Below are 72089 nucleotides of genomic sequence, written 5' to 3' on the forward strand. Positions count from 1 at the left end.
AAATTCATTTGGAGCTTGTATCATGATGCAAGTTGAGGATCAAGAAGTTTCCATTTTTGGCAGTTAAAATTACAGGTCCACTTTCTATTTTGGGAAATTTTCTGATTGGCTTCAAATTCTTCAATGATGAGGTTTGGCATGATATATGAGGCTTGTTAGGACATGGATAAACTCTCTCAAATCATTTCCATCCATCAAATCCACAAAATCAACCATAGTTGACCAAGTTTGACTTTTCTAGGGTTTCTGACTGTCTATGCACTGACTGATGAATTCCAAACCCTAATTCCTTGAGATTTTGACTTCAAATGATGTCCCAAGTCATATGAACTCTTGATTATTGATCATGGTGCCCAAATTCCACAAGAATGGCCACCATCCACTGCTTTGACTGATTGTTGATTGTCTAGGGTTTTTGCCTGTCTGTGCATTGACTGATGACCTCTGAGCCTTCAACCCTTGACTTGAACACTTCAAATGGTCCCCCAAGTCATGTGAACTTGTTGGACAAACCCTGAGGATTTGCTTCTTTGAGAAACACCCTTGCTTGATTGGTTGACTGATCTCCTGATCAGTTTGACCTAATCCTTGACTTGCTTGCTCTTGAGGCAACTGAGGACAATGCAAATGTTATGCAATGGATCATGATATGCTATGACCTAATATGAAATGGTGTGTACAATGATAGGTGCAAATTTGAGGTGCTACAGATGTCACGGCGCCAGCCTCGTGAATCCATGGTCTGCCTAAGAGACAGCTATAGGATGGGTGGATATCCATTACCTGGAAGGTAACTTGGAAATCACTTGGTCCTATCTTGATTGGGAGATCAACTTCCCCAATCACGGTCTTGCGCGACCCATCAAATGCTTTCACAACGACCCCACTCTGCCTCATGGGAGGCCCTTGATATGACAATCGAGAGAGTGTGGATTTTGGCAATACATTTAGAAAAGATCCGGTGTCCACCAACACATTGGACATTGCATCAGATTTGCAATTCATGGAGATATATAAAGCCATGTTGTGGTCTCTTCCCTCCTCAGGGAGATCAGCGTCACAAAAGCTCAAAGTGTTGCAAGCGGTGATGTTTGCAAAAATACTATCAAATTGCTCAATGGTGACGTCGTGATCAACATACGCCAGATCCAAGACTTTCTGCAGAGCCTCCCTATGGGGTTCTGAATTCAGCAGCAGAGAAAGAATGGAAATCTTGGATGGCGTTTGTAGAAGCTGGTCTACAACGTTGTACTCACTCTTTCTGATGAGCCTCAGCATCTCATCAGATTCTTCATCTACAATGCCACTCGGGCCAACTGAAGAAACGGGATTTTTTTGTACAGAGGAGGATGGTTTGGCAACATCACGTGCCTGATTCTGAACATTAACAGCGGCCCCAACCGGACGTTCAGCAGATTCGGAAGCAACAGCCTTAGGAGGCGCAGAAAAGACACGACCACTTCGGGTCAACCCACTTACATCGGCGACGTTGGTCACAGAAGTTGAAGGCAAAGGCACTTCTACCCCATCTTGCACAGCAACAGGGTTGTATCTGAATGGTACAACCTTATCAAATGAATAGGGCACAGGGCCGGTAGGTTTAATGACCAAAGAAGGGGAAGCCTTCGGCTTGCTGCTATCATAGCGGATAACAACATGCTCGGGCAACTTGAACACTGGTGAGATGACGTTCACTTCAGGCTCGTCTTCATCAACATTGCGATTCTGCAAAATCTCAATGGTTCCCTCATCCAACAACTTCTGGAGTTCTCTTCGTACTTGATCGCAACCCAAGCGGTTAACCGAGCAGACGCGGCACTTGTCGTGGTTATGCTCCCAGTAGCTGTACTGACACAACAAACGATGTAGTTCAACCAACGACTGCCTGATGTGGCTCACATATCTGACCTTGTACTTCCCAAGGCATTCCTGAATCATATTAACAGACTTCCCATGCGCAGGCAATGGGTTCTTGGTGACATTCGGACCTGAATCTTCAAAACTCAAGATTCCACATCTCATGAGGTCTTGAACCTTAGTCTTGAGTGGGAAGCAATTCTCGATGTTGTGGCCCGGAGCACCGGAATGGTAAACACAATGCTGATCTGGCTTGTACCACCATTGTGGATTTGCAGGAATGGCAGGAGGATCCCTGGGAGAAACCAATTTCCTTTCCAACAAGGAAGGATAAAGCTCTGCATATGTCATGGGAATTGGATCGAAGCTGATCTTCTTCCTATCATAATTCACGTTAGCTTGATTGGTTGTACTTCCACGAGGCTGGTAAGCCTGTTGCCGTGGACGTTGTTGCTGATACTGCGGTTGTTGATATTGCTGCTGATGCTGATATTGCTGATGCTGCTGAGCATTGTCTTTGAATACAGGTGCTATGTGAGCCACCTGGTGCTGATGACCGGCACGACGTGCAGGCTTCCTCTGAGCAGAGGGTCTTCTATGCGTGGGCTGGGATTGCACAGCATGTGTTTCCCCTTCTTTCCTCTTAAACGCTCCATATCGTTTAGAGGAAGAGCTCTCATCCTTCGCCAATCGTCCTTCACGGACACCTTCTTCGAGACGCATCCCCATGTTCACCATCTCGGTGAAATCAGAGGGAGCGCTTGCTACCATCCGCTCATAATAGAATGAGCCAAGAGTCTTCAGAAAGATCTTGGTCATTTCCTTCTCCTCAAGCGGTGGAGTGATTTGAGCTGCCAGCTCTCGCCACCTCTGGGCGTACTCCTTGAACGTTTCCTTGTCCTTCTGCGACATGGACCTGAGTTGGTCTCGGTCAGGCGCCATATCGACGTTGTACTTATATTGCTTGACGAAAGCTTCGCCAAGGTCATTGAAGGATCTAATGTTGGCACTGTCCAAGCTCATGTACCATCTGAGCGCGGCACCAGACAGACTATCTTGGAAATAATGAATCAAGAGTTGATCATTATCAGTCTGGGTGGACATCTTCCTGGCGTACATGACCAGGTGAGCGAGTGGACAGGTGTTCCCTTTGTACTTTTCAAAGTCAGGTACTTTGAATTTAACTGGTATCTTCACACCGGGAACAAGGCATAACTCGGCAGCAGACTTGCCGAATAAATATTTGCCTCGCAGAGTCTTCAATTCCTTTCTCAGCTCAAGGAACTGGTCGTTCATGGCGTCCATCTTTTCATAAACGTCCGGGCCCTCAGACGGCTCGGAGTGATAGATGGTCTCATCTACCCTTGGCATGGTATGCACGACAGGAGGAGCGGGAACAGGGACCGGGCTAGATGCCGGCATGTGAGCAAATGTTGGCGCAGGCCGATCAGGCATAAAACCTGGAGGCATCCTCCACGGGAACCCGGCTGGCATAGCATTAGGCACTGGGGCACTGGCTGGCACAGTCGAAGTGGAGACTTCTGAAATGACCGTCCTCTGGGGAGGAGTTGCAGGCTGTGGAGAAGGTTGATTTTGAGCAGCGAGGAGTTGCTCCATCAAAGCGCCAAGTCTGGCGACCTCTTCTTTCAATTCTCTGTTCTCTTGTTCTAGTTGCTCCATCACTCTTGCAGAATTGACTCGCGTATAATACCGGTGAGTCAGCTTGTCTTCAAAATAAATGAAGAACAGGGTTAGGACAAGAAGACCAGAAACAAAGGGTACCTGCTTATGCAAAAATGATGCATGAAATGCTTGTGCAGATGCTTTGTTTATTTTCAAGGAACCCTTAGGGTATTATTTGCAATATTTTGAATAGTTAAAGCATTTTAATTTCTCATGGAAAATATTTCATTTAATCTTCGAGACAAAGAAGTACAACATTTTTTGATCATTACAAAGAGAAAAGGGAAATAAACATCCTATGGATCCCTAGAAGCTCGGGATGCTGGAAGACGAGAAGTACACAGCTTCTTGATCTCTCTCTCATAGGCAACTTCCATATCTGCTTTCTCCTTTGCAAGTCGATCATACCTCCTTTTCCAGAATTTGGAAGACTGAGGAAGCAGAGAGGTCCAAGTGTCGTTCGGATCGTCGATCACTCGGTGCTCGAGGAACTCAATCATAGCGTCCTTCTCCTTGAGCTGCTGCAGCAATTCTTCTCTTTCACGGATCCAAGCACGTGAAAGGTCTTCTTCTCTCAACTCCTCTACACGTTGGGTAGGGAGGGTTGAAGGCCCAGCCACATCCAACGATGTAGGTCTCGGATGATCATATGGCATCAAGTACACGACAGCTCTCTGTCTGACCCAAGAGGTGTATGGCTCCAAAGCAATGCAGTTCTTTGGACCCAACTCGTTCCTACTCTTCTTGTGAATACTGCGCCAAGCACGGACAAATCTGGCTTTCAGGCCTTGGGGATCTTTACCCTCCTGAAAGAACACACCTTCTAACAGAATGCTATTAGGTTTATCCTTTAGGGGGAACCCAAGCTGACGTCGTGCGAGAATGGGATTGTAGCTGATCCCACCACATGTGCCAAGAAGAGGCACATTCGGGAATTCACCACAATAGTCGATGATCTGGACGGTATCGTACACACGATCATACCAAGTGATATCATCATTGGTGAGAGACATGAGTCTCTGGGACCACCGTAGACATCCCTTGTTCTCCTTGAAAGCAACTGTCTGCGGCAAGTGCGAAATAAACCACTTGTACAGCAGAGGTATACAGCAGACAATAACACCTCCACCCTTTGCGTTCCTCAGATGCAAAGAGACATAGGCGTCGCCCAACAAAGTCGGAACGGGATTAAGAACTGAGAAGATCCTAATGGCGTTCATGTCCACGAACTTGTCGAAGTTGGGAAATAACACCAATCCATAGATGAGCAGCACAAACAGAGCCTCAAAGGCATCCTCACTCATGGCCTTCCCATAAAAGGTAGCTTGAGCAATGAGGAACTCGGAAGGAAAACCCTGAATTCCGCCTTTGGTAGTCAGATTAGCCCTAATCAAATCTTCATCTATGTGCAACAAACTGGCAATCTCTCGAGCAGTCGGAATACTCTCTAGGCCACTGAACGACACTTGATCCAGAATCGGAATCCCAATAAGATGAGAATACTCTTCCAAAGTTGGCAACAGCTGGAAGTCCGGAAATGAGAAGCAATGATACAGCGGATCATAAAACTGAGCCAGAGTACTCATCAGCCCTTCATCAACCTGAGTAGTCAGCAGAGGTAGAAGCTTCCCATAGCGAGCTTTGAAACCCAAGGGATCTAATACATAAGATGTCAGATTCCTTAACTCTTTTACATCGGGCTGTCTAAAGCTATACTTCTTTGTATGCCTTTTTGGTCTTTCCATGTCTGAAAATTTGCAAATAAACCCTTTAAGTTCCTTGAAAATTTTCTTTTTTCTGATGATATGGATGCAGATGAATGCATGAATGCATGAATGCAACAATCACACTCAAGGATCAAGCAAGTCACTCCAAACAAAGGTCATGGGAAAGCTCATTGTATCCCTAATATCAATCATCCATTTTGGTGGATTTAGGTTTTCACCTTATCGACACCCAAGTTCCATTGATATTAACGGTACATGAACCGGCTCGAACATCCTTAATATCAACCATCCGTTTTGGGGATTTAGGTTTTACACCTGATCAACACCCAGGTTCCATTGATATTAAGGTTGTCTGAACGACTCAACCACGAATCACGGGTTTGTTGAGAGTCACGAGCATGGAGTCTCGGTTAAGGACCACCCAAAGGGAGTGTACTAGGGTTTAAACCTGCCAGACATGTTTTATCAGAGGTTCCCATAATCATCGTTCCATCTTTCGAATATTATCGGAGGAACGAATACTCGTATTCCAAGAATATTCTCAAGAGAAACTCTTATGAGTGTAGTATCGCGTGACAATCGCATCAGAACTTACATCTGAACGACCTCCGCACTACGTTCCTAAAAATAGGCCAAGAGGGGTTTGGTAAACTATGGTCCTTGGCTTCTGCGGCACATGATTGAAAGAATAATGCCTAACCACAAATAACTTGTGTGACATTATTAATCCAACATGACCTCCACCAAGTGAATGGACTCGCAAGTCAACTGGCTAAGGAATACTCCACACCAGTCAACAAGACTATGCCATTCTCCTATCCTAAAGTGCACTCGAGTTCGGGTATAGAACTCATCTCACAGATCACCAAAGCAAACAGCAATTGTATATCAAGCAATTCAAACATTACAATCAATACAGTTATCCCAAATTGTACAAAAATATGTCATATAACAAATAACAATATAGCACAACAAAGGTGAAAAGTAGGCAATACAACCAGAGATTCTGGGTTCGATCCCCAGCAGAGTCGCCACTTTTCTGTAGCGGTGTATTCGTCGCTATATGATTTATTGATTAAACCATAAGCAAAGCATACAATGAATTCGAGTCGCCACCGCACTTTTATTTATCCAAAGGACTGGCTAAAAAGCGAACAAAAGCCTAAGAAGTTTTACGCGTAGAAAACTAATTAAAAGATCAGAGAGTCTGGGTAAGGTGTAAATTACGCAATGGGAAGGTGTTAGGCACCCACTACGTCCTAGGTACTCCTAGGGAGCCCTTTTCACACTTGTTGTGCTAAATTGTTATTTGTTATGAAATATTTATTGTGCAAACATGATTGGGATGATGAGAAAAGAATATACAATTTAATTATTTTTGTGTTCGAACGGATGAACCCGTTGCCTACGTACCTTCCATCAAAGGTAAGGATCAAAACGCCGTAGTTCGGCTAAAAGATTTCCAAAAGTTAGTGAGTTCAATTTTAAACAATAGCATTGAGGCTCTTCATTATCAATGGGAGAAAACTCGACCAAGACCAACATCCACCATGCGAGGATAGCTTCGACGTACTAGAGGGGTTAACCCTGTTTTCAGTACGGAAGTCTTATAGTCGACTCACTAAGGATAAGGTGAGGTTTACATCAACCACAATGATAATTGAAACCTATGGCTAATGTGTGAAAAGATTAACAATGGACAAAGCCAAAACAATTGAATGGGTGAAGTTAATTGATTATGAGTGTTCATGAAAGCAGGGTCAAAGTATGATTAAGATTGATTCAAAGAAGTATTATGAAAGGGAGTTTGAAAAAGTCAAGGACTTGGGGTCCAGGTTTTTAATTTAAAAGCATGAAGATGTTTGCACAATATTTATCTCAAGTTTTGAAAGCAATGTGTGAAAAGGTCAAGGACAAAATGGGATGAATGGATGAAGATGGAGTGTAAAACTTCCTAGAAGGTTCACCTCTTGAAATCATATAGAAGATGACTCAAGTGCGTCCTTTGGAATAGGCAATGAGCAACAACAAAATAAGCAAACAAGTGATACCGGATGCCACTCAATGGTCTTACTCCAATCTCACAAACAAAAGCGGATACCGGATACCAATAGATGGATTTACACCAATCTCCTAAACAAAGAAACAAGGATGTCGGAAGCCAATAGCTGGACTTATTCCAATCTCCCTAAACAAAACGAAACTTGGATACCGGATGCCAATCTGTCTGGGCTTATACCAATATCCAACATATGATCATAGGAAAGCAAATGCCAACTTGCAGGGACTTACAATTGCGTCCTCACATACAACAAATGCAAATGCATCAAGCAAAGAGAAGATGAGTGGCCAATGAGATGGTCTTATACTCACTTCCATATCATAGGAACAATGGCCAAAGGATGGTCTTACAATTGTCCTCAATGGGCAATCAACAAAGATATGTCACAAAGACAGATGAAATGATCATGCACTAATGAGCAGTTAATGATGATAAATGCACAAAGCATGCAAGCAGACATGTGTATATGAAGTGAGCAATCAATCAATTGAAGTCATTCAGCACACACTATAACCAAACAATCAGGCTCATACAAAAGGGTTAGGCATTGAAGCCAACTGGAATAGGGTTAATGATGCTCTTAACCTTGCCATTGAGGGGCTAAGGTGAAGCAGATGAAAGGATATGAGGGGTGTGCCTCATTGCTCTTATCCCAGGTCAGGGAGAGCATTGAATATCAGAAGGTGTGGGAGTTCAGAAAGTAGGAACTCTCTCCACAGATTATTGACTCGATAGATCTTGGGTATTTACTCAACATGCATCAAACACAAGTAGTGTGAGCAATGTGAGTGACTCACAGAATAGTAGGAGATAGGCTACATATCTCTTTTGTCTACCAATTGCCTTATTTAAAGGACTTTTCCTGCTTGGGACAAAAGTAAACACACACAAGCATTGCCTCTTAAGGAGGACTTCAGACAGTTGCCTGGCCAAGTAACAGGCCAGGTCTTCCAGACTACATGAAGATAAGAAGTTATACCTCAATGCAAATTGCTATTAAGCAAAGCAAAGCAAGTTCTTAAAGAACTAAGCAACTAAAGGTACCTGAAACCAGTCAAACAGAATCAGTACACAACTCAAAGTCAAACCAAATAAGATAGGGATCAACAGTCAACACAATCAGTTAAATGTGCAATGCACAAGGCTCAAAGCATGTGAGCCAAGCAACCTACAAAACAAACAAGTTAGTCATGATAATCAATCAAGCTCAATCAATTTGTATTGATCTCTTTGAGTATTTGTTGCTTAACCTGAAACAACAAACTTAAACATGAGTACCATGACCACTAGGACAAGCCTAGGGTCAAAAAGAGATAAGAAAATCAAAACAGCAAGTGACAAGTGTCCAAAATCAAGTTCAAACAATCAAGAAACAAGCTCAATTGGTTTCATGTTCATATCACTCACCATCGTCATTTCATAAGCAAATTAGGTCAAAGCATGGCATATAGAAGTTCAAAGAAGTCAACAGAATGATTTAGCTCAAAACCAATCTCAAACATTTCAATAAATTCTCAAATAATTCATGATCAATCATAATCCATAACATGATAAGCATATCAAGTTTCAGCTCATTTGGATCAAGGGAAGTAGGTCAATGAAAATCAGAAAGGCAAGGCAAGTTCAAGCATGCTCAAAGAAGTCAACCAAACATGCACCAACTTCAATAAATTATAAAACAGTGACAACATATGAGAAATGAATGGGATCAAAACCATGACAAAGCTTAAGATGTCTACTAATCACATGTCAAATTTCATGTCCATCCAATAATGCATGAGAATTTCACAAATCAAATGAGAACATGTGTCACAAAAAGTCAACATATGACCAAACAGGGGAGAAAATCCCAAACAAATAGGAAATGCCATCAATAATTCCAGAAAAATTCACATGTAAACTAGACATCCATAAGTATGTTCATGCAAAAATTCAAATCAATTTGAGTTCATTAAGCATGGCAAATAAAATCATGAAGTTGGACATCAATGGTGTGACACAAATTGTCACACCCCTAATCAAAAAATCATAACTCACAAACCAGAAATGATAAATTCACAAACTCTACACCAAAATCACCATGAACATGTCTAGTTTAAGCAAAAAAAATTTCAAAGGCATTGGATAATGTATCATCATTTCACAATCAATTTGGTGAGACATACACAAAATGGACACATATGACAAACCCTAGCACATTTTAAAATCCACTCATGCAAAAAATCTGGAAAAATCATGATAAAAAACTAGAGATCAAGAGAAACATTTTGCAAAAAATCCCACCAAAATTGGATTAAAAATGAAGGACTTATGATTTTTGGAAGATTAGAATACAAAGTGAAATAAAAATTGAAATAATGAAAATGATTTAATTAATTTAAACACGGAATGGCATTGTTGTAATAACTGGACTCACTAAGTGAAACGCTGCGTTTCACTTAGTGAGGTGGCACGCAGCAAGTGGCTTCATGGCAATCAAACAGTGATTTTCATGCAAAAATAAAACCCCAGCCAACCAAACATGAGCAAACGAATTCTGGGTTCAGTTTTAGGGTTTTTCGTTTACTGTTCATCATCATCAAAATCGTGATGAACATTTTTGTCCAGAAATGGAAAATAAACATAGCCTTCGAACCAGCACATAATGCACAACAATATTCCAACAACCATTAACATTAAATCATGCTGAAACAAAAGAATCGAGCAAAACATCATCCACATATGAAACTTTGAATCCATGTATCTCTCTCAATATGCAACCATTTTTAATGACTCAAAGCTCATTGTGACCAGCAAAGCAAGCTCTATCCAAAGCATACCAACATTTTGAGAATGGAGAGATTCAAATTTTACCTGACTTGAAGAGGCAGTATGGAATTCGTGGTTGTTTGGCCTCAAACAGCTGAAACAGATGTACAATAATGTTGGTGTTGATGAATGGAAGGAGAACTTGAAGCTCAACTGCCTCGATTTAGCTTAAAATTGGATCTGCCATGGAAATGCTCAATGGAACAGTTGCAGATTCCTTGCGTACAGTTATGATGCAAGCCTTGTAAATGCTTCCAAGAGGTTGGTAAATGATGGAACAAACAAACAAGTTCGAGCTCTTTGAAGTTTTCAGCAAAAATTCAAGTGAAGAGAAAATGAATGTTTTTGAGAGCAAGAGAGTTTTTGATCTGTTTAGTAAAAAGTGGCTGCTAGGGCTTTTCAGAATGGAAATGTGGTATATGTAGTCTGTTTAGTGTTGCATTAGCTTGGTTAATTGAATGGTAATCAGAATTTGCTTAATGAAGTGTGTTTTGACCAATTGGTGAAATTCCACTCATGTTGCATGTCCATGTGTTACAGCTGCGAAAATGGGCCTTGAACACATCCAAAATGCAATTCCTGAACATTTCCAATTGGTAAAATATGTTGGAAAGGCTTAATTTGAAAACTCATTTTTTCACCTCACTCATTTTAATTCAAGTCACTTGGAAAAAGGCCATTTTGATTGGTAGGTTTTTGGTGAATTGTGATGAAAGATTTGGATAGAGCACATCAAATATGACTTGTAGCAAAAAACCTCACTCAATTTGGCCAAATGGTTTGGAAGTTATGGCCTTTTGAAGTTCAAAAATTTTTGAGAATCATTTGATCATAACTTGCCAACCATAAATGGGAATTGAGTGTTCTTGGACTTTTTGGAAATGGGAGAACAAGATCTTCAACTTTTATGTTGGACAAAAATTCATTTGAAGCTTGTATGATGATGTAAGTTTGGGGAGAAGAAGTTTCCATTTTTGCCAAATTTCAATTACAGGTCAACTTTCTATTTTTGGAAATTTCTTGTTTGACTTCAAATTCTTCACTGTGGATGTTTGACATGTTATATGAGGCTTATATGGACATGAATGAGACTTCTCAGACCAATTCCCATCATCAAATCACTGATTAAGTGCACAGTTGACCATGGTTGACTTCAGTTGACTTTGCTAGGGTTTTGCTTTGACTGAACCATGTTCTGATGAATTCCAAGCCCCTACCACTTGATATCTTGATCCAAAATGATGTCACAACCCATATGAACTCTTGATGAATGATCATGGTGCCCAAATTCTTCAAGAATGGCCACCATCTATCTCAATGACTGACTTTGACTGATTTGACCTAGTTTGCTTCATCTGCAAGTAACATGGTTAGATGACAATATCTTTGTACTTTTGGTTAGCAAACAATATGAAAAGCAATGATATACAAATGCAAAAACATGCTTGGTGATCAAGAACCACACTCACAAGATACCCACCCACTAGGAGGGAAGCAAAGGTGTACAAAGATCCTTGAGGCAATGATATGGTATGATATGATGCCATGAGGGATCTTAGGGACAAAATTGGGGTCTTACACTGTTGTTTTTTTTGCTCAAAGTCCCTTCAAGTAGCATAGAAATACCTTACACTGGCAAACCAACTTCATGCTGGACGCAACGTATGTCTCAGCGAAATGATTTTGGATAAACTTTATGAATCTTTGGGTGAAGGTGTAACTTCTATTAAAAACATCCAAGCGAAAGGGAATTTACTACTTTCTGACCCCTTCTAGATGCTACAATTGTGGTTGAATGCTAGTTTTGAAGCATGTCTTCCAATTCACAACCCCATCGACGCAGATGCTGACGAAGTGAGGAACATGAGAGTCGAAGGGACACGCATGGCCATGTTAACTCCCAGTGATGAAGTTCAAAACCTTCAACAAAACTTCACCAACTACGCGAGGTTTTCGCTAAACGCTCTAATTTTACTCCAGCCATGGCTCATTTTGCCTCAAGAATGTGCGGTCCTGAATGGTTCACGAGAAAATTCCCTTCCCCGTCAAAAGACAAAAAGGCTGAATCAATTTCTATCTGGGGAGCATTTCTTACTCCCATGATATTCTCCCTTAGGTTTAACCAATCGAAAACTAAGTTATCCTTATAGCGTACCAACCAAATCTTGTCGCACGATAATTTTATCTTATTTAGATCCTACCAAAACCTCTTTATGCCAAGAAAAGCTCCCTTATTATTTATAATGCAATCCACACTGAGGCTACCAGCTCTAGGAATATAGCTAGATATGTTGGCCAAACAAAACTCACTCCAGTCGCATTCAAACCTTACTTCCTCTGTACTCATGAATTCGACATTTGATGTTGTGATTATTACTCTGAAGAATTTTTTAATGTTTTTGCATTCAATCAACACCTCACCAAAGCTTTCACCTCTGTGTAGGAGAAGGTCAAGAAAGGTACTTCAACTCACATCAAAGAAATCCAAGCATTCTAAAAGTACTTTTAAACCGCCTATAGACTTGATGATCTTAGTCGAACCATCTGTGAAGCAGCATCCACTTTGATAGAAAAATTTATCAAAAAAATGGAATTTTTAAAACTACCTTTGTACGTTAAACTTGAATAGCGGTACGAAACTGCTTTTAATATGTATCCTCCCAAAATCCCTCGACTGCCAAATGCTGATTTTGGTGTGGTTTTTAGCCCTCCATTTCCAGATTGGTTCGTCTATGGGGATTTTGTAAAAATCCTTCGACAAGAATCTCAGAAAAAGGCTAACCGAGTGGTTTCGACTAAGCACAACTTGGACAGTTTCAAAGGGTACCTTCATATTGGCATATAAGACGTTCATATAGAGTCTGAAATATATGAAGGTGTGGAATGAGAGGTTTTTCAACTCACTTCTTCTCTTAATTTTGTACTTTATTTTATCTTGCAATAATTTGGTTCTTTTCCAGCTGTAAAAAGTCCGCCCAAGAAAATTGCCTCCACAGCCAAAAAAATCCATCGATGCAAGAGAAGAAGATGTCAATAGAGCAACAACAACAAAGGTATATTTTATATATTGATACTTTCTTTTTATGTATTACCTTCACATTTATAATCATTTAAACTCTTTTTTTTCTCAAACTAGCCGAAAACCACCACTAACACCCAAAAAAAGAAAACAAAAAGAACCCGAGGTCGAAGCAATCGAATCTGATGACGATGACCTATCTCCAGATACTTCCAAACCTAACAAACAAAGAAAGAAGAAATAATTGAAGATACAAGATGCTCTTGTCAATCCAAAGGCAAAAACAAACAAAGCGAAGAAACCTCATAACCCAAGAGTACTTGGGGCTGAACCTGGGGCAAAGTCGAAGAAAACTCCAAAACTAATGGAAAGCGATAACTTCAGTCCTGGGGCTGAAGACCCTAAGGTAAAATAATTCACCTTAATCTTTTTTTGAATAATTAACTGCATCCTCTTTTACTTTTGACTCACACAACTTTTGTCTTATTTTCAGGTTGCTGCAGGAAGTTCCAAACATCCCAGTCGAACCAATTGTCGTCATGATCCTCCCTGAAAGTAGTGGTTCTCCCAAATATCATGGCACAACTCCTCATGACTCCGACAAAGGGTTTATGGGTGAAGTAAACAATCCTACTATAGAAATGCAGGAAGATTCCCCACCCAAAATCATCACTCAACACTCCCATACTAGTGGCTCCGAACATAGGGATGAACAGGATTAAGATGTCCCTGTGGAAAAGGATTCAGAAATGTAGGATGCTAGGGAGATTCTTGAAGACAAATCAGAAGATGGTTCCCTAGAAACTAGCCAAGGTATGGGTGGTCTTGATGACGACAAAGAAGAGGATCCATCCATGTTCAACTTCGACATAGAACCCCCCAGAGGACGAGGATGAGGAACGAGACGATGATGCTAACGAACAAAGGAATGTACAAGAGGATCGACACACACCAGCACAAGCCAAGACCAATCCAAAAGCTGATGTTGCCAAAGACACCACAAAACCTTCAACTAAAAGTGCCACTACGCTATCTCGTGAAAAGTTAGAAGTGCTAAAACAAAGCAAACCACTAAAATATATGAAGGTTGTTATCAGTGCAAGAGGTGGTTCGTCAAAGAAGAGTCCTAGTACTTCGACATTGCCAGGGGTCCAAACTACAAGCCAGTATGGTAGCGAAGTGCTCCAGTAACTCAAAGAGAAGTCGCAGATCTTGTCATGGATTTGGGGTTGCTGATTAATTGTGTTGGTGCTGACCTTACTCGAATAAGGGAAGCTTCGAACAAAATTCAAAGCAAATCAGAAACCCAAACAGCAGAATGGGAAGCAACCACTAAATCCATTACGAAAAGTGAGGAGTTGGAGAAGGCTTATGAGAAAAATAAAAAGGAGGTCGAAGCTTGTGACAAAAACATTGAAGCTTGGGAACAAGAAATCAAAGAGTTGCAAACCAAATCGTCAAGGCTAAGGAGCGCAAATAGAAACTCCTAAAACTGGATGGAGATGCGCTGGAGAAGGAAGTTAAGAATTGCATGAATCATGTGGAAAGGGCCCAAAGGTTGGGAGAAGAAATTGACAATCTTACTTGTAACAAATCTAGTTGGGAACGACCCTTAAAACTTCAGAAGTTGAAGTACCAGAAGATGAAGGATTCTCTCCCCTTTTGACTTGGTTGAATTTATTTGAAGTGTTTGTCTCTTGCGTTGTTTGATTCTAATATAATGACTTTTAAGCCCTTTGCGTCTTTTCATGTAATGACTTGGCCATTTTGGCAATCGTCCAATTTGATTTTACCATTTTGGCTTCAACTGTTATGCATGAATTTTTATCTCTTGAAGTGAAAGCTTATATATCTTCAAATATTTCCCATTTACTCTTAAGAGCCTTCGATGCTCAGCCAATTCTTCGATTTCGTATGCACAATTTGAAAAAACTTGAATAATTTGAAAAGGGATATCCCGCTTAGGGGACCATTTTCCAAATGTTCTATCTTTTCGATCCATGGGTAAAATCACTTTCCATACTAGATCTCCATTCGAAAATAGTTTAACTTTAACCTTTTTGTTGTACGATTTTTCTACCCTCTTTTTCTGCCTTTTTAATAATTCTAAGGCATTTAATCTTTCTTCGTCTAAATCAACTAGTTGAGAAGCCTCTCGACCTCTTCTTTAATCTTCTACAGAAATTCAGGTGCAAGACGCCTCATGGTCTGCTTGATGGGCTTCTTCCTAGGCTTTATGGGCAGATTTGTTTGACCAGATCTCTGTTTAAACTAGGAATTTCATCTTAATCCCATGCGAAATAGTCTTTGTACTCCTTCAGCAACTGGATCACTTCGATCTTGAGTTTTTGTCTAATGTTGGCACTTATGTATGTGTTAGCTCATATTTTTGACGCCCACCCCAAATTACCAAAATTGGAAAATATGCACAGTTGGTTTCGACCAAGAAGTAATTCGACCAGCTGGAGGTGAATCAACTTAGCTGGTTGGATAAAGATCAAGCTCATAGCTGAAATTTTGGAGCAGTTCTTTAAGAAGCGGTTAAAAAACGGTTTTCGATCAAAGATTCGAAATTTAAATAAAGGATGGAAGTTCACCTTCGTCAGAAACCGCAAGAGCACACATGGATCAGGGTGAGGGAATGCGCACATGCAGGGTGCCACATGTATCGACGTGAGTGAAGGACCATCAAAGTGGTATTTCGATCCAGTATAAATATAGGGTCTTAGTGTTAGAAAAGTGTGTGTCAAATTGTGTACAAAATCTGCAAATTTACTAAGTATTCGTGTGAAGAAGAATTGAAAAACGCAGAATGTACGTTGTCTACACCATTATTATTTATTTCAAATTAATCTAAATTTTTATTTACTATATTTCCAGAAATATTCTTCCTTGCTTCTTCCTTTCAAACACCTTACTTTTACTTTGTCATTTTCAATTTTAAGATCCTTTCGTTCCTTTCCCTACATTCAACATTTACTTTACAGTCTTAAGATTCTAGTACTTGCAAACTTTACTTTACCATTTTAAATCCTTTATAATTCCTGCCGTTTATTTCATTTGTTGTACGATTTTTCTACCCTCTTTTTCTACCTTTTTAATAATTCTAAGGCATTTAATCTTTCTTCGTCTAAATCAACTAGTTCATCCAACATCATGTTCCAATAAGACTTAGATGGAATTTCATGGTGTCTTTGAATCCTTGTTGACTGCAAGTAGATTTCCATTGGCAAAACTGCATAATGACCATACGTTAGCCGAAAAGGCGTAGCGTTTCTAGCCTCTTTAGGGGAGGTTTGAATCGCCCATAAAATCTGGTCCAATGTCTTATGCCAATTCCTTGTCTTCTTCCCCACATGATTTTTAATTAACCCAATTTCTACCTTATTCGCTGCTTCGACCTGACCATTAGCTTGAGCGTAATATGGTGTAGACGTCAATAACTTAAACCCCATTTCCTTAGAAAACTCCTAGAATTTTCGACCAGTGAAAACTGATCATTGATCTATTGTGATAGTTTTTGGGATTCCGAAACTGTAGATGATATGTTTCTGGATGAATTCGATTACAGTTTCTTGATCTACATTCGTTAAAGGTATAACCTCAATCCACTTAGTGAAATAATCTATACCCACTAGAATGTATCTTTGACCTTTAGATGACGCTGGTAGAATTTTTCTAACTAGGTCCAATTCCCAACCTCTAAAAGGCCAAGGCTTCACAATGTTGTATGCCTGCATGCACTTGGCACTCTTAGCACCCTTTAGATAATTCCATACAATCCTTAAGCATGGTAGGCCAATACATTACTTGTTGAAATAATAACCACTTCATCTTATGACCCACCTGATGTTCCCCATATGCCTCATTATAGACACTATAGAGGGCTACGTATGCCTCAGATTCACTAAGGCATTTAAGTAAGACTCCTTCAGGTGTCTTATTGAATAATTTGTTCCCCATAAGAATATAACTTAAAGCACGATACATGAATTTTCGTTCAGTAGATGTTGTTGGATTTTCTAAGTATTCTACTACTGGCTTTCTCCAATCTTCGTCTGCCAAACAGTCTATGGCTAGTATCTCAAAATTGTCCTTGTCAGCATATCCTAGCTTTGTTGTTAGCATACCCATTCGTAGGCGCTTAAGGCTCTGGGACATCGAAATGCTAGTTTTAGGCACATCTTCGTTAGCAATGAAGATCTGGTTATATCCAGAATATCCGTCGAGCATGCTAACATACTCGTGTCCTATGGAAAAATCTACTAGCATTTCCGCCACAGGCATTGGATACTCATCCTTTGGGGTCGCAACATTCAAATATCTGAAGTCAATGCAAACCCTCAAAGTGTCGTTCTTTTTAATGACTGGTACAATATTAGCAATTCATTCGACATACCTGGTGGAGCAGATGAAATTACATTTGAGAAGCCTCTCGACCTCTTCTTTAATCTTCTACGGAAATTCAGGTGCAAGACGCCTCATGGTCTGCTAGATGGGCTTTTTCCTAGGCTTTATGGGTATATTTGTTTAACCAGATCTCTGTTTAAACTAGGAATTTCATCTTAATCCCATGCGAAATAGTCTTTGTACTCCTTCAACAACCGGATCACTTCGATCTTGAGTTTTTGTCTAATGTTGGTACTTATGTATGTGTTAGCTCATATTTTCGACGCCCACCCCAAATTACCAAAATTGGAAAATATGCACAGCTGGTTTCGACCAAGAAGTAATTCGACCAGCTGGAGGTGAATCGGCTTAGCTGGTTGGATAAAGATCAAGCTCATAGCAAAAATTTCAGAGCAGTTCTTTAAGAAGCGGTTAAAAAACAGTTTTTGATCAAAGATTCGAAATTTAAATAAAGGAGGGAAGTTCACCTTCGTCAGAAACCGCAAGAGCACACGTGGATCAGGGTGAGGGAATATGCACATGCAAGGTGCCATACGTATCGACGTGAGTGAAGGACCATCAAAGTGGTATTTCAATCCAGTATAAATATAGGGTCTTAGTGTTAGAAAAGTGTGTGTCAAATTGTGTACAAAATCTGCAAATTTACTAAGTATTCGTGTGAAGAAGAATTGAAAAATGCAGAATGTACGTTGTCTACACCATTGTTATTTATTTCAAATTAATCTAAATTTGTCTTTACTTTCTTTCCAGAAACATTCTTCCTTTCTTCTTCCTTTCAAACACCTTACTTTTACTTTGTCATTTGCAATCTTAAGATCCTTTCGTTCCTTTCCCTACATTACATTTACTTTACAGTCTTAAGATTCCAGTACTTGCAAATTTTACTTTACTATTTTAAATCCTTTATAATTCCTGTCGTTTATTTCATTTTTTCTTTACTAGTCATAAACGTGTTAGATGCTAAAGTGTGCTTATTTGAGCTATCAAATGTGGGCATCTTTCACTTCTTTTTGTCGAAAAAGTGTTCGAAACCGCCCTTGCTTTTGTTGATTTGCAATACTATGTGAAATGATATTGATACCTTTAATTTGTGTGTTATTGTGCAGGAATTAGGCATGAAAGACTAGAAAACTAAGGCACAAGAAAGATGGCAAAGGAACCAAGAAAGAAAGCAAACATCAGCAAACTCGCTAGGCGAGTGATGTAGCGAAGTACTCGCTAGGCGAGCAGGCAGCGAGATTCTAGCGAACACTCCCAGATTTTTACAGTAGCAAAATGATTAAAACTCGTTGTGGCGAGGGAAGTAGCGAACACTTCCAGTGGTAAAATCATCAACATTCGCTAGGCGAGCATCCAACGAGCTTCCAGCGAACAATTCCAGTAGTAAAATCATCAAGCCTCGCTGGAGCGAATGAGAAGTGTGGGCTTCGCTAGGCGAACCATTCTGCTTGCGTAGCGAGCATGACAGCACAGCAGCCATCTCTATAAGTAGCATGGGATACTTTTTGGAAGATATTCTTTTTTCTTTCCATCAGCTTTTGTACTTGTTTTTTGGTTCCAAGGATATTTTTGTGCCCTAGAAACTCATTTTCTCATTATTCATCTTCTCTTAACAATATTTTACAAAAAGAAGGTGGATTCCCATCCAATCTCGATTCTTCGACTCGGATGTTGATCAACCTTCTTCCGAAACTTGTTGTGCAAGCTACCATGAAAATGAGTAGCTAAGTCCTTCATTTTGTCAAGGTTAGATGTAGATGATCATAAGCTTTGTATGTATATGGATTGATCTTCATTTGTAAACTCTTTGATGATGAATGTATGGTGAAAACTTTGTTTTATTGATAACTCTTTGTGTTGGTTTATCATTGAAAGGTGTTTTCTAACTCTTGACCTAGGTTTTCATCCATCCTTGTTCTTTAGCTAGAGATAGTATTGAATGAGTTTGTTCACTTAAAAGTTGAACCTAAAAGTTGCCATTTTGATAGATTGTGTGAGAGATCAACAATGGATCAAAATGGGAAAACCCACAGGACTTTGTGGATGCGTTTATCATCTAATGGAGTTTATGAGTTTTGTTTGATCGAACATATGCATGCCAAGTGATCGTCGAACCCTAACTTTGACAATCTTTCTCAAATCGTAAAACCAAAACTTTTATCGAAATTTGTTACTTTTAATGCAAGCTACCGTAACCGCAAACTAAAACCCCCCTTGTTACTATAAGTTAAGAACTTAACAACTGTCGAACGATGGCAATATCACATAATCCATGTGGAGACGATAACAAATCCCGATACTCTACTCAAATACCAACAAAATGGCGCCGTTGCCGGGGATTGTGAATTGATATTGCGAGCATCGCAATAGTTGCTAAATTTTTAACTTCTGAATTTTTGACTTGTGCTTGTTAATTTGTTTTGTTTAGTGTGCAGCTTTCGTTTTATGCGAGGGCAGGTTCCTGAGGACCAACTTCTTTTTGATCCCGAGATCGAAAGAACCGCAAGGAGGCTGAATAGCAGAACGAGACGAAGGAGACAACAAGTTAGACAACAACAAGAACAAGGAGAAGGTTCTTCTACAACACACACACCACCTTTCACACCTATCATGGATCCACCACCACCACCACCGCCCGTTTCCACACCATGTGTCAACAGTCCGAGGATTACAACTCAGTTTGCCAACCACACGGGAAGGCAAGCCGAGATGAAGACGGGAACTCTTAACTTGCTATACGGAAGTCCATTCACCGGAATGGACCATGAAGACCCCTTTGCTTTTCTCACCAAATTTTAAGAGATAGCATTGGCAGCCGGAGTTGATCAAGCTCAAGAGCTACCGTTGTTCAAAAGACTATTTCCTCATGCTTTGCTCGGCAAAGCCAAAGATTGGTACTTGGATCAAACACCTGCAGTCATGACGGATTGGAACGTGTTGGAAGAGAAGTTCATTGAAAGATTTTTCTCCCACAACAGGTTCATGGAATCCAAAACGGCTATCTCCGTGTTTTCGCAAGGAACCAATGAATAATTGAATGAGGCATGGGAAAGATTTAAATCCATGCTTCGAAAGTGCAAAGGGCATGGTTTTAATGAATTGACGCAAATCCACATTTTCAAGAATGACCTTCAACCTAATTGCAAGACTTTATTGGATGCTACCTCGGGTGGTTCTTTGTTGTCTAAAAGCACCGAAGAAGCTACTGATATCATTAACCGTATGGCTCTAAATGACCTCCAAAGTCAAAGTAGAGGCAACACTTTAAAGAAACCGGGAGTGCTCGAACTTGGGACAAACGATGCTATTCTTGCCCAGAATAAACTCATTTCACAACAAGTTGAACTCTTAACTCAACAAATAAAAGAGTTGAGAGAGCCTTCAAAATCTAAACAAGTAGCTTGTTGTGAGCTTTGCAAGGGTGATCATGACACCTGGTTTTGTCCACCTCCCGGGTTCGAAGAGGTGAATTACATGGCAAACCAACGAGACTACCAACCGAGGCAACAACAACAACAACCGTATCAACAACATCCTCAAAATCAACAACAACACTTTCAAGGGAATCAAGGGTTCCAACCAAGGGCTAACTATCACCATAACCAAGGTTATGGGGGTGGTACTTCTAGCCGTCAAAATCCTTACCAACCTCAACAACCGCCGGTTGTGACTTCAAAGTTAGAAGAGACATTGACACAATTTATGCAATTGTAGATGGCTAATCAAAAGAGCAACGATGCGGCAATCAAAAATCTCGAAACTCAAGTTGGTCAACTTGCTAAACAACTAGCGGAACAATAACCCGGACCATCGTTTTCGGCGAACACGCAAACGAATCCAAAAGAGCATTGTAAAGCGGTAACGACGAGAAGTGGAAGGGAGTTAATTAGTGAGAGTAAAAAAAGAGATGAGAGTGAAAAGAGAGAGGATGAGAAAAAAAATAGAGGATGACATTGATGTTGAAGTTGGGGAGTGGAGTGAGGAAGAAGTTGAAAAAAGTGAAAAATATGGTGAAGTAGAAAATAAAGAAAGTATGGAAGTAGAAAAAAAATAAGAGTGATGAAGTGAAGGTGGAGGGTGTAAAAAAGAAAAGAGAGAGGAATTCTAGAGTTTCTAAAGGAAAGGAGGTAGTGGACGCTACTCCAATCCAAAACCTTTTGTATCTACATGCTCCATCTAAGAGGGAGAATGAACGGCATTACGCCCGGTTCATGGATATATTCAAACAACTTCAAGTGAACATTTCGTTTGCCGAAGCATTGGAGCAAATGCCTAAGTATGCGAAATTCATGAAAGACATACTAAAAAGCGGAGGTACACGGAACCGGAGACAATTGTCCTAGATGCTAGTTGTAGTGCAATCATTCAACGGACGCTTCCGAGAAAAGAGGTTGACCCGGGACGAGTTACTTTGCCGGTTACAATTGGTGATTTCTATGTCGGAAAAGGGATACTTGATTTGGGGTTAAGCATTAATCTAATACCATTGTCTATTATGAAGAGGCTTGGCAACATTGAAATGAAGGCCATCCGGATGACTTTGCAATTGGCCGATAAGTCGACTACCCATGCTCATGGGTTAGCCCAAGATGTATTGGTCAAAGTTGACAAATTCTTCTTCCCGGTTGATTTCATTGTGATTGATATGGAAGAGGATGACAATGCTCCTCTTATTCTTGGCCGAACATTCATGAAAACCGCACGCATGATGATTGACGTTGACAACGGTTTGATGAAAGTGCGGGTCCAAAATGAAGAAGTTACTTTTGATCTATTCGAAGCCATGAAGCATTCAAAGGATAGTCGTGATAGCTTTCGCATTGATGTGATCGAAGAGGCAACTTTTGAAGTTTCCAAGCATATTCATGAGATATCTCCTATGGAGTTAGCTCTTGATGACTCTTTTGAAGTTTTCACAATTGAAGAAGAGCAAGCTCTTGATGAATGCCTAAGGGAACTTGATAGTCTAAAAGAGTTACGTCCGTGGGAAGTTGAGGAGGAAGTATTGAAGAAGGAGGTTAATGAAGAAAAATCGCCGATTGAATTGAAAATGTTATCGTCTAATTTGAAGTATGCATTCCTCGACGAGACCGAAGCAAAGCCGGTTATCATAAGAAATCTTTTGTCAAAGAATGAAGAAGCCCGTTTGATCAATGTTTTGAAAAAGAATCAAGAAGCCATGGGTTAGACTCTTTCCGATCTCAAAGGAATTAGTCCTTCCTATTGCATGCACAAGATCTTAATGGAAGAGGACTTTAAGCCGGTAGCTCAACCGCAACTCCGCTTAAATCCTACTATGAAGGAAGTTGTTAGAAAGGAGGTTGTTAAGTTGTTGGATGCGGGAATGATTTACCCGATTTTGGATAGCCCATGGGTTAGTCCTGTACATGTGGTTCCGAAGAAAGGTGGCATTACCGTGATTCGAAATGAAAAGGATGAGTTGATCCCGACAAAAGTGGCAACGGGGTGGCCTATGTGCATTGATTATAGGCGGTTGAATACCGCAACTCGAAAAGATCATTTTCCACTCCCGTTCATGGATCAAATGCTAGAAAGACTTTCTGGGCAACAATACTATTGTTTCTTAGATGGCTATTCCGGGTATAACCAAATTGCGGTTGACCCGGCTGATCATGAAAAGACGGCTTTCACATGTCCTTTTGGAATTTTCGCATACCGTAAAATGCCCTTTGGGTTGTGCAATGCACCAGCGACTTTCCAAAGATGTGTGTAAGCTATTTTTGCCGACCTTATCGAGAAAACAAGGGAAGTCTTTATGGACGACTTCTCCATATTTGGTGGTTCCTTTGGTCTATGCTTGGACAACTTGGAAACGGTTCTTGAAAGATGCGTGAAGACAAATCTTGTTCTTAATTGGGAGAAGTGCCACTTCATGGTGACCGAGGGGATAATGCTTGGCCATAAAGTCTCGTCAAGAGGGCTTGAAGTTGATCGTGCTAAAGTTGAAGTGATTGAAAAGTTACCTCCTCCGGTGAATTTGAAGGGAATCCGAAGCTTTCTGGGGCACGCCGGTTTCTATCGACGCTTTATCAAAGACTTCTCAAAGGTAGGTAGGCCTTTGAGTAACTTGCTAGCTAAGGATCAGGTATTTCTTTTAACTGATGAGCGTTTACAAGCTTTTGAAATTTTAAAGGAAAAATTGGTTACCGCTCCAATTATAGTCGCTCCAAATTGGAATTTAAATTTTGAGCTCATGTGTGATGCGAGTGACTATGCAATCGGAGCGGTATTAGGCCAAAGAAAAAAGAAAAAATTCATGCGATACATTACGCAAGTAAAGTTCTTAATGAGGCTCAAGTTAACTATGCCACCACTGAAAAAGAATTACTTGCGATAGTGTATGCGCTTGAAAAGTTTAGGTCCTATCTTATTGGTTCCAAGGTCGTAGTGTATACCGACCACTCGGCGATTAAATATTTGCTCACCAAACCGGACTCGAAGTAAAGGCTCATCCGTTGGATCCTCTTGTTGTAAGAATTTGATGTTGAAATCAAAGACAAGAAAGGATCGGAAAATTTGGTGGCGGATCATTTATCTCGCTTAGTTAATGTGGAGGTTACCGCTTCCGAGAAGGAAATCCGGGAAGAGTTTCCTGATGAAAAACTTTTCAAAGTTCAAGTTAGGCCGTGGTTTGCAGACTTTGCGAACCATAAGGCTAGTGGTTTGGTGCCTCCCGACCTAACTTTGAATCAAAAAAGGAAATTTCTCTCGGATGCTAAGTACTACGTGTGGGACGACCCATACTTGTTTAAATTGGGTGGTGATAACCTCTTAAGGAGGTGTGTTACTGGCGATGATGCGCAAAGCATTCTTTGGCATTGTCACAACTCGCCTTACGGCGGACACTACAATGGGGTAAGAACGGCCACTAAAGTCCTTCAGTCAGGATTTTATTGGCCTACTATTTTCAAGATGCAAATTCCCATGCGCAAAGTTGTGATAGTTGCCAAAGAAGTGGTGGGATTGGTAAGAGAGACGAGATGCCTCTCCAAAACATCCAAGAGGTTGAAGTATTCGATTTTCGGGGTATCGATTTTGTTGGACCATTCCCACCCTCATATGGTAATGAATATATGCTTGTGGCGGTTGACTATGTTTCTAAGTGGGTTGAAGCGATTGCCTCACCTCGGGCGGACGGTAATAATTTTTTTGAAGAAAAACATCTTTTCCCGTTTTGGAACCCCCCGTGTGTTGATTAGTGACGGAGGCTCGCACTTTTGTAATGCACCTTTAGAAAGCGTTTTGAAACATTACGGTGTATCACATAGAGTGGCGACTCCGTATCACCCACAAGAAAACGGTCAAGCCGAAGTCTCTAATCGCGAGATTAAGAGAATTCTTGAAAAAACTGTGTCAAATTCTAAAAAAGAGTGGTCACAAAATTTGGATGAAGCTTTATGGGCATACCGTACCGCTTTTAAAGCTCCAATTGGGCTAACTCCTTTTCAATTGGTATTTGGTAAGACTTGCCATTTGCCAGTCGAATTGGAGCACAAAGCTTTGTGGGTTCTTAAATTATTGAACTTTGATAAGGATTTGGCCGGTGAAAAAAGAAAAGTGCAATTACTTGAGTTGGAAGAAATGCGCAATGCTGCATATCACTCGAGTTGGTTGTACAAAGAAAAGGTGAAAAAATATCATGACAAAAAGCTTAGGAAGAAGGAATTTGTGCCCGGACAGTTGGTCCTTTTGTTCAATTCTAGGTTGAAGCTATTCCCCGGAAAATTGAAATCTAAATGGTCCGGGCCATTTCGTGTCAAAGAAGTCAAAGAATATGGAGCTGTTGTCATTGAGGACTTGGAGAAGAAAGAAAGTTGGACGGTTAACGACCAACATTTGAAGATTTATCTTGGCGGTCTTGTGGATCGCGAGAGATGTGCAATATGCTTGGATGCTCCTCTTTGAGCACCTCGAACCGTCGAGCTTATTCGATGTTAAACAAGCGCTTGTTGGGAGGCACCCCAACATTGTAAGTATTTACAGCTTTGTGTTGTGTGGTATTGGTTTTCAAATTGATGGAACCTTGCTGAAATGTGCTGTGCATGCTGTTTTGAAAAAAACAAAATCCTGTCATGCTCGCTAGCTGCTCGCTAGGCGAAGGCAGTAGCGAGTTGTTCGCTAGCTGCTCACTAGGCGAAGACAGTAGCGAGCGCTGCGTGACAGAACTTAATTATAATTTCAGAGGGCCATTCATTTGGGCCCAAAACTCTTTGTTTTGTTTTAAGTCTGAATATAAAGTCGAACTCACTCTCACTTTCACATTTTTCACTTCCATCTCACACAATCTCTTTGATAATCACTCTTGTGCAAACCCTAATTGTAGCATTACAAATTCAATCAACCTCTCCAATCAGGTTTGTTCTATCTCCATTCCTTTATGCTTTCAAGTTGTAAATTCTGAAGAATGAGACATTAAGGTTGAATTTGGGAGATTGGGTTTCATTAGGTTTGCATGTATGTTTAGAACAATTCCTAGCATGTTAAATCACTTTGCTTCTGAAATGGGAATCATTAGACTTAGGGTTTACTGAAATTGGACTGTTAACAATGGAGAACTCTGAATCCCATAACATTCACTAGCATCTTCGCTAGGCGAATCTGTGGCGAGCATTCGCTGCGACTTCGCTAAGCGAACCCGTAGCGAATATTCGTTGGGTCCTCGCTAAGCGAAGCAGTAGCGACCATGACATTATTTGGTTTTTCTGTTTTGATCTCTAATCTGTTTTGTGGTTGTGTGTTATTTCTTTTCTATGATTTTACAGATGGCTTCCAGGTCAAGTGCTTCAAAAAAGAGAAAGGTCGGGAGCACTTCCCGAGCTGTGCCAATTCAATTTGACACCGACAAATTCATTGGGGCAAAGCAAGCCGCACGTTATGTGGCGTTGGAAAAAAGGAAAATCTTACCTGAGAAGAGGTTTTTGATCAACCCCAAAGGCGATTATCGGACATTTACAGGGTTGATACATAGAAAGAGATGGGGTAAGTTAATCTCTCCACTCCAAAGCTACGATATTGAGATTGTGCGCGAGTTCTATGCGAACGCGTTGCCAAATGACGACGAGCCTCTCACTTGGACTACAAGAGTGTCAGGACGTCAGGTCGCTTTTGATAGGGATGCTATCAACCGAGTGCTTGGTGAACCGCTCCATCTGGGAGCTAATGAGAGGGATGCATACCACAGAGATCTGAGGCTCCACAGGGACACTGATGTTATTTCTGCGGCCCTGTTGTTTGAGGGAAAGTCAGTTGAGGTGAACCCATCTGGGGTTCCTGTGAGGTACCATCGGGAGGATATGATTCCCTTGGCTCAACTGATCTTGATGCTGGTTCTGACCAATATTAAGCCCAAGTCACACACGTCGACCGTGCCGATCCTAGTGGCAATACTTGGTCCACTGTATTCTCACTAATGTACAGATCGATGTGGCGTGAATCATTGCTATTGAGATAAAGTCTGTGGTTGAGAGTGGGCTGATGTCGGGGTGCACGAGTTAACTGCCCCCTTGCTTTTCCATGTCTCATCATGGCTTTGCGCCTTCAGTCGAGGGTGAAGTTACCCTCCCGCAGTCAGGTTTGGATTCCATCCGCAATCGATGATTGATATGTGGCCAAGTACTGTAAGCCGAAGAGCTTCAGGGGTAGTACAGGTGCTGGTGATACCGGGGCTTCTAATGGTCCTGGTGCTTTTACTCAGGGTTTTGATCCTTTCCAGCAAGCTGTCTTCAATTACAATTGGGATTGGATGGCGGCGACTCAGCGTCCCATGATTGATATACATGATTCTATGCAATTGTTACAGTTGTAGGTACATGACCCTTCTGGAGAGCATCCTATGATGACGCGTGAGCAGTTCCTGCAACATGCTGGCTGGCCTGAGGATACACCTATTTTCAGAGAGGGGACGGGTGCTGGTGTGTCTGGTGCTTCTGGTTCGGGTGGTGCTGCTGCTGATGATGATGATGGTGAGGATGATGGTTCCGGTTCTGAAGCCGGTAGTGAAGAGAGTTCTGAGTCCTATGAGGACTAAGTTTTTTATGTTATGTTTTATTTTCTTTCATTTTCAGATATTTGGTTTGTGGTTATGTACTTTTTGGGGTGTTTTGTCCCCCACGCACATTTTTAACATTTTGAAGTGATGGTTATTGTTTTATATTTTAAATTATTGTGTTTGGTTTGAATTTCTTTTGTTTAATAAATTTTTGGTTGTTGAGGGTCAAACCTTCTAGATTGGTTGCTCCTCAAAGAAGTATCCAATGAAGGTGCATCCGAGCTTGGATGGCGATGATAAAAATAAACAAGCGAATAATGCTAAGGTACATGGTTACCTCCGGTTAGAATTTTAGAATGCATTAAGAACTTTACTCTTTTCGTAATTGAATATTGTTCTTTTTGCAACATAATTGAATGAATGATTCACCTAGGACTTAGAACCACAAATTTTGAGGAAACCTCTATTGTACACTAAAACACTGGATTCTAATAAACCGTGTTGATTCATTTGATTCATGCTTTGTCTTTTATTTATTGTGAATTTGTGGAAGCAATTAGAAATGATCAAGGCGCTTGTTTTCTTTCGAGCACAATCAGTTCCAAATACAACTTACCCGTGAGCAGAGAGTATTCGTGAACCCCTTTGAGCTTAAACAGTTGAATCTCTGCTTGAAATAAGGCGAGATGTCAAAATCTTTTTTCTTGAAACCCTGAAATTTTTGATAATTGTTCTTTTGCCGTAAAAAGTCAAGAGCATTCACTTGGGGTGAGTAAAAGATAATTTGGGGAGAACGAAAATGGGAATCGGTAGGTGCCACAACTCTTGAATAACCGAGCAAGCATCGAAAAAAAATTAGAAAAGAGAAACATCTGTTTTGTGAATACGATGTGAAAAAAAAATATATAGAGAAAATGAAAATGAAGGCTTGCTTGGAAGAAAAATAGTGAAAAACAAAATTGAGTTGTGAAATAAGAGTTGTGAAGGTTTCAAATGAGAAACAAGTGGAACGAAGTTGAGATATGTGAATAGCTTGTACAGTGAATGTCTCTTTTGCGTCGGCAAGTTCGTTTTCAATGGCCTTAGATATGACCCTTGTTTGTAAACCTGACCAAGCTACAACCGGAAAAGACCTTAGTGATCTTCGTGCTACCGCATTTACATTTATAATTGTTAGACATTGTATGAATTGAATTGACTTGTGCATTGTTTGTTGGAGAATGAAATTGTCCCCGCGGTTGCAAACGCGTAATTTCTTCAATCCTTATTCGAAGAGGAGAGATATGGTGTTTCATTCAGGATAACATTGTTGTGGATTGATACATGTTTTGCATTGCTATAAGGCTTTAGTTCTTGTGTATTGTATTATTCTAACCATTGGGAACTTGTGTCTGGTTGATTCTCTTGTGTTTGAGCCATTTTATCCGATTTCGGAGAAACCTTTTTCTTTAAGCAAATCCTCTTGTCCTTCAAGAGGCATACTTTGTTTGAGGGCAAGCAAGAATCTAGTTGGGGAGAGTTGTTAGATTCCAAAGGTTGCTTATTTGAGCTATCAAAGGTGGGCATCTTTCACTTCTTTTTGTCGAAAAAGTGTTCGAAATCGCCCTTGCTTTTGTTGATTTGCAATACTATGTGAAATGATCTTGGTACCTTTAATTTGTGTGTTATTGTGCAGGAATTAGGCATGAAAGAGTAGAAAACTAAGGCACAAGAAAGATGGCAAAGGAACCAAGAAAGAAAGCAAACATCAGCAAGCTCGCTAGGCGAGTGATGTAGCGAAGTACTCGCTAGGCGAGCAGGCAGCGAGATTCTAGCGAACACTCCCAGATTTTTACAGTAGCAAAATGATTAAAACTCGCTGTGGCGAGGGAAGTAGAGAACACTTCCAGTGGCAAAATCATCAACATTCGCTAGGCGAGCATCCAGCGAGCTTCCAGCGAACAATTCCAGTAGCAAAATCATCAAGCCTCGCTGGAGCGAATGAGAAGTGTGGGCTTCGCTAGGCGAACCATTCTGCTTGCCTAGCGAGCATGACAACACAACAACCATCTCTATAAGTAGCATGGGATACTTTTTGGAAGATATTCTTTTTTCTTTCCATCAACTTTTGTACTTGTTTTTTGGTTCCAAGGAGATTTTTGTGCCCTAGAAACCCATTTTCTCATTATTCATCTTCTCTTAACAATATTTTACAAAAAGAAGGTGGATTCCCATCCAATCTCGATTCTTCGACTCAGATGTTGATCAACCTTCTTCCGAAACTTGTTGTGCAAGCTACCATGAAAATGAGTAGCTAAGTCCTTCATTTTGTCAAGGTTAGATGTAGATGATCATAAGCTTTGTATGTATATGGGTTGATCTTCATTTGTAAACTCTTTGATGATGAATGTATGGTGAAAACTTTGTTTTATTGATAACTCTTTGTGTTGGTTTATCATTGAAAGGTGTTTTCTAACTCTTGACCTAGGTTTTCATCCATCCTTGTTCTTTAGCTAGAGATAGTATTGAATGAGTTTGTTCACTTAAAAGTTGAACCTAAAAGTTGCCATTTTGATAGATTGTGTGAGAGATCAACAATGGATCAAAATGGGAAAACCCACAATGTGTGTTAGAGATAAACACATTGGGAGGACTTTGTGGATGCGTTTATCATCTAATGGAGTTTATGAGTTTTGTTTGATCGAACATATGCATGCAAAGTGATCGTCGAACCCTAACTTTGACAATCTTTCTCAAATCGTAAAACCAAAACTTTTATCAAAATTTCTTACTTTTAATGCAAGCTACCGTAACCGCAAACTAAAACCCCCCCTTGTTACTATAAGTTAAGAACTTAACAACTGTCGAACGGCGGCAATATCACATAATCCCTGTGGAGACGATAACAAATCCCGATACTCTACTCAAATACCAACAAAATGCCAATTCAAGATGTAACACCCTTCTAAAATACCCCAAATATTTAATTAAAATAACAACATATAAATCAGAGTAATCATGCCATTAAGGGTGTCACACATTTATTTTGCACCATTCGTCATACTATTTAGTCATGCTCATTATTTAACTCAAAACATAAAGTATTGCACAATACGCAGCGGATAGAGATCAAATCGATCATTCAAAACATGTAACATACTACATGTAAACTGGTTCAACAAACATCAACAACACAATTAAAATGTTCCCTCCCGATGTTACATCTATCAGAGCATGACCCACTAAGGAGACTACACTAGACTCCAAGCATTAGCTTCTACTCAATCACTGCTCGTTACCTGAAAATAGTTGTAAGGGTGAGTTCCTCAATCGATATAATAAGCATTATAGAATATAATGTCATGTTAAGTAATTTAACACATTAATCACCCTAATCGTATCACACATTCAGTAACGGCACATCAACTCAAATATCATACTCAATATCAACACAATTCATACTCATGCTCAATGCCAACATAACACACGTATAACATTGGAATACATCCATTCACATTATACACTACACATATATTATGCAATGAGACTCCATGCATGCGGTACCGACTATTCGTGAACATATAGTTCAACTTCACCGACCAAATCCAGGTACGGCTACCAAGCTCACCAGTCCCACTCATTTGAGACCTAGTGACTCACATCACTAATTCCTCACCATGGGAATTAGCTACCACCCCAAGGGCCATGCTATGCACGCTAATTCACCTAGCATGCAAACATCAAAAACAGTCCAAATGACTAACATCACTAATTCCTCACCATGGGAATTAGCTACCACCATAAAGGCCACATTATGCACGCTAATCACCTAGCAATGCAACATCACAACAATAATCCACAATGGACCGATGCTCACTCTCTAAGCCATAAAACAGTCCATTCACAACACATGCATAACATACACACTCACAACGTTATGCATACCATCATACAGTATCAACACATGTATCAACACATCATATCATGTCAAATAATTAAACACAGTATTAGCACACTCTACTAATACCTATACTGCTCAAAACAGCGGGAAATAATCCCTACTATATCACACACCGATATAGGCAACCATCAATTAGGCACACAACATTTTAATTAACAATTTTTCCACTCTGCAACAGTGTTAACCGGTTAACGCCCTGGGTTAACCGGTTAACGCAGCACAAACACGCTTCCTGCCTAAAACTTAACAGTGTTAAACCATAATACCCATTAAACGACGATAAACCCCCCTTACTTGAGTTAATCCGGCGAATCTTTTAGCTTCAAGCTCTTCCTTCTTCAACCTTCTTCCTCTTGTTCTGCCTCTTTGCCCTTTCTCCACTTTCCACTTTTCAGCCGCTTCTCTGTTTTTCACGTAAAAACCCTTTCTTTACCAAATGGACTCTTTTTCTTATTTCCAACTTATATATATTTTCCAATAATTATTATTCCAATAATAATAATAATAATAATCCAATAATTCCAATTATTTAACTAAATTAATAAATATAATATTAATTTAAATCAAATAATTATCTTATTTTTATTGGGGTGTTACACAAGACCTTTCTTTCTGTTTAAGTCACCCTTTGTCTTTAATTTTCTTTAAAACTCTAATCTGACGTCTAGTTTTGATCATTTATTACTACCACGTTTACGAGACACTTAACACATGTCCTAGGATCAATCTGATCGATCCTACGAGTAACCAAATTTAGAAATTTGGAAGATCAATGGTTGTTTACCAATTTTCAAGGTAAACAAATTGGCACGCCTAGTGGGACTAGTGCTAACGTCACGTATAGTGTAAGATTTTGATTGCTAAGTTTTGTTTGGGAAAAGATTCGTTGTATGCTTTTAAGAAGTGGTAAAATAGCCACAAACGACAAACGACAAACAGGGAGAGAATCCCAGACGAGGATGGAAAATATGAATCCGCCAGACACTTAAAATTCTCAAAATCCATCAACTAGCAACATATCGCCCTCTTCTTCTGTGATAGGGGCAAACACGACCACAATGCATGCATCCGAAGTAGTTCCGTCTATGGTGAGTTCGATGCCTACTACCCACTCTTACCAATAATTTTGCGTCTACTTTTCCGGAACCGACTGCTAACATAAATTCTCCAGTGCAAGGGTCCGGGATAAACACGGGTCGAACCAATCAAGCGTTAAGTCTAAGACACCCAACACAACTACCCACTCTTACCAATAATTTTGCGGTGGCATGGAGGCCATAAATGGACGAAAGCAATCATGAAATGGTCCAAATGTTAACTCAAACTTTGACCACTGTGTTAAATCCTCTGATTCAGAATACGACTCAGTCGAATCAACAGATGACAACACAAGTGGCTCGAATGCCTGCGTTTCTTGGTATACCTCAGCACCAGTGTCCCCTGCCTAGGGATTGGGTAAGAGAGAATCAAGAGCCCACGTTTGAGGAGGACCTCACCATTAACTAGATCCCACAAAATCAAGAGGGGAGTAGTAGTACCCCCTAGGATTGAACCACTTCTACCCAAGGAACCAAAAGTGTTAATGGTAAATAGGAATCAAAATGCTGATGATATCATACGACAAGTTCGACATGATGATGTGGCAGCAGATAATAACCTAGCAGCTATAGTCGAAAGAATTATGGTTCAAAATGGGGTAAATTTGGGCCTTAGAAGACCAAATTATACGTCGCCTTTAGCAGAATATATCTTACAAACGGATGCACCCCTGAGGACCAAAATCCCCAAATTCACCAAGTTTGCCAGGGATACTACTGAGTCTACTGTCGAACACATGGCGAGATATTTAATCGAAGCTAGAGATATGTCAAATAATGAGAGACTTCAGATGAAATTTTTTCCAAGTTCTCTTACAAAGAATTCTTTCACATGGTTCACAACTTTGCCCCAAAATTCAATCCACTCATGGAACCAACTGGAAAGAATGTTCCATGAGCAGTTCTACATGGGGAAAACGAAGATAAGTTTGAAAGAGTTGGCTAGTCTCAGACGAAAATTCACTGAGCCAATCAATGACAACCTGAACAAATTTCGACTACTCAAAGCCAAGTGTTTTACACAAGTACCAGAGCATGAATTGGTTGAAATGGCTGTTGGGGGTCTTGACTATTCGATTAGAAAGAAATTGGATACTCAATACCTAAGGTATATGGCCCAATTGGCTGATAGAGTTCGACAGGTAGAACATTTAAAAGAAGAAAAGGCTAGGACGAACAAAGGTAAAAGGGTGGTCTATGTCGAGTTCAGGAAAGATGACGAAGGTTCATGTCATGAAGGTCCAGACTTCGATGACAATGAGGTCGACCTTGCTGAATTAACACAAGGGCCTCCATATGCGTGCACATTTTTAGCTCCTTTGAATGGAAAAAAGCCCGTCGAACCTGAAAAGAATGATAAGTTTCCTAAGAAAACATATACGTTCGACGTTACAAAATGTGACGAAATTTTTGACTTACTGGTCAAAGATGGTCAGATGATAGTACCTCCGGGTGCTAAAGTACCCCCTTTAGAACAAAGAAAGAAACGAGGGTTTTGTAAATACCATAGTTTTTGGGTCATAAAACGTCTCAATGTTTTGTTTTTCAGGGATCTTGTACAGAATGCCATCCAAGAGGGAAGACTCAAGTTCAATGATAAGACACGGAGTCAGATGAAAATCGACTCTGATCCTCTACAGATCACTGAGGCTCATTATACTGAGCCAGAGGAGGTGAATTTCACTGAAGTTGCTGATGATTTATGTATGACCGAAGTTATTGAAGACTTTGTCAATGGGCTTGTCATGGTCAGAGTACATGAGTACTTCGAGCAAGCACCTCTTGGCGATTTCGCCCAAAGGGGTACAAAGGATGTCAACAAAGAAAATGTTGAAGCCTCAGATGTCGAGGGTGCTGGAAATTAAAAGTTAGTGATGATCACAAAAGAAACCGCTGATAATTTCATTCAGTTGGATAAGGCCACTGACGACCTTCAAAAAAAATTCCAAAGGTTGGATATTATTGAGGATATCCACATGGAAGTTAATATGGTGGATTTATCTCGAGAAGTCTCCATGGAGGTCGATGATGAATGTCGACAAGAGGAATACAACAAGGTATCCTTCCCTCAGGAGGAAGAAACTATGTCGGACTTCCTTCGAAGGTGCCAGAAAAAGAAATCGGAAGTTATGCTATGCCCCAGGTGCAGCGCTGTCTTCGACAAAAGGGCAGCTCAGAATCTGGAAGGAGTTAGGAGAGTGAATCACCAAAATTTCCGTAAAGCCATCCATAATAATCAAGCGGGTAAGCCAGAAAGGTTTTTGGATCTCAGGAGATATCCTGATCCTAGGCGCCCCATGGTGAAGTTGAGTGAAACCAAGCAAGTTGGGCGAAATTTCCAACCCATGACCTTTAAGCCAAGCATCGAAGGATCAGATGGGAAGAGGGTTAACCAGGCTGAGGGTAGGAAACGCGGTCATGGAAAGTGGTAGAACTTCGAGGTTGAAAGAGGTTCGTCGCTGGCTTACCGCCAGGAATTTAGGTCCGACAAAAGGACCACACATGTGTCTGAAAACTAGAAAGGAAAGAATCCTATGACGAGATATCAGTGGAGAAGAGAACAAAGAAGGCGAAAAGCCAAAAGAGAAGCTGGTGAAATGGACCAAGCTGAATCAAGTACCAACGTGATGGTGAAGAAAAAGGATTGCCCAAACTTCACCAAAAGAGATCCCAAGATTTCAAGTAAGACGGCCGGAGAAATCAGATGGCTGCCGAAGATGAGTTATTAACTGACAACTTCGACTCTGGTTCGGAGGATTCCTTATACATTTTAGTCGGAGTAGTATCCGTAATTCCTAGAGAATTTGACCAGATCGCCGAAGTCGATGATAATGACAGTATCACTGAGAAGGAAATGGCTGCTCGAAAACCAGCCTGTTACTATGTAATGAACAATGGTTGTATCGATGAGCATATTGCTTTTTTCGAAAGACCCAGTGAAACCATGAAGAGTCACCTGAAACCCCTCTTCATCACTGGAAAAGTCGAAAACATCCCAGTTAATAAAATACTGGTAGATTGTGGAGCAACTGTGAATTTGATGCCCCATCGCATGTTGGCGAAAATTGGAAAATATGATACTAATGTCAAACCTCATAATATGGTGTTAACTAATTATGAAGGCAAAATAGGTTCCACCCTAGGGGCTATCAAAGTCGAATTGACTCTGGGAATGCTCACTAGGTCCATAATGTTCATGATTGTGGAAACGAAGGCAAACTACAACCTGTTGCTGGGAAGAGAATGGATCCATGGAGTTGGAGCCGTCCCATCTTCGATGCACCAAAGGATTATAATTTGGCACCCAAATGGCATCGTCAAAAATATAGAGGCGGATCATGGGTACTTTAAAACCCCTATCAATCATGTCGATAGGTTCCAATTTGACAAGCACTTAGCCACTATAGCTCCTTGTGATTCGGCTGAGTTTACGTTTACCTCTAATGACAACGCCTATTGTTCCTTATCACTACACCCCCACTATGATTTCCGATGGGACAGAGAGGTAGTAGGCGAAGACAACTTCAGATATTTAGGAGTATCCGGAATTGACCCCATAGGGGGGGAAGTTAATTCAGTGATGATGATTGAGTTTGCAGCTTTAAAGATGATTTCAGCTTACATAGCCAAAAGCAAGCAACAATTGGCCTTAGAGGCTGAAGTAAAAAATATGGCTGTCGAAGCCAGTGAAGTTTCTCCACCAGTAGGTACCAGGAAAGACTTTGACCCAAGACCACCTGACGAAGGTCAAGCCGAAGAGAAAGACCAGAGGCTTGATACGATCTACGACGACGAGCCTTTGGGTTTCGAGAAGGACCCACTAGCAATAAATATTAAGATGCTGGCTCAGGATCCCCTCGAAGAAGTGGACTTGGGAGAGGGGGTAATAAAAAGGCCAACTTACATCAACGCCAACATTCATCCTCAACTCAAGATCGAAGTGGTCCAGTTGCTGAGAGAGTTTAAAGACTGTTTCACATGGGACTATACTGAAATGTCTGGTTTAAGCAGGGAGCTGGTCGAATTGAAACTGCCAATCAAACTTGGAAAGAAGCCGGTGAAGTAGAATCCAAGACGATTTGCTCCAGTAATACTATCGAAGATCAAGGAGGAAGTTGAAAGGCTTCTCCATTGTAATTTCATTCGCACAACCAAGTATGTCGAATGGTTAGCTAACATTGTGCTAGTTGTAAAGAAGAATGGTACGTTAAGGGTTTGCATAGATTTTTGAGATTTGAATACTACAACCCCAAAAGATGAATATTCGATGCCAGTGGCGGAAATGTTGGTCGATTCTGCCGCAGACTATGAATATCTAAGAACTCTTTATGGGTATTCTGGATATAATCATATATTCATTGCTGAAGAAGATGTCCCAAAAATGGAATTTCGTTGCCCCGGAGCCTTAGGCACTTATGAATGGGTAGTGATGCCTTTCGGTTTGAAAAATGCGGGGGCAACCTACCAAAGGGCGATGAATTCGATCTTCCATGATTTCATAGAGACCTTTATGAAAATTTATATAGACGATATTATTGTTAAGTCTGCTTCAGGGAAAAGTGATATAGACCACCTTCGAATATCTTTCAAAAGAATGAGAAAATATGGTCTAAAAATGAACCCTTTAAAATGTGCTTTTTGTGTGCAGGCTGGGGATTTTCTAGGTTTTGTGGTCCATAAAAAAGGGATCAAAATAAACCAGAATAAAACCAAAGCCATCATGGAAGCGAAAGCGCCATCAACGAAGAAAGGTTTGCAGTCGCTGCTGGGCAAGATCAATTTCTTAAGGAGATTCATCTCAAACCTTAGTGGGAAGACGTAAGAATTTTTGCCTTTGCTTCGACTCGACAAGGAAGTGTTCGAATGGGGGCAAGCTCAGCAAGAAGCGTTCGATAAGATTAAAGCGTACTTGAGCCATCTACCAATCTTAACGCTACCTTGTAGAAATAAAAGTATGTGATTGTACATATCTGCATCTGACAAAACCTTAGGGAGCATGTTAGCACAAGACGATGGTAATGGTTTCGAAAGAGCCATTTACTACCTCAGTAGGGTTTTAAACGATGCAAAAACTAGGTATATGATGCGGTCAATAACTTGATGCGGTGTTCGCAAGTATACGAACGCGTCAGAGTAATATAAAAGATTGTCGAATCCATAGAGACCAAGTGTCAATATATCGTTATCTGTCGTTATGGTGTTTATCAAAGGCAGTCAAAATAGGTGTTTTTGTAGTGTGTAATGAAAAGTAAAGTATTGAAAATAGAATATAATTAATAAAGACAGGGTCGAATGTAATTCACATAATTAATTGGTAATCCAGGTACTTGCTAGTAGAGCTACTTATGGGCAGTCTTTCCTACTTTGAAAAGAACTAATTTAACAGAAACTGTCGCTTTCGCGTATTCAGAACCAAGTGGTACTCCCTAATCAAACCCTCTTATTGTCACTTATAAAAAGGCGCGCATTGCGTTAGAGTAGTAAACCTATTTTTAAGAAATATAGTATCTTGACTAAGTTGAAAAGTATTATAACCTGGATTTCTTAACCAAAAGAGGTTCTTACGAACCAGACTCTAAACTTATAAACGCGTCCGAAAATAGTTTTAAAATCTCTTTTCTTCTTAATGTTAAAATCTCCTAATGAACTAAACAAAGCGCTTTCGCTGTTTTTGAAATAGTTAAAAACAATTAAGTTTAAAAAGACGTTGGACGACTTTCGATCTTACCCAATGGAATTGAAGTGCGGGAAAACTTAAGTTGAAAGTTAAAATAGCCCTTAAGTGTTTCTACGAACAATTGTACGGATTATCAGTTTAATTACGATCCTTACATTCTAACCTTTTAGATTTAGTTAGACATGGTAAAGTAAAAGTGCATTAAAGTTAATAAAAGTAGTGCGAGTGCGGAAAGTAAATAATTTAAAGCAAGTGCGAGGAAATAAATAATTTAAAGCGAGTGCGAGAAATAAATAAAGTAAAAGCGAGTGCGAGAAATAAATAAAGTAAAAACGAGTGCGGGAAATAAATAAAGTAAAGCGAGTGCGGGAAATAAATAAAGTAAAAGCGAGTGCGGGAAATAAATAAAGTAAAGGCGAGTGCGGGAAATAAATAAAGTAAAGGCGAGTAATAAAAACCTGCTCCAATTGGAGGGCTGAGTAAATTGCAATGCGGAAAAGAAAATGGCGGCAGGATTAACTTCCTTCCAAAGTACTCCAAACTGGATTATAGACTCTATCACAGACTTGATTACACAATTGTGGTAACACTCCAATGCGAAGCGATTACCACTATAAAATACTGAATATATGCCTAAGTGAAACAAATTTGCTTCTGAGTTTGCCTCTGCTCTAAGTTTGGATGATTGTAAAACTGAATTCGCGTTTCTATTTATAAGCAAATAAAAAAGGTGGAATTGACTTGGATGCCCTTCAACTTGAAAATAGAGGAAACCGTTTCCTTCTTGTGGCGCCCGCCACAAGGCTATGGCGCCCGTCACAAGCACAAAGTGGGGCGCCTTAGTGGATGAAGTGGGGAAACGTGGGAGTTGAGGAAGTTGGATTTGGACACGTCATGGCTTGGTCTGTGGCGCCTGTCATGGGGTAGGCCATAAGCACAAAATGCTGAATTTTAGGGTTTTTAGCCCTTTTTCACTCCTTTTCACGATCGGGGCTCCGATTAAAGTAAAAACCTAAAAACAAAGGAAAAGACAGTAATAACACAATAAAATGATAATAAAACAACTAGAATGCATGCGAAATCGGAGTCAAAAAATACGTAAATTTCAGTGTGATCAAACTCTCCCACACTTAAACCTTTGCTTGTCCTCAAGCAAAACATTGAAAAGCTCATAAAAGAAAATTTGTGTAAACGAGTGCTTCAGGTAAAAATTTCAAGTTCAAGTCGGGATGCAGTGATAGGTACTAACTGAGTGAACTAAGGGTATCATGATGACACTAATCCGCAGACATGGACATAAACTTCATTCCTATTTTAACCAACCCATATTATCCCACAACACCTAGGCCTGCCTCTTCACCTCTTTTGTGTCCTTTTCATTCAGGCGCAATCACATTAAGCCCGTTATCCGTACATACTTCATAGTAGAGTGGCCTGTTAGTGATTATGATCAGAGCATGGGATTTCTTGCACATAAATATGTGTAAATCCTTTTATTGGACGCAACTGTAGTTGTGGGGGATCGGATCGTAATCCGCCCTACCGACTTCAGTGCCAGATACCTCTGAACCAACTAATAGCGGGTGAGTTTCTTTCTTTTTCTTTTTCTTTTTCTTTTATATAGCAATTTTCACAATTCTTTGGTTTAAATGACTTTGTGAGGGTCACCTATACATGAGTTGCCTTTTTGCTTTCTTTTATATATATTTTTTTGTTTTTCTGGATCATTCACTTATTTGCATCGGTCCTCTACGTAGAGGATGCGTAGGCCGGAGCTGACTGCTGAGATAAACTACTGAGGACTTATACGGAAATGATGATTAAGGCCATGGTATATGGGGTTTCGGGAATGATTCCTATATTTACGAAGTCTATGGTGCTAAAACAGATACTGATGTTTCACAAAGTTCTCCCAAGTCACCGCATCCTTACTCGAAACATGTTCCTTAAAACCTGAAAACTTTCGAAATAACACTATTTTCTTTTGCAAATTTTTTTTGGTGGGGCTAAAGGTGTGGGGAGGTAGGATTGTACTAAAGATCTACTATATTTGGTGACTCGTCAGACTCATGCATTATACTAAAAAGCAAAATTAAACAACTAAAAGGAAATAACAATAAATAAACTATCTAAAAACAGCAAAGAAAAAGCGATAAAGGAAAAACGAGAAAAACAATAAAGAAAAGACGATAGAGTCTCCTCCCACACTTAAATCGAACATCGTCCCCAATGTTTCAAAATAAGATAAGGAAGAGTTACCTGGCAACCTATTGCTGACCACTAGTGCCCTTTCCATCCTAAGGTGGACGACGGGATCGGGTACGACGACGATCTCTCTGATCCATCCTCGCCTGCAGGGCATCCTGAGCGGTCCTCACCTATCGAAGGTTACCAATAATGGAACCTTGGGTGGCTTCAATTAGTGCCATGTGTCTCTGGTGGTATTGTTGCTGACGGGCTTGCGTATTTGTAATCACTTGCAGGGACTGTAGAACAGTGTCGTAGGACCTGTTTGTCCTCCGCTGCGACTCTTGCATAAAGCTGATGTTGTCCTCCATTTGTTGCTGGATGGTAGAGAGTAAGTCGTCACGCCTTTTCTCTCTAGCCAGGTGGTCACGCCACATATCCTCTGTAACATAGAAGCCAGGAGTGGTATTTGCAGAAGAAGAAGATGGTGCGGTGTGTGGTGGTGAAGGATGATGGGGGGACACATGTGGTACGGGAGATCTCTCTCTCCGATCATATTCATCATCAGTGTCTGGTCCCGCCTCATCAGGAATGTTAGGGGGAAGAGGACCCAAAACAGGTGGAGCATCTAAATCGTAGGTCCAATTCCTCTCATCACGTATATCTGTACGTCTAGTGCAAGGTAGAATAACAGATGGGATGGCTACACCATGAATCATAAGTGTATAACCTCCTTCTCTCCTTGAGCGACATAATTTCATGTCTCTCAGAAATTTTAAGTTAATTGTGCGAGGAGGTAAGGGGTCTAGGGTAGCCATCTCATTGTTCAGGTTAAGTGTCCGAGCAATAGACGTAATCAATCGACCAAAAGAAATCGGTCCCGCCTTATTCAGAGTTAAAATCATATGGGCGAGCATGAACGGAACCGAATTAATTTTCCTATTTGTGAGGCTTCCTTGCAAATATAGAAGCTCTCTAGCGTTAACCTTATTTGGATTCTCCCGGCCAAAAACAGTGCATGCCAACAGATATCTAAAAACTCTGATAGCCGGGTTATGGATAGTTGAGGCAAGAACTCCTTGAAAAGAGTTTATGGAAACGTTTGATAAACGCTCCCAGAAGGAAAATACCTCAACAGACCATTCAGAATCCAAAGGGGCCTCACAAATAGCACCTTCCCCATGAGGGATCCCTAACAAGCTGGCTAGTTCATCGGTACTGAATTGGTATTCAACAGCAAACATTCTAAATTTGACAGTACCGACTGTGCTAACAGTGTTAGGGCTGACAATATAAATTAAGGAACTTAAAAATTCGATTGTCAACCGCTCATAGGTGGGTTCTTTGTTGATAAAGAAATTATGCAAACCTAAGATGTCTAATAAATGGAAAATGCTATGGTAGATACCTAAAGTGTAGAGACAATTTTCGTCAACATACCTTGTCGGGAGGATTTCCCGATTTTGCAACCGTTCAATGATTTTTCTTTGTCTCTCCCCCGGTTTCACTCCTCGAAGAATGAATCCGTTGAACTCCATTTGAATGCTCTTGAAAAGTGGATGAAGAAGATGAAGTGGTTGGTGAAAAAGGTTGGATTTTTACAAAATCCGGCGGATGAAATCGAAAACGGAAAGTGGAACAATGATATGTGTGGTATGATGGTTAGGAAAGTATGAGATTCTTGTGGGTTCAAGGACTGTTTTCTAAGGTGTAAATAAATGCGAAAAAAGTAAAATGAAAAGAAAAACCATGGGTTGCCTCCCACACAGCGCTTGTTTAACGTCATTAGCTTGACGATTAGAATTTATACACCTGTAGTAGTATGAATCGGTGGATCAATCAGGGTGTGGCTCGAGTAGTATGCTGGAATGTCTCCTCCTTCGTAGAGCTTCAGTCTTTGTCCATTTACAATGAATGGACTACAGGTATCGTTCTTGATTTCTATGGCTCCGGATCTCAGAATCTTGGATACTTCGAAAGGACCAGTCCATCTTGAACGTAGCTTTCCGGGGAAGAGTCGTAACCTAGTGTTGAAAAGGAGAACAGAATCGCCTATATTGAAGTTTTTCTTTATTATTCTTTTGTCGTGATAGGCTTTTGTCCTCTCTTTATATATTTTTTCATTCTCGTAGGCAGATTGCCTAAGCTCTTCTAATTTATGAATGTCTAGGGTACGCTTTTCTCCAGCAGCTAAGTAGTCTAAATTCAAAGTTTTAATGGCCCAATAGGCCTTATGCTTTAACTCGAATGGTAAGTGACATGATTTTCCATAAACTAGTTGGTAAGGAGTAGTTCCTATAGGGGTTTTGAAAGCGGTTCTATAGGCCCATAATGCTTCTTGAAGCTTCTGAGACCAGTCTCTCCTAGAAATAGAAACAGTTTTCTCTAGGATCTGTTTTATCTCCCTATTAGATACTTCTACTTGGCCACTAGTTTGTGGATGGTATGGTGTTGCTACTCTATGCCTAACTCCATATTTTCTTAAAAGTTTGTCAAATATTCTCGATATAAAGTGTGATCCTCCATCGCTTATGACTAAACGTGGTGTTCCAAATCTAGGGAAAATATAGTTTTTAAATAGTTTGATTACTACCCTAGTGTCGTTTGTGTGTGCGGCTATAGCTTCAATCCACTTAGACACATAGTCTACAGCTACTAAAATATACCTGTTTCCTAAGGATGGTGGAAAGGGTCCCATGAAATCTATACCCCATACATAAAAGAGTTCTACTTCCTGAATGTTTCTTAAGGGCATTTCATCACGTCTTGAAATGTTTCCAGTGCGTTGGCATCTATCACATTTGACAATGTAAGCATAGACATCACGCCACATGGTAGGCCAGAATAGGCCAGCTTGAAGAATCTTGGCGTATGTCTTAGAGGTGCTCGCATGTCCACCATAAGGTGCAGAATGACAATGCTTGATAATATTATTTACCTCTTCTTCTGGAACACAACGACGGAAAATGCCATCTTTATCCCTTTTGAAAAGGAGCGGTTCGTCCCAATAGAAGTTTCTCACATCGTGGAAGAATTTCTTCTTGCGGTGGTAGTCAAGATCAGGCGGTACTATATCAGCAGCTAGGTAATTAACGAAATCTGCATACCAGGGTATGTTACTTATTGCTAAGGAATTTTGGGAATGCTCATAAGGATCTAGGTTATTGTCTTCAATGGTTTCTACTTTAGCTATCAGTTTATCATAGGAGAAATCATCATTTATGGGTATTAGTTCAGATTTTAGATGTTCTAGCCTAGAAAGGTGATCGGCTACTACATTCTCAGTGCCTTTTTTTATCTCTTATATCTAAATCAAACTCTTGTAGTAATAGAATCCATCGGAGTAACATGGGCTTGGCATCTTTTTTACTTAATAGGTAACGAATGGCAGCATGATCGGTGTAAACAATAATTTTTGCTCCTACTAGATAAGATCTAAATTTGTCTATAGCGAAAACTATAGCGAGTAATTCTTTTTCAGTTGTTGCGTAGTTAAGTTGGGCAGCATCTAGGGTTCTACTGGCATAATAAATGGCATGTAATTTTTTATCTTTTCTTTGTCCTAGAACGGCTCCAACTGCATAATCACTTGCATCACACATTATCTCAAAAGGTTCCGACCAATCGGGCGGTTTCATAATGGGCGCTGAGATTAATGCTTGCTTTAAAAGATTAAATGCGTCATTACATTTTTCGTCGAAAATGAATTCAACATCTTTCATTAAAAGTCCGGTTAACGGTTTAGTGATTTTGAAGAAGTCCTTAATAAAACGCCGGTAGAATCCAGCGTGTCCAAGAAAGCTTCGGACTTCTCTGATGGTTTTTGGTGGTTTTAGGTTTTCTATAACTTCTATTTTAGCTTTATCTACCTCTATACCTTTTTCGGAAACTATATGTCCTAGAACTATTCCTTCGGTTACCATGAAATGATATTTTTCCCAATTTAGCACGAGGTTCACCTCCACGCATCTCTCCAGGATTTTCTCAAGGTTAGCAAGGCAATTATGGAAATCGAATCCGCAAACCGAAAAATCTTCCATAAACACTTCCATGATACCATCTAGGTAATCTGCGAATATTGACATCATGCAGCGTTGGAAAGTAGCTGGGGCGTTACAGAGGCCGAAAGGCATTCGTCTGTAGGCAAAAGTTCTATAGGGGCATGTAAAGGTAGTTTTTTCTTGATCTTCTGGGTGAATAGGTATTTGGAAGAATCCAGAGTATCCATCTAAATAACAGAAGTAAGAGTGTCTGGCTAGACGCTCCAACATTTGGTCTATAAATGGTAAAGGGAAATGATCCTTCCTAGTTGCTTTATTTAATTTTCTATAATCTATACACATCCGGCATCCTCCTTCTAAACGTTTTGCTACGTGTTCGCCTTTATCGTTTTGCACGACTGTGATGCCTCCCTTTTTAGGTACTACATGCACAGGGCTCACCCACTTACTGTCCGAGATCTGGTAGATTATACCTGCCTCAAGTAACTTAAGAACTTCCTTCTTAACAACATCACTCATTATAGGGTTTATTCTTCTCTGATGTTCCCTAGAGGGTTTTGAATCTTCTTCGAGCGAAATCCGATGCATGCATACGGATGGGCTTATACCTTTCAGGTAAGAGATATTTTATCCTAAGGATGAGGGATATCTTCGTAAAACGTTTAAAAGTTGGTTCGTCTCCTCTTGGCTCAAGGTAGCACTAACTATAACTGGACGGTTCATCTTTTCATCGAGGAACTCATATCTTAGGTTCTTAGGGAGTTCCTTAAGTTCTAAGGTTGGTTTCTTAGGGCATGGCATAGGATCTGGAGTAAGGGATAAACATTCGTAAAGGTTATCATCGATGTAAGGTTCTTTAAAGTCATCATCTTCCTTTATGAGGGTTGATGGTAACTTAATTGTTTTTGTAATTTCTTTTTGTTCTAATTCTCTAACACATTCATCAATGATGTCTAAGGCATAACACGAGTCTCCCATCACAGGTGCCATAAGAAATTTCGAAAGTATAAATTCTATTTTCTTGTCACCTACCTCAAATGTCAACTTTCCTTTCTTGACATCTATTATGGCTCCTGCAGTTGATAAGAACGGTCTACCTAGAAGGATTGGTATATCATTGTCCTCTTTGATGTCCATGACGACAAAATCAGTAGGGATAAATAGTTGACCTATCCTAACAAGAACATCTTCTAAAATTCCTATCGGATATTTAACAGATCTATCGGCTAACTGAAGTGACATCTTAGTGGGCTGTAATTCTCCTAAGTTTAATCTCTCACAAACTGCCAGAGGCATTAAGCTCACACTAGCTCCTAAGTCTAGAAAGGCTTTTTCGATGACATGATTACCCAAAAGGCAAGGAATGGAGAAATTTCCAGGATCTTTATCTTTCTTTGCTAATTTGTCCTCGGAAATAGCATTACATTCCAAAGGCTTCGGATCGTCAAGTCTACGTTTGTTGGTAAGGATGTCTTTGAGAAACTTTGCATAAGAAGGTATTTGGGTGATGTCTTCTGTGAAAGGGATTTCTATATGAAGTTTTTCTATAACTTTAATAAATTTTTGATACTGTTTATTGATCTGGGTTTGTTTGAGTCTTTGCGGATATGGTATAGGTGGTTTATATGGCGGGGGTGGTACGTAAATTTTATATTTAGGTTCTTCTCCTTTCTCTCGACCTTCCTGGTTTTCAGATTCCTCTAGTTCCTTTACTTCGTCCGGGGGTTTGGTACATTCCTTAGAAGTTCCGGGTTCACTCAATCTTGGGTTTGGTGGCTCATCATAAGCGTTCCCACTTCGTAGGGTAATGGCATTGGCTTGTCCTCTCGGATTTTGTTGAGGTTGTCCAGGGAATTCTCCTCCAGGTGTAGTCTGAGGGGCTTGGTTTAAAGCTACCTGAGAGATCTGGGTTTCAAGCATCTTGGTATGAGTAACTATTTGGTCAACCTTGATTCCTAACTGGGTAATCAATTCGTTAACATGAATGTTTTGGTTCATGAACTCCTTGTTTTGTTGGGTTTGAGCGGTGATAAAATTTTCCATAATTTTCTCAAGGCTCGGCTTTGGTGGTACAGGTTGCATAGGTTGATTTGATCTAGGGGCTTGATAACTAGTTCTCGGAGGTGCATTATTTTGAATAGGGTTATTGTTTTTATAGGAGAAGTTAGGGTGATTCCTCCATCCAGGATTATAGGTATTCGAATATGGGTTCCCTTGGGTGTAGTTCACTTGCTCAGAGTGGGTTTCGTTTAACAGACTGCATTTTGCGGATTGGTGTCCTTGGGTTCCACATATCTCACAATCCGACAAAACTGCGGCTACAGTATTCGGGTTTATGCACATATGCTCGACTTTAAGGGCTAATGCATCCATTTTAGCTTGCATCATGTCTATAGAGCTTAGTTCATGCACTCCTCCTTGGGCTTCCTTCTTCTCCACTGTTGCTCGTTCAACTCCCCATGATTGATGGTTTTGAGCCATATCCTCGATGAGGGCACTAGCTTCAGGGTAAGGTTTCTTCATCAGAGCACCGCCTACGGCAGCGTCGATGGTCATCTTTGTGTTGTAATGAAGTCCATTATAGAAGGTTTGAATGATTAACCAATTTTCTAAACCATGATGTGGGCATGCTCGTAACAACTCTTTATATCTCTCCCAAGCTTCGAACAACTATTCTCCATGGTTTTGGGTAAATCTAATTATATGGTTTCGAAGAACGGCGGTCTTACTCGGGGGAAAATATCTAGCAAGAAAAACTCTTCTAAGGTTATCCCAAGTCGTAATGGAATTGGGTGGAAGGGAATCTAACCATGATAGAGTTTTATCTCTGAGGGAAAAAGGAAATAATCTTAAGCGTATTGCCTCAGGAGAAGCTCCATTGGTTTTAAAAGTATATGCTAATTGAAGAAATATTTTTAAATGTTGGTTTGGATTCTCAGTAGCGAGACCCGCGAATTGTCTCTGTTGCACCAGTTGCAACAAGGATGGTTTAAGTTCAAAATTATTGGCTGGGATTATTGGGTTTACTATACTAGAACTAGGTTCTTCATTAGATGGTTGAGCGAAGTCCTTAAGAGGTCTTTGGTTTTGATCTTCGGCCATAGCTCTCTTAATTCTATGAAAGAATAAACGTGCGCGAGCGTAACGTTCAGGTTCCGCCAGAGGGTATACTAAATTTAAACTTCCGGTGCTGTGAGTTCTTCGCATCGACCGGCGGGAAATAACCTAAGTCTAAACGATATAACAACAGGAAAATGAAATTTGACGAAATTGGTCCCCGGCAACGACGCCAAAAACTTGATGCGGTCAATAACTTGATGCGGTGTTCGCAAGTATACGAACGCGTCAGAGTAATATAAAAGATTGTCGAATCCACAAAGACCAAGTGTCAATCTATCGTTATCTGTCGTTATGGTGTTTATCAAAGGCAGTCAAAATAGGTGTTTTTTTAGTGTGCAATGAAAAGTAAAGTATTGAAAATAGAATATAATTAATAAAGACAGGGTCGAATGTAATTCACATAATTAATTGGTAATCCAGGTACTTGCTAGTAGAGCTACTTATGGGCAGTGTTTCCTACTTTGAAAAGAACTAATTTAACAGGAACTGTCACTTTCGTGTATTCAGAACCGAGTTGTACTCCCTAATCAAACCCTCTTCTTGTCACTTATATAAAGGTGCGCATTGCGTTAGAGTAGTAAACCTATTTTTAAGAAATATAGTATCTTGACTAAGTTGAAAAGTATTATAACCTGGATTTCTTAACCAAAAGAGGTTCTTACGAACCAGACTCTAAACTTATAAACGCGTCCAAAAATAGTTTTAAAATCTCTTTTCTTCTTAATGTTAAAATCTCCTAATGAACTAAACAAAGCGCTTTCGCTGTTTTTGAAATAGTTAAAAACAATTAAGTTTAAAAAGACGTTGGACGGCTTTCGGTCTTACCCAACGGAATTGAAGTGCGGGAAAACTTAAGTTGAAAGTTAAAATAGCCCTTAAGTGTTTCTACGAACAATTGTACGGATTATCGGTTTAATTACGATCCTTACATTCTAACCTTTTAGATTTAGTTAGACATGGTAAAGTAAAAGTGCATTAAAGTAAATAAAAGTAGTGCGAGTGCGGAAAGTAAATAATTTAAAGCAAGTGCGAGGAAATAAATAATTTAAAGCGAGTGCGAGAAATAAATAAAGTAAAAGAGAGTGTGAGAAATAAATAAAGTAAAAGCGAGTGCGGGAAATAAATAAAGTAAAGCGAGTGCGGGAAATAAATAAAGTAAAAGCGAGTGCGGGAAATAAATAAAGTAAAGGCGAGTGCGGGAAATAAATAATGTAAAGGCGAGTAATAAAAACCTGCTCCAATCGGAGGGCTGAGTAAATTGCAATGCGGAAAAGAAAATGGTGGCAGGATTAACTTGCTTCCAAAGTGCTCCAAACTCGATTATAGACTCTATCACAGACTTGATTACACAATTGTGGTAACACTCCAATGCTAAGTGATTACCACTATAAAATACTGAATATATGCCTAAGTGAAACAAATTTGCTTCTGAGTTTGCCTCTGCTCTAAGTTTGGATGATTGTAAAACTGAATTCGCGTTTCTATTTATAAGCAAATAAAAAAGGTGGAATTGACTTGGATGCCCTTCAACTTGAAAATAGAGGAAACCGTTTCCTTCTTGTGGCGCCCGCCACAAGGCTATGGCGCCTGCCACAAGCACAAAGTGGGGCGCCTTAGTGGATGAAGTGGGGAAACGTGGGAGTTGAGGAAGTTGGATTTGGACACGTCATGGCTTGGTCTGTGGCGCCCGTCATGGGGTAGGCCATAAGCACAAAATGCTGAATTTTAGGGGTTTTATCCCTTTTTCACTCCTTTTCTCGATCGGGGCTCCGATTAAAGTAAAAACCTGAAAACAAAGGAAAACACAGTAATAACATAATAAAATGATAATAAAACAACTAGAATGCATGCGAAATCGGAGTCAAAAAATACGTAAATTTCAGTGTGATCAAACTCTCCCACACTTAAACCTTTGCTTGTCCTCAAGCAAAACATTGAAAAGCTCATAAAAGAAAATTTGTGTAAACGAGTGCTTCAGGTAAAAATTTCAAGTTCAAGTCGGGATGCAGTGATAGGTACTAACTGAGTGAACTAAGGGTATCATGATGACACTAATCCGCAAACACGGACATAAACTTCATTCCTATTTTAACCAACCCATATCATCCCATAACACCCAGGCTTGCTTCTTCACCTCTTTTGTGTCCTTTTCATTCAGGTGCAATCACATTAAGCCTGTTATCCGTACATACTTCATAGTAGAGTGGCCTGTTAGTGATTATGATCAGAGCATGGGATTTCTGGCACATAAATATGTGTAAATCCTTTTATTGGACCCAACTGTAGTTGTGGGGGATCGGATCGTAATCCGCCCTACTGAGTTCAGTGCCAGATACCTCTGAACCAACTAATAGCGGGTGAGTTTCTTTCTTTTTCTTTTTCTTTTTCTTTTATATAGCAATTTTCACAATTCTTTGGTTTAAATGACTTTGTGAGGGTCACCTATACCGGAGTTGCCATTTTGCTTTCTTTTATATATATTTTTTTGTTTTTCTGGATCATTCACTTATTTGCATTGGTCCTCTACGTAGAGGATGCGTAGGCCGGAGCTAACTGCTGAGATAAACTACTGAGGACTTATACGGAAATGATGATTAAGGCCATGGTATATGGGGTTTCGGGAATGATTCCTATATTTACGAAGTCTATGGTGCTAAAACAGATATTGATGTTTCGCAAAGTTCTCCCAAGTCACCACATCCTTACTCGAAACATGTTCCTTAAAACCTGAAAACTTTCAAAATAACACTATTTTCTTTTGCAAATTTTTTTTGGTGGGGCTAAAGTTATGTGGAGGTAGGATTGTACTAAAGATCTACTATATTTGGTGACTCGTCAGACTCATGCATTATACTAAAAAGCAAAATTAAACAACTAAAAGGAAATAACAATAAATAAACTATCTAAAAACAGCAAAGAAAAAGCGATAAAGGAAAAACGAGAAAAACAATAAAGAAAAGACGATAGAGTCTCCTCCCACACTTAAATCGAACATCGTCCCCAATGTTTCGAAATAAGATAAGGAAGAGTTACCTGGCAACCTATTGCTGACCACTAGTGCCCTTGCCATCCTGAGGTGGACGACGGGATCGGGTACGACGACGATCTCTCTGATCCATCCTCGCCTGCAGGGCATCCTGAGCGGTCCTCACCTCTCGAAGGTTACCAATAATGGAACCTTGGGTGGCTTCAATTAGTGCCATGTGTCTCTAGTGGTATTGTTGCTGACGGGCTTGCGTGTTTGTAATCACTTGCAGGGACTGTAGAACAGTGTCGTAGGACCTGTCTGTCCTCCGCTGCGACTCTTGCATAAAGCTCATGTTGTCCTCCATTTGTTGCTGGATGGTAGAGAGTAGGTCGTCACGCCTTTTCTCTCTAGCCAGGTGGTCACGCCACATCTCCTCTGTAATATATAAGCCAGGAGTGGGACCTACAGAAGAAGAAGATGGTGCGGTGTGTGGTGGTGAAGGATGATGGGGGGACACATGTGGTACGGGAGATCTCTCTCTCCGATCATATTCATCATCAGTGTCTGGTCCCGCCTCATCAGGAATGTTAGGGGGAAGAGGACCCAAAACAGGTGGAGCATCTAAATCGTAGGTCCAATTCCTCTCATCATGTATATCTGTACGTCTAGTGCAAGGTAGAATAACAGATGGAATGGCTACACCATGAATCATAAGTGTATAACCTCCTTCTCTCCTTAAGCGACATAATTTCATGTCTCTCAGAAATTTTAAGTTAATTGTGCGAGGAGGTAAGGGGTCTAGGGTAGCCATCTCATTGTTCAGGTTAAGTGCCCGAGCAATAGACGTAATCAATCGACCAAAAGAAATCAGTCCCGCCTTATTCAGAGTTAAAATCATATGGGCGAGCATGAACGGAACCGAATTAATTTTCCTATTTATGAGGCTTCCTTGCAAATATAGAAGCTCTCTAGCGTTAACCTTATTTGGATTCTCTCGGCCAAAAACAGTGCATGCCAACAGATATCTAAAAACTCTGGTAGCCGGGTTATGGATAGTTGAGGCAAGAACTCCTTGAAAAGAGTTTATGGAAACGTTTGATAAACGCTCCCAGAAGGAAAATACCTCAACAGACCATTCAGAATCCAAAGGGGCCTCACAAATAGCACCTTCCCCATGAGGGATCCCTAACAAGCTGGCTAGTTAATCGGTACTAAATTGGTATTCAACAGCAAACATTCTAAATTTGACAGTACCGACTGTGCTAGCAGTGTTAGGGCTGACAATATAAATTAAGGAACTTAAAAATTCGATTGTTAACCGCTCATAGGTGGGTTCTTTGTTGATAAAGAAATTATGCAAACCTAAGATGTCTAATAAATGGAAAATGCTATGGTAGATACCTAAAGTGTAGAGACAATTTTCGTCAACATACCTTGTCGGGAGGATTTCCCGATTTTGCAACCGTTCAATGATTTTTCTTTGTCTCTCCCCCGGTTTCGCTCCTCGAAGAATGAATCCGTTGAACTCCATTTGAATTCTCTTGAAAAGTGGATGAAGAAGATGAAGTGGTTGGTGAAAAAGGTTGGATTTTTACAAAATCCGGCGGATGAAATCGAAAACGGAAAGTGGAACAATGATATGTGTGGTATGATGGTTAGGAAAGTATGAGCTTTTTGTGGGTTCAAGGACTTTTTTCTAAGGTGAAAAAATGGGTTTTGGAGGTTGTAAGTTGCAAAAATGGTGAAGAAAAAGGGTCTGCCCGACCATTTACAGACGCTGTGGCGGGCGCCAGAAGGCAAACTCTGGCTGGGCCAGATTTTGGTCCTTTGGTTTGGGCTTCTCTTGTCTTTTGGCTTTGAGGGGTCTGGATAGCATTTGTCTTGTGATTCTCCTTGTTTCTTTGACTTGCATAAATTTTATAAAAATAAAAACGGAAAATAAAAAGCGAAACTGAAACAAAAAAAAAACAGAAATTAAATATAAATAAATAAATAACTGAAAAATTAAAATGCAAATAAAATAAATATAAAACATATATAGATAAAAAAATAGAAATACTAATGTATACTAGTAGTTTATATAATATCCAAATGCGAGAATATAAAATAGATAATGCAAATACGATAAATATATAAAAGAGAAATAAAATGAAGTGGTGAGATCAGGTATTAGGGGTGTCGTCTGCCTGAGTGGATCCACGGAGCACGCCTATCTCTTGCCTGAGTTCTATGATCTCCTGATATAGACAATCGACTTCAGTAGCATGGGTGAGATCACACACTCCCATCTGTAAAGTTAGGTCCGCCACTTCCTGTCTAAGCTCTGCAATCTCTCTACGGCACTCAGCAATCTGGGTGCGTATGTCGGGTGTCTGCAATGAATGATTATTAGAGAAAATAGTGATTCTAGGAGATGGTGGTGCAAGTGTGTATTCAGCAACTGGGGGCGATCTCGGCTCCTCAACGGTCTCTCCCTGGCCCTCTAGAGCATAACTCCAATTCGCTGGATCATGCACACTGGTCATCATAGGGTCTGGCAATGTGAAGTAATGGATGGCCTCACTGCCGACTAGCAATCGGAACTGACATGGGTGGAAAGAGGCCCTCCTCATTAATCCTCTAGTCAAACAGAAATCGATGTCCATGGTCGTGTATCCACAGTAGGTCCGAAGATGTAACAGCTTGCGAGACAGACCTAAAGCGACAACAATCTGTGTGATGATTCCACCAACATGGATGACTCCTTCGGTAGATCTAGAGATACCACTGAGATTATTCAATAAAAAGTTCCCACATGCTACTGGGCGAGACTAGGATGCGCAAAATAATAGGAAGATCTCCTCTTCACTCAGTAGAGTCTCTGCATCCTGTCTTCCCAAGAAGGAATGTGCTAATATCATCTGAAAATATCTGAAGGCTGGGTTATGTATGACATAGGATAACTGTGTAGATGGATCCTGGCTTCCTCCACCTGATATATCACTCCAAAACTTCTCCACTTCCTTACCCAGGAAATATCCCAAAGGTGTCTCCGGGATAGCATCAGGAGTAGTCTGGAAACCCAACAGGTCGCCGAACTCTTTCTGGCTGAAAGAGTACTCAACTCCAAAAAGCCTGAAAGCAGCATTCCTATCTGGTCCAGAATATGGGTCGTAGTCGAATGAACTCAGGAACTCCAAAGTTAGGTTCCTATATGTGATACTTAAGTCATCAACAAATTCGTCCCAGTGGAGCTGGTGGCTAAGGAATCGGATAATAGGCTCGATACCCAGTGCCTCCATACAATGCTGATCAGGGTAACGTGTGGGTGCCATAGGGCGCTGATACAAAGCAATGTAGCGCTCCCTCTGAGCATTGTCTCTATAGGCAACATGCATGTCATCAAAACCCTGCATCCTGTAAAAGTTAGGAAAGTGATCCTCGAAATGCAAACCATCCAAATCTTAGTCTCAATGCAAAATAAGATAAAATAAAATAAAAATAAAAGTAAATGTAAATAAATGCGAAAAAAGTAAAATGAAAAGAAAAACCATGGGTTGCCTCCCACACAACGCTTGTTTAACGTCATTAGCTTGACGATTAGAATTTATACACCTGGAGTAGTATGAATCGGTGGATCAATCAGGGTGTGGTCCGAGTAGTATGCTGGAATGTCTCCTCCTTCGTAGAGCTTCAGTCTTTGTCCATTTACAATGAATGTACTACAGGTATCGTTCTTGATTTCTACGGCTCCGGATCTCAGAATCTTGGATACTTCGAAAGGACCAGTCCATCTTGAACGTAGCTTTCTAGGGAAGAGTCGTAACCTAGTGTTGAAAAGGAGAACATAATCGCCTATATTGAAGTTTTTCTTTATTATTCTTTTGTCGTGATAGGCTTTTGTCCTCTCTTTATATATTTTTGCATTCTCGTAGGCAGATTGCCTAAGCTCTTCTAATTTATGAATGTCTAGGGTACGCTTTTCTCCAGCAGCTAAGTAGTCTAAATTCAAAGTTTTAATGGCCCAATAGGCCTTATGCTTTAACTCGAATGGTAAGTGACATGATTTTCCATAAACTAGTTGGTAAGGAGTAGTTCCTATAGGGGTTTTGAAAGCGGTTCTATAGGCCCATAATGCTTCTTGAAGCTTCTGAGACCAGTCTCTCCTAGAAATAGAAACAGTTTTCTCTAGGATCTGTTTTATCTCCCTATTAGATACTTCTACTTGGCCACTAGTTTGTGGATGGTATGGTGTTGCTACTTTATGCCTAACTCCATATTTTCTTAAAAGTTTGTCAAATATTCTCGATATAAAGTGTGATCCTCCATCGCTTATGACTAAACGTGGTGTTCCAAATCTAGGGAAAATATAGTTTTTAAAATAGTTTGATTACTACCCTAGTGTCGTTTGTGTGTGCGGCTATAGCTTCAATCCACTTAGACACATAGTCTACAGCTACTAAAATATACCTGTTTCCTAAGGATGGTGGAAAGGGTCCCATGAAATCTATACCCCATACGTCAAAGAGTTCTACTTCCTGAATGTTTCTTAAGGGCATTTCATCACGTCTTGAAATGTTTCCAGTGCGTTGGCATCTATCACATTTGACAATGTAAGCATAGACATCACGCCACATGGTAGGCCAGAATAGGCCAACTTGAAGAATCTTGGCGTATGTCTTAGAGGTGCTCGCATGTCCACCATAAGGTGCAGAATGACAATGCTTGATAATATTATTTACCTCTTCTTTTGGAACACAACGGCGGAAAATGCCATCTTTACCCCTTTTGAAAAGGAGCGGTTCGTCCCAATAGAAGTTTCTCACATCGTGGAAGAATTTCTTCTTGCGGTGGTAGTCAAGATCAGGCGATACTATATCAGCAGCTAGGTAATTAACGAAATCTGCATACCAGGGTATGTTACTTATTGCTAAGGAATTTTGGGAATGCTCATAAGGATCTAGGTTATTGTCTTCAATGGTTTCTACTTTAGCTATCAGTCTATCATAGGCGAAATCATCATTTATGGGTATTAGTTCAGGTTTTAGATGTTCTAGCCTAGAAAGGTGATCGGCTACTACATTCTCAGTGCCTTTTTTATCTCTTATATCTAAATCAAACTCTTGTAGTAATAGAATCCATCGGAGTAACCTGGGCTTGGCATCTTTTTTACTTAATAGGTAACGAATGACAGCATGATCGGTGTAAACAATAATTTTTGCTCCTACTAGATAAGATCTAAATTTGTCTATAGCGAAAACTACAGCGAGTAATTGTTTTTCAGTTGTTGCGTAGTTAAGTTGGGCAGCATCTAGGGTTCTACTGGCATAATAAATGAAATGTAATTTTTTATCTTTTCTTTGTCCTAGAACGGCTCCAATTGCATAATCACTAGCATCACACATTATCTCAAAAGGTTCCGACCAATCGGGCGGTTTCATAATGGGCGCTGAGATTAATGCTTGCTTTAAAAGATTAAATGCGTCATTACATTTTTCGTCGAAAATGAATTCAGCATCTTTCATTAAAAGTCCGGTTAACGGTTTAGTGATTTTGGAGAAGTCCTTAATAAAACGCCGGTAGAATCCAGCGTGTCCAAGAAAGCTTCGGACTTCTCTGATGGTTTTTGGTGGTTTTAGCTTTTCTATAACTTCTATTTTAGCTTTATCTACCTCTATACCTTTTTCGGAAACTATATGTCCTAGAACTATTCCTTCGGTTACCATGAAATGACATTTTTCCCAATTTAGCACGAGGTTCACCTCCACGCATCTCTCCAGGATTTTCTCAAGGTTAGCAAGGCAATTATGGAAATCGAATCCGCAAACCGAGAAATCGTCCATAAACACTTCCATGATACCATCTAGGTAATCTGCGAATATTGACATCATGCAGCGTTGGAAAGTAGCTGGGGCGTTACAGAGGCCGAAAGGCATTCGTCTGTAGGCAAAAGTTCTATAGGGGCATGTAAAGGTAGTTTTTTCTTGATCTTCTGGGTGAATAGGTATTTGGAAGAATCCAGAGTATCCATCTAAATAACAGAAGTAAGAGTGTCTGGCTAGACGCTCCAACATTTGGTCTATAAATGGTAAAGGGAAATGATCCTTCCTAGTTGCTTTATTTAATTTTCTATAATCTATACACATCCGGCATCCTCCTTCTAAACGTTTTGCTACGTGTTCGCCTTTATCGTTTTGCACGACTGTGATGCCTCCCTTTTTAGGTACTACATGCACAGGGCTCACCCACTTACTGTCCGAGATCTGGTAGATTATACCTGCCTCAAGTAACTTAAGAACTTCCTTCTTAACAACATCACTCATTATAGGGTTTATTCTTCTCTGATGTTCCCTAGAGGGTTTTGAATCTTCTTCGAGCGAAATCCGATGCATGCATACAGATGGGCTTATACCTTTCAGGTCAGTGATATTATATCCTAAGGCTGAGGGATATCTTCGTAAAACGTTTAAAAGTTGGTTCGTCTCCTCTTGGCTCAAGGTAGCACTAACTATAACTGGACGGTTCATCTTTTCATCGAGGAACTCATATCTCAGGTTCTTAGGCAGTTCCTTAAGTTCTAAGGTTGGTTTCTAAGGGCATGGCATAGGATCTGGAGTAAGGGATAAACATTCGTAAAGGTTATCATCGATGTAAGGTTCTTTAAAGTCATCATCTTCCTTTATGAGGGTTGATGGTAACTTAATTGTTTTTGTTATTTCTTTTTGTTCTAATTCTCTAACACATTCATCAATGATGTCTAAGGCATAACACGAGTCTCCCATCACAGGTGCCATAAGAAATTTCGAAAGTATAAATTCTATTTTCTCGTCACCTACCTCAAATGTCAACTTTCCTTTCTTGACATCTATTATGGCTCCTGCAGTTGATAAGAACGGTCTACCTAGAAGGATTGGTATATCATTGTCCTCTTTGATGTCCATGACGACAAAATCAATAGGGATAAATTGTTGACCTATCCTAACAGGAACATCTTCTAAAATGCCTATCGGATATTTAACAGATCTATCGGCTAACTGAAGTGACATCTTAGTGGGCTGTAATTCTCCTAAGTTTAATCTCTCACAAACTGCCAGAGGCATTAAGCTCACACTAGCTCCTAAGTCTAGAAAGGCTTTTTCGATGACATGATTACCCAAAAGGCAAGGAATGGAGAAATTTCCAGGATCTTTATCTTTCTTTGCTAATTTGTCCTCGGAAATAGCATTACATTCCAAAGGCTTCGGATCGTCAAGTCTACGTTTGTTGGTAAGGATGTCTTTGAGAAACTTTGCATAAGAAGGTATTTGGGTGATGGCTTCTGTGAAAGGGATTTCTATATGAAGTTTTTCTATAACTTTAATAAATTTTTGATACTGTTTATTGATCTGGGTTTGTTTGAGTCTTTGCGGATATAGTATAGGTGGTTTATATGGCGGGGGTGGTACGTAAATTTTATCTTTAGGTTCTTCTCCTTTCTCTCGACCTTCCTGGTTTTCATATTCCTCTAGTTCCTTTACTTCGTCCGGGGGTTTGGTACATTCCTTAGAAGTTTCGGGTTCACTCAATCTTGGGTTTGGTGGCTCATCATAAGCGTTCCTACTTCGTAGGGTAATGGCATTGGCTTGTCCTCTCGGATTTTGTTGAGGTTGTCCAGAGAATTGTCCTCCAGGTGTAGTCTGAGGGGCTTTGTTTAAAGCTACCTGAGAGATCTGGGTTTCAAGCATCTTGGTATGAGTAACTATTTGGTCAACCTTGGTTCCTAACTGAGTAATCAATTCGTTAACATGAATGTTTTGGTTCTTGAACTCCTTGTTTTGTTGGGTTTGAGCGGTGATAAAATTTTCGATAATTTTCTCAAGGCTCGGCTTTGGTGGTACAGATTGCATAGGTTAATTTGATCTAGGGGCTTGATAACTAGTTCTCGGAGGTGCATTACTTTGAATATGGTTATTGTTTTTATAGGAGAAGTTAGGGTGATTCCTCCATCCAGGATTATAGGTATTCGAATATGGGTTCCCTTGGGTGTAGTTCACTTGCTCAGAGTGGGTTTCGTTTAACAGACTGCATTCTGCGGATTGGTGTCCTTGGGTTCCACATATCTCACTATCCGACGAAACTGCGGCTACAGTATTCAGGTTTATGCACATATGCTCGACTTTAAGGGCTAATGCGTCCATTTTAGCTTGCATCATGTCTATAGAGCTTAGTTCATGCACTCCTCCTTGGGCTTCCTTCTTCTCCACTATCGCTCGTTCAACTCCCCATGATTGATGGTTTTGAGCCATATCCTCGATGAGGGCACTAGCTTCAAGGTAAGGTTTCTTCATCAGAGCACCGCCTGCGGCAGCGTCGATGGTCATCTTTGTGTTGTAATGAAGTCCATTATAGAAGGTTTGAATGATTAACCAATTTTCTAAACCATGATGTGGGCATGCTCGTAACAACTCTTTATATCTCTCCCAAGCTTCGAACAATGATTCTCCATGGTTTTGGGTAAATCTAGTTATATGGTTTCGAAGAACGGCGGTCTTACTCGGGGGAAAATATCTAGCAAGAAAAACTCTTCTAAGGTTATCCCAAGTCGTAATGGAATTGGGTGGAAGGGAATCTAACCATGATAGAGCTTTATCTCTGAGGGAAAAAGGAAATAATCTTAAGCGTATTGCCTCAGGAGAAGCTCCATTGGTTATAAAAGTATCTGTTAATTGAAGAAATATTTTTAAATGTTGGTTTGGATTCTCAGTAGCGAGACCCGTGAGTTGTATCTGTTGCACCAGTTGCAACAAGGATGGTTTAATTTCAAAGTTATTGGCTGGGATTATTGGGTTTACTATACTAGAACTAGGTTCTTCATTAGATGGTTGAGCGAAGTCCTTAAGAGGTCTTTCGTTTTGATCTTCGGCCATAGCTCTCTTAATTCTATGAAAGAATAAACGTGCGCGAGCGTAACGTTCAGGTTTTGCCAGAGGGTATACTAAATTTAAACTTCTGGTGCTGCGAGTTCTTCGCATCGACCGGCGGGAATAACCTAAGTCTAAACGATATAACAACAGGAAAATGAAATTTGACGAAATTGGTCCCCGGCAACGGCGCCAAAAAATTGATGCGGTCAATAACTTGATGCGGTGTTCGCAAGTATACGAACGCGTTAGAGTAATATAAAAGATTGTCTAATCCACAGAGACCAAGTGTCAATCTATCGTTATCTGTCGTTATGGTGTTTATCAAAGGCAGTCAAAATAGGTGTTTTTGTAGTGTGCAATGAAAAGTAAAGTATTGAAAATAGAATATAGTTAATAAAGACAGGGTCGAATGTAATTCACATAATTAATTGATAATCCAGGTACTTGCTAGTAGAGCTACTTATGGGCAGTGTTTCCTACTTTGAAAAGAACTAATTTAACAGGAACTGTCGCTTTCGCGTATTCAGAACCGAGTTGTACTCCCTAATCAAACCCTCTTATTGTCACTTATAAAAAGGCGCGCATTGCGTTAGAGTAGTAAACCTATTTTTAAGAAATATAGTATCTTGACTAAGTTGAAAAGTATTATAACCTGGATTTCTTAACCAAAAGAGGTTCTTACGAACCAGACTCTAAACTTATAAACGCGTCCGAAAATAGTTTTAAAATCTCTTTTCTTCTTAATGTTAAAATCTCCTAATGAACTAAACAAAGCGCTTTCGCTGTTTTTGAAATAGTTAAAAACAATTAAGTTTAAAAAGACGTTGGACGGCTTTCGATCTTACCCAACGGAGTTGAAGTGCGGGAAAACTTAAGTTGAAAGTTAAAATAGCCCTTAAGTGTTTCTACAAACAATTGTACGGATTATCGGTTTAATTACGATCCTTACATTCTAACCTTTTAGATTTAGTTAGACATGGTAAATAAAAGTGCATTAAAGTAAATAAAAGTAGTGCGAGTGCGGAAAGTAAATAATTTAAAGCGAGTGCGAGGAAATAAATAATTTAAAGCGAGTGCGAGAAATAAATAAAGTAAAAGCGAGTGCGAGAAATAAATAAAGTAAAAGCGAGTGCGGGAAATAAATAAAGTAAAGCGAGTGCGGGAAATAAATAAAGTAAAAGCGAGTGCGGGAAATAAATAAAGTAAAGGCGAGTGCGGGAAATAAATAAAGTAAAGGCGAGTAATAAAAACCTGCTCCAATCGGAGGGGTGAGTAAATTGCAATGCGGAAAAGAAAATGGCGGCAGGATTAACTTCCTTCCAAAGTGCTCCAAACTCGATTATAGACTCTATCACAGACTTGATTACACAATTGTAGTAACACTCCAATGCGAAGCGATTACCACTATAAAATACTGAATATATGCCTAAGTGAAACAAATTTGCTTCTGAGTTTGCCTCTGCTCTAAGTTTGGATGATTGTAAAACTGAATTCGCGTTTCTATTTATAAGCAAATAAAAAAGGTGGAATTGACTTGGATGCCCTTCAACTTGAAAATAGAGGAAACCGTTTCCTTCTTGTGGCGCCCGCCACAAGGCTATGGCGCCCGCCACAAGCACAAAGTGGGGCGCCTTAGTGGATGAAGTGGGGAAACATGGGAGTTGAGGAAGTTGGATTTGGACACGTCATGGCTTGGTCTGCGGCGCCCGCCATGGGGTAGGCCATAAGCACAAAATGCTGAATTTTAGGGTTTTTAGCCCTTTTTCACTCCTTTTCTCGATCGGGGCTCCGATTAAAGTAAAAACCTGAAAACAAAGGAAAACACAGTAATAACACAATAAAATGATAATAAAACAACTAGAATGCATGCGAAATCGGAGTCAAAAAATACGTATATTTCAGTGTGATCAGTATAACATGATTGAAAAGTTATGTTTATGCTTATATTTCTCCTGTACAAAATTGAAGCATTATATCAAACCTGTTGACGTGTATGTTTCATCTCATTATGATATTATTAAACATATTTTATCCAAACCCATTTTGCATATTTGAATTGGGAAATTTGGCATTAGCATTAACTAAGTTTTCCTTAACATACATGCCATTAAGAGCTGTGAAAGGACAAGTGGTAGCAAACTTCATAGTCGATCACTCCATTGACGCCAACGCATTGAACTATGTTAAATTAGGGTCGTGGAAGTTGTACTTCGACGTATCTAGTCATAAAAATGGCACAGGTCTCGGGATCGTAATTATTTCTCCAAATAAAATTCCAACAAAATTCCAGTACAAAGTAGAAGGCATTTGTTCAAATAATGAGGTTGAGTACGAAGCCCTCATAACAGGACTTGAAATGTTGTGGGAATTGGGGGCAACTCGTGTTGAGATAATGGGAGACTCGAAGTTAGTCATAAAACATATCGTAAAAGAGTATAGATGTGTTAAGGAGAATTTGATCATGTATTTCATAATCGCCAGTCGATTGTTAAAAAAGTTTGAAATGGTTTATATTCGACATATACCAAAAATAGAAAACATGATAGCTAATGATTTAGCTCAAATTGCATTCGGGTACAAAATTTTGAAGGAAAAGTTGCACAAAGTCATAGAAGTCTGAGGAAAGGTGATGGCAACCAGATTAATTCCTCTAGATTTAGAAAAGACAAAGCTAGGATGTGCTGATGAAGGAAATTTTGAAATATTGGCGATAGACAGTTTGACGGATGAGGACTGGAGAAATCTAATAGTGGTATACCTGCAGAATCCCACAACATCTACTGATTGAAAAACCAGGTATCGAGCATTAAGTTACGTTCTTTTGGGTTCAGAGTTGTTTAAGAAATCTTTTGAAGGAATTCTGCTGAAATGCCTTAGTGAGTCAGAGGCATACTTTGCCCTTTCGACTGGTATAGTGGAGCATGTGGGGCACACCAAGTCGGTCATAAGATGAAATGGCTCTTATTCCGTCAAGGGGTGTATTGTCCTACCATGTTGAAAGACTGTGTTGAATTCGCGAAGGGTTGAGTGTCGGGTGCATGCAGGCATACAACATGTCCCTGCAAGTGAATTACATTCCATCATCAAACCTTGGCCATTTAGGGGTTGGGCTTTAGACTTGATTGGAGAGATTTGACCTCCGTCATCTAAAAGTCAAAGATATATATTGGTAGGAGTCGAGTATCTTACAAAATGGATTGAAGCCATACCCTTACCGAATGTGAACCAAGAGGACGTGATCTAATTTATTCAAAAACATATTATTTATAGGTTCGGAATTCCAGAGACAATCACAACGGATCAAGGATCAATATTTACTGATCGGAAAATGCAGGAATTCGCCAAAGACATGGGTTTCAAATTATTAACCTCAACACCCTATTATGCTCAGGCCAATGGACAAGTTGAGGTTTCCAATAAGGTGATCATTGGTTTGATTAAAAAACATGTAGGGAAGAAGCCTAGGAATTGGCACAAGACTCTGGACTAGATTTTGTGGGCATGTCGTACGTCCCCTAAAGAGGCTACTAAGTTGACCCCCTTTCGCCTAACTTTTGGCCATGGTGTTGTTTTGCCTGTAGAAATTCACTTATAATCCATAAGGATTCAAAGGCAACATGAACTTCCAAAAAAATCATATTGGAGCATGATGTTGGATGAATTGGTTGATCTAGACGAGGAAAGGTTACATACCTTAGAATTACTAAGGCAACAAAAGAAGAGGATAGAAGTCTCTTATAATAAGAAAGTGAAAGTTAAAAGTTTTACGCTTGGAGATTTGGTATGGAAAGTGATCCTTCCAATGGATCGAAAAGATAGAGCCTTGGGGAAATGGTCCCCGAAATGGGAAGGCCCTTTCCAAATTTTGCAGATATTTTTTAATGGTGCCTATGAGATCGAAGAGCTTAGTGAAGATAAAAGGATTCTAAGAGTAAACAGGAAATATTTGAAAAAATATAAATTGACAATCCAAGAAGTAAAAATAAGAGACGGATAATCATATAAATGAAGCAAAGCCAAAATGGTAAGAGTGGCAAAATGGTGATATTAAAGTCATGAGGCCAGAAGACCAATATTCATTAAAAAGAGAAATTTCGTTACAATGCCAAATAAATAAAAACAACACTAAAAGGGAAGGTTAGTCTTAATTTGAAGATATTTGACCTTAAGGAGCTCCATTCGTTTTTCGCACAAAGATCTTTTTGATCGCAAGAGTTTGACATCTGACTCAAGTTGTCGAGCTTTTTCGACGAATTCCATACCAAATGATAGCTCCTGAGCCATCAAAGCTTCATCAAAATCCAATAGTTGATGTTTGTCTTTTTTGGCATTAGAGATCTTTGTTTGAAGTTCTTCTATTTGTTATCTCCAAGAGGCGATATTGCGATCGTGAGCGTCAACCTTTTCCTTATTCTTCTGTTTGGTCTGTTCCAACTGTATTGCCTTATTGGTAGGTTCAGTAGCAGCATCCCAGGTTGCAGCCTCAGAACCATACTTTTTCTCTATTTCCCCTGTAAGTTGAGGTAGCAATTTATGATCTGCAACAACTTGGTCGATCATGGTTCCTATCTCCAAAATAACGTTTGCCACTTAGGGGGAAGCCTCAAGCAAGTCAACTTGGCTAAGAAGAGCTTTTAGAATCAGAGGAACAGAAGGATCAGCCAACAACAACAGAAACAAGTCACCCTTGAAGACTTTGCCTTTGATCTTAGAAAGGACTTCGCCGACAGGGGTGCTCGAAGGTTGATCTTCAGACACCGAAGTATTATGGCTTTGGTCAGAAGAACTCTCCCTGCAATTTAGCGTAGCCTTTAAATACTCAAGTCGCTGACTTTGCTTCAAGATAGCTTTTTTTTTGCAAAAAGGGCCCCTATGATACTCGACGAAACTCTAACCTGTGGATTGTCAGCCATAACAGTGGTTTGAGTTTGAGCATGCTCTTCGTCTGCACTAGCCTTTCCTCCTTTTTGGCCTTCAACATTATCAGTGTTAGTGGTAATATTTCCTTCATTCGTTTCCTCTACAACCATGTCTTTGACGCCCCATCCTTCTCCATGGGGATCATTCGTTCCTTCAGTTGTATGTAAATCAGCCCTAGGGGTTTCCTCATCTTCAGCTAGCTCATCCTCAGCCATAGGGTCTGGATCACCTTTGGCCCCATCTTCTTCGCTCGAATCGGTTTCATGACCGGAGTCACTGGTATGAGAATGTTGAGTAGCAGTTTTTGGTGGCGAAGCGTCGAGGTCACCAGGTAGAGGTTGATTAATCTCGCTTATGGACCCCTTTTCAGAGGATGGTCGATAAGTAGGTTTGCCAGCGCTGTACAAAACATCAGGCGAAGAGACAGGCATGAAAGAAGCAGTTTTCTTGGGAAGAATGACAGTGCTCATGCCACCCTAAAATAAATACAATCAGAAGGTATAAATGGCTAAAAGAGGCAAACAAGTTAAATAAAGTAAAGCGAAATGTGTTGTACCTTATCACCTTCGACCCCAGGGCTAGAATTATCGCTCTCACTTTGGGCCGCTGGTACTCTTGCCAATTCCTCAGGAGTAGGTTCTTGGATAATAAGTCCAGCGGGCCTTTTTCTTGGAAGTTTGATTGGTGGTTGATTCGAAGCATCGGTGGATTTCAATTGTGACTTCCTTTTCCTAGAAGTGAGGTCGAGAACAGGCGACAAGTCATCTTCGTCAGAATCTACGATGATGGGGGCAGCGACAGGTTTTTGGATTCTTAGGGGATTCGGCGGAGGTTTTCGAGAAACCTAAGCAAAGAATGAAATGTTATATCATCAATGTATAACACGGACAAAAGAACAAGGAAAAACATGTACCTTTACAAGTTTGTTGCTTCCTTCGGCCTTCGACTCGATGGGTCTTTTGCTGGTGTGTTTCTTGGAGGGAATCTTGATAGCTAAACAAGAAGAATATAAAATGATCAATGTTAGCTAAAAGCAAATAACCTGTCAAAGGGAATATACTTAGAGGGAAGCCCCTTGTGTCACACCTTCATATATGTCCGATTCGATTCAGACATTTTCGATGCCTATATGAAGATGCCCTTTGAAATTGCCTAAAGTATTCTTAGTCGCAACCACCCGTTGAGCCTTTTTATAAGATTGTTGTCGGAGTATTTTTATAGAGTCTCCACAAATGAACCAATCTGGAAATTGGGGGGGGGGGGGGCAAGAGCCACTCCGAAGTCAGCATTTGGTAGTGGAGGAAACTTTAGGGGAAATAGTTCAAGAGCCATTTCATAGTGTTTCTCGTGAGGAACGTGTGAGGGAATCTTTAAGGTTTCTATTTTCTTTGAAATTTTCTCTTTGAGTGTAACAGCTGCTTCGCGGATGGTTCGACTAAGATCATCAGGTCGATAGGCAGTTTGAAAGTAGTTTTGAAAAGCTGGAATTTATTTTATAAGCGTATAAGTACCTTTCCTGGTCTTTTCCTGCATAAGAATAAAAGCTTTGTCCAACAGTTGAATAAAGGAAGTGAGGTCGCAGAATTCCTCGATGTAATATTTAGCCCACCACTTCCCAAATTCTTGACTGCAAAGGAAGCTGTGCTCCAAGTGGAATGGAGTCAACTGGGTTCTTCCAGTATACTTGGCTATTTGTCTGAGAGTCGTGGTATCAGTATGAACTGCATTATGAAGGAGGATGTTACTCTTCTTGTCATACAGGCACTCCGGGAGGACCTGAACCAACCCAAATTGTCGAGCAACAAGGTTGGGTTGGTAAGTTATCAGCGTAACTTGGACCTTCGAAGGGTTTAATCGAAGAGTGAGAATCCTAGGCGTCAAGAAGGCTTCCCAAATTAGTGCAGATTTTGTCTCCTGTTTTTTAGATAGAGAGGGGAAGGTCCTAGTGAACCACTTAGGGCCAACTTTCCTGAAGGCGAATGGGGCCATACTCGAAGTGAAGGTTTGACGCTTAGCAAACATCATGATATAACTCATGAAAGTTGGTTTAAGAGCTTGTCCTTCGTCCCTAGGAGTTAGTTGAGCTAATCATGGGCCCTCGACCCTTCTATGTCGGATTCCCTCAACATCCTCGTCGACGAGGCCCTTTCTTGGAATGTTAGCCTCGAAGGTGGCGTTAAGCCAAAGTTGTAATAACCAAAAGCGTCCAGACAATAAAGGTTCCCTTTGTCTCCCAGATTCTTCAGTTGAGCCACTCCGTCGCTCAATGATTCGTAAAGGCTTGCCAGAATCATCTCACTTAGGCAGACGTCGTGCCCCACATGCAATTGGTTGGCCAGGGTGAGATATTTTTTTGGCAACTTGTAAGGATTTTGAGCAGAATACGGAGTGTGACAACCACAAAGCCAAAAAATCTATGTGCTCCACGTCGGAGACAACTTCAGTGTCTTTATCATGGTAGTGTGCTACGTGTGTTGAATACGCCGCTCTGGTAGTCGAAAAGGTAATATTATCCATGGAATCAATATCAGTATCATAGGTATATCTAGTGGGTTTCAGCCCTATGATAACGGCCATGTAGAAGAGAGTGGGTGTGACCATTCCGCAAGGAAGATGGAAGGTATAGTGTGTGCTGTCCCAGAAGTACAGCGAAGAAATTAACATAGGGTTGATGTAATCTAAATCCAATTTCGACAACATAATGAGGTCATATATCCCTATATCTTTCCAAGCATGGGCTTTTTGTTTCTCTATCTTGGTTAACCAATTTGAGTAATCAGTGGGATCTTTAAAAGTTGGGGTGGCACGGAAGGCTCTAAAACTATTGTTAATAAACCGCAAATCTATAGTGTCCTCAGCCTGAGTGTTTTTGGTAGAGGAAGTCCTAGGGTTTCTAGCATGCCCTATGGGTTTGCATTTATGGTAAGAAGGAAAAAATCATCTAAGTTTGCTGGTATCAGCGCCTAACTCAGCTAAAGGTCCAAATAATGCATGAGTTTTATCAGAGACAGAAACAAGAATGAGTACCTGAGAAGCGTAATTCCTGTGTTGTTTCTCTGTCTGAGGTTCTGGTATGTACTGACGATTGCCAACTACGAGTGGAGCAGATAGCATAGAAAATGGAGGATGTTCAGAGATCTTCTTCGGAGCTTTAGACCTGTTGGTAGTGGTTTTGAAAGAGACTCTTGTTCCCTAAGAGCTTTGTTTAAAACGTCCATTGTTAGGGTTTGAAGACAAAATTGGGGTTTCAGTTAGAAGATATTTGAAAAGATGAGAGTTTGAATGCTTGAAGATTCAGAGAATGTGAGAAAGTTTTGAAATGGGTAAGTAATTGGGTTTTATAGGCCTGTGTGGGAGACGTTTCAAATCAACATTAATGGTGGACAAGTTAATGGGACACATGTATCCCTTGGGCAGTGTAGTGAAAATGGCAATTAATGTTGTAGCCCATGATTTCCTAAAAGCTAGGAAACGCGATGAGCAAAAAAGATTCTGTTGTGGGGTGGAAAGACGTGGGTAGGAAAAGCAATGATGACGTTGACGTCACCAGACAAGTGGAGGAACTGAAAAGTTTTTGCCAACATTGAGACACCTGACACAGTGTCAGCCATTGAGGCGTCGAAGTAAGGTCTCAAAAAATGTCTTTCTATCTCGTGTGTCAAAAATGAAATTTTTGGGGGGCAATTTGTTAGCTCATGTTTTCGACGCCCACCCCAAATTACCAAAATTGAAAAATATGCACAGCTGGTTTCAACCAAGAAGTAATTCGACCATCTGGAGGTGAATCGACTTAGCTGGTTGGATAAAGATCAAGCTCATAGCTGAAGTTTCGGAGCAGTTCTTTAAGAAGTGGTTAAAAAACGGTTTCCAATCAAAGATTCAAAATTTAAATAAAGGAAGGAAGTTCACCTTCGTCAGAAACCACAAGAGCACACGTGGAGCAGGATGAGCAAATGCGCGCATGCAGGGTGCCACGTGTATCGACGTGACTGAAGGACCATCACAGCGGTTATTTTGATCCAGTATAAATATATGGTCTTAGTGTTAGAAAAGTGTGTGTCAAATTATGTATAAAATCTGCAAATTTACTAAGTATTCGTGGAAAGAAGAATTGTAAAATGCAGAATGTACGTTGTCTACCCCATTGTTATTTATTTCAAAGCAATCTAAATTTGTCTTTAATTTCTCTCCATAAACATTCTTCCGTGCTTCTTCCTTTCAAACACTTTATTTTTACTTTGTCATTTGCAATTTTAAGATCCTTCCGTTCCTTTCCCTACATTCAATGTTTACATTACAGTCTTAAGATTCCAGTACTTGCAAACTTTACTTTACCATTTTAAATCCTTTATAATTCCTGTCGTTTATTTCATTTTTTTCTTTACTAGTCATAAACGCCAATTCAAGACCTTTCTTTCCGTTTAAGTTTCCCTTCGTCCTTAATTTTCTTTAAAACTCTGATCTGACGTCTAGTTTTGACCATTTATTACTACCACGTTTATGAGACTCTTAACACATGTCCTAGGATCAATTTGATCGATCCTGCGAGTAACCAAATTTAGATATTTGGAAGATCAGCGGTTGTTTACCAATTTTCAAGGTAAATAGTATGTTGGTCTTATAGCGGGGTATTCGTTACCATTAGAGATTTTAGCTAAGTCCAAGGTAAATCATACAAGTCGAGTCGCGCACTTCTATTTATCCAAAGGAATGGTTAGAAAGCGAACAAAAACCTAAAAGTTTTAACAAAAACTAGTAAAAGAAACAGAGATCTGGGTAAGGGGGTTGGTTATGCAATGGGAAGGTGTTAGGCACCCAAAACATCCTAGGTACTCCTAGGGAGCCCTTTTCACACTTGTTGTAAGGTTGGTATTTTGTGAAAAAATTTGTTTGTGCAAACATGATTGAAGGGATGAGAAAAGAATATACAAGTTTAATTACATTTTTGTGTTTCAATGGATGAACCCATTGCCTACGTACCATCTTAAAAAAGATTAGGATTAAAACCTCGTAGTTCGGGGTAAAAATCTCAAAACAAGTTGGTGAATGGATTGGTCCAAAAGTATTAAGGTCTTTTGTTATCCAAGGGAGAAAACTCAACCTAAAACCACAAATCCACCATGTGAGGATAGCTTCAACATGCTAGTGAGGGGTTAACCCTATAATAAGCATGGAAGACTCATTGTCCATCACTAAGGATATAGGTGAGTATTATATCTACCTCAAGGATAACTCAAACCTAATAGCTAAAGGGTTATGAAAAAGTTTGATTAGAAAGTGGCCATTGAAACCACAAAAAGACATTTGAATGGGTTATATTTACCAATGAAAAGTATTTACAAAATGGTCAAGGTTGATTTAGATTCAATTCAAAAATAAGTGTTATGAAAAGAAAGTTTGAAAATCAAAAGCATAAGGCTTAGGTTTCTAATGTTGAAAACAAAATTCAAATGTTTGCACAAAGGTTTTGGCTTGGGTTAGAGTGGAGAGAAGAAGAAGAATGGCTAAGATCCTAAGCATACAAGAGGTAAGGGAAAAGAGAACAAAACCACACAAGGAGTTCCTCTCTTGAGATCATATTGATGATCCAAGTAGCTCCCATCCTTTGGAATAAGCAATCACAAGCATAAACTCAAGCAATCAATAATCAATGAATTCTTGGATAAGGCTCCTCAAGGTCTCTTGGATCTTGTGGTAATGGTCCCTCAACTAGGCTCACTTTGGAATCCCCTAGCACAAAGAAAACACACATCAAAAAGTTCTATATAACAAACAAAGAATGGACAAGAGGGAGTTTAGAATATGATCCTTTCAAAGTTCTTCCTTAAGCTTTAAGCATTCTAAAGGCAGGAGGCCTAGTTGCTCTTTGACATTTAAGCATTCTAAAGGCATGAGGCCTAGTTGCTCTTCAAATTCTATTTGTTTGGGTAAGGTCCTAAATTATAAGTCCATATTGTCCAATTCTTGGTATTTGATCCACAACAAACAAACAAACACAAGCACAAAAGATATATACACAATTATACACCCAAATGGGCAAAAGGCAAATGGCATTAACATAAACATGTGCTCCAATGAGCAAAGGAAAAAGCAAATGAATAATATGTGCAAGAATAGTAAATTGCATAAAAAGTAAATTGCATAAAGTAAAAGTTAATTGTTAGTGGTTAATGGTTAGTATGCCATAAGGCAAAATTTAGCGCTATGTTAAGCAATCGTAATTGGACTTATGTATAAGTCACAACTATCTGAGGCCGGTTAATAATAATGTAGGCAACAAACACAAGTTAGGAGTCTTGATTAGTGAACCAAGTCCCAACAACTTGCCATGCCAAAAAGAGGAAGAAAATTAATCTTGTATTGGTTTAAGCCGTTTGCATAATTTAGGAAACAACCTATCCTTAATGCAAAGTCATTCACTTGATCAATTGATCAAGATGAATTAGATTTGAATCAAGGAAGGTTAAGTCTCCCCAATCAATGCCAACTTATCAACCTTCAACTCATTGATCAAAAGGTAAAAAGAAGAAGAAGGAGATGAATAAGAGAAATGGAAATGGAAAAATTAAAATACATTAAATGAAATAACATGTACCAATCCACATATGTTGACCAATGACATTGAAAGTCAAAGTCAAACAATCAAAAACAGAAGTGAGATGAAGATTGGAAGTCAAGAAATTAACAAAATATTTTTGGCATTTTTTAATATTTAAAAATAAACTTGAATTAAAAATAAAAGAAAGGTCAAACTTCAAAATCACTTCAAATCAACTTTGAAAAGTCCAAGTGATTTATCCTAAGTTCAACAAGGTCAAACAAAGTTTGACAAAAAATTTCAGCATTTTTAAAAGTCAGAAACTATTTTTAATCAATTAAAAACGAATAAAAATAACCTAATTGAACTAAAATCTCAAATAAATCTCAAATCAATTTAAAAATTAATGAGAATATTTTTCATAGATCCATCATCATTCAAAGAGGTTGAGAAAATATTTTTGTATTTTTTGAATATCAAAAACCAATTAAAATGAATTAAAAATAACCATAAAAGAGAAAATTCATGAAAAATATCAAATGATGAAATAAAAAATATTAAAAGTCAGAAATAGAAACTAGAAATTATTTGGAGACTAATGCAATTGGTCCCATAATTTTTGGATTAAAAATGAGAGAGATATTGATTTTTGAAATAAAATGGAATTAAAGAAAATAAAATCAGAAATTAAAAATGAGAAAAATCCACAGCGCTTGGATCTGAGCTCATTAATTGAGCTGGCAGATCACAAGGCTAGGAGACGCGCGCGCATGGTAGACCTTGGTCAATGCAACCACATATGGATTAAATAAAAGTCATAACAATGAATGACCTGGATTGGATCTGGAAATGTCATCACACGGTCCAGATTGGATCTGGCAATGAAGCAGCCACCGGAGCCACCGTCTTCTCCGGTGAGCATGCATTTTTCGGCCAGAATTGCAGAGATCCGAACCTTAATGAAAATGCACGATCTATACATCAAATTAAAGCTGGGGTGATGTACATCACCCCTGTACATCCATTTTCACTCTAGACTTCCATGGTGTAAGAAATCAGAGGTTGAAAAATCTGGTGTTCATCATGAACTCAATGGATTTCAAAAATTGAATGCATAATCATGATGCCTCTATTGAGAGGACTTCAGCCAACACAAGATCCAAGCAAATAGATCAAAGGATGAT

At 39.9% G+C, this 72089-nt stretch overlaps 1 protein-coding gene and 2 non-coding genes across 3 annotated transcripts; all 3 read left to right on the top strand.

Annotated features, from left to right (window-relative positions):
* Positions 1-33097: 33097 nt before the first annotated feature.
* Positions 33098-34477, top strand: LOC127123415 (uncharacterized). Its single transcript, XM_051053633.1, has one exon. It carries the CDS (start codon positions 33098-33100, stop codon positions 34475-34477), a length of 1380 nt encoding a protein of 459 aa, XP_050909590.1.
* A 12611-nt stretch (positions 34478-47088) lies between these two features.
* LOC127123987 (small nucleolar RNA R71) lies at positions 47089-47195 on the top strand. Its single transcript, XR_007803638.1, has one exon. It is a non-coding gene; the product is annotated as a small nucleolar RNA R71 (small nucleolar RNA).
* An 11764-nt stretch (positions 47196-58959) lies between these two features.
* On the top strand, positions 58960-59066 carry LOC127125001 (small nucleolar RNA R71). Its single transcript, XR_007804469.1, has one exon. It is a non-coding gene; the product is annotated as a small nucleolar RNA R71 (small nucleolar RNA).
* Positions 59067-72089: the final 13023 nt, after the last annotated feature.

This window comes from Lathyrus oleraceus, chromosome 2 (genome assembly GCF_024323335.1).
Source record: "Lathyrus oleraceus cultivar Zhongwan6 chromosome 2, CAAS_Psat_ZW6_1.0, whole genome shotgun sequence".
Taxonomy (NCBI): domain Eukaryota; kingdom Viridiplantae; phylum Streptophyta; class Magnoliopsida; order Fabales; family Fabaceae; genus Lathyrus; species Lathyrus oleraceus.

Bases quoted from the DNA above. Each gene is read 5' to 3' on its own strand.
- LOC127123415 (XM_051053633.1), top strand. From the start codon at position 33,098: ATGGTAAATAGGAATCAAAATGCTGATGATATCATACGACAAGTTCGA.